This window comes from Protomyctophum bolini (assembly GCF_963924005.1).
Source record: "Protomyctophum bolini genome assembly, chromosome: 5".
NCBI classification, from domain to species: Eukaryota; Metazoa; Chordata; class Actinopteri; order Myctophiformes; family Myctophidae; genus Protomyctophum; species Protomyctophum bolini.
In genome coordinates, this window is record NC_137866.1 from 675,455 (window position 1) to 740,454 (window position 65,000).

Below are 65,000 nucleotides of genomic sequence, written 5' to 3' on the forward strand. Positions count from 1 at the left end.
AAATTTAGGAGCCAAACTTTTTTGACAAATTAATTTAATTCAAACGCGCACGACACATGCACATCCACGACATGCATGCACACGTGCACGCGCACGTGAACGCGCGCATGTGTCCTCTTTTCGGTAATTCAATTATGGTATGCCTACCAGACCAGACCTGGGTAGACACAGTACTTTATAGCTGTTGATGTGAGTCACCTGCATACCGGTGTTATGTTCACTACACTTCTAGAGGCGGAGCCTCACCTGAGAGAGAGAGAGAGAGAGAGAGAGAGAGAGAGAGAGAGAGAGACAGAGAGAAACGTGAAGAAGAAGCAGAATAGGCTAAGGTTTATTTATTTTATATTCCTAGTTGTTGTTCAGAGATCTGGACTGAACTCACTGAAGAGGAGACATTTAGCAGCACCGCTGTGTGTGTGTGTGTGTGTGTGTGTGTGTGTGTGTGTGTGTGTGTGTCGCGGCGATCGAGCAGCCTGAGAGGAGCTACAGCTAAAACAAGGTGAGTTTGCGTGTGTTTCTGAAGGAGGAATATCTCACACACACACACACACACACACACACACACACACACACACACACACACACACACACACGCACACACGCACGCACGCACGCACGCGCACAGACAGACAGACAGACAGACAGACAGACAGACAGACAGACAGACAGACAGACAGACAGACAGACAGACAGACAGACAGACAGACAGACAGACAGACCTTTTTAAAGCACAGCTTCTACACTCTGGCTTTGAAATTGATCTTTACATTCTTTATGTTATTCATCATGTCTTCACTGTATTGCATCACTGCTATTATTGTAGTTTTATGTTTTATGCCTTGCTTTTCTTTTCTTTTCTTTTCCCTTCATGTCATGAAAGGTGATATACAAATAGTTTTATTATTATTATTATTATAACTCAATGGCTCGAGAGAGAGAGAGAGAGAGAGAGAGAGAGAGAGAGAGAGAGAGAGAGAGAGAGAGAGAGAGAGAGAGAGAGAGAGGGGGGGGGGTGGAGGGCGTGTCCAGGGCTGACGCACGTGACGTCATGAACGTCCGTCCGTCCGTCCTCCTCCATGAACGTGCTTCAGTTCCACATTCCGCCAGTAGGGGGAGTGGCGGCTTCACCGTTGGACAGCCTTACTGGGGGCTAGCGGTGCGGTGACGCAGCCAGGCCACCAGGGGGCAGCACTGCGTTTGTGTGTGCGTGTAGCAGCCTCTCTCTCTCTCTCTCTCTCTCTCTGTGTGCGTGTGTGTGTGTGTGCGTGTGTGTGTGTGTGTGTGTGTGTGTGTGTGTGTGTGTGTGTGTGTGTGTGCACGGTGTGTGTGCGCGCCGCTAGAAATAGAACAGGTGCCTGAACGGATGGATGGATCAGAGATGGACGGAACGACAGCACGGTGTGTTGTTTATTATTATTATTATTATGACTATAGTTTACTGTAGAAACATGACGATATTAACCTGCTCAACGTTTATAAACGGGCTGTTTTATAAACATTACATCATGTTGTTGAAGGATCTATATCGTGTTGTAGCAACAGCAGAACGGACTGTTATTGTTATTATTATTATAATAACAATAACAATGTAAAGTCATCGAGTTGTTTTAGGATAATTCACTGTTTATCTTTATAAACATTAAGGGCTGAGTGTTCAATTAAACCATGTTGTTGTTGTTGGACGTTTGATAGCTAAATACAGGAGCAGGCCTGAGGCCTGTTAGCCACAGGAGGACAGCTAGGGTCCATTTGGTTAATACTATAAGAGGACAGGGTCCATTTGGTTAATACTATAGTGATGTAAGTTAGCTACAGGATGACAGAAGGGTCCATTTGGTTAGTGTGGTAGTTAGCTTCAGGATGACAGAAGGGTTCATTTGGTTAATACTATAGTGATGTAAGTTAGCTACAGGATGACAGAAGGGTCCATTTGGTTAGTGTGGTAGTTAGCTTCAGGATGACAGAAGGGTTCATTTGGTTAGTGTGGTAGTTAGCTTCAGGATGACAGAAGGGTCCATTTGGTTAGTGTGGTAGTTAGCTTCAGGATGACAGAAGGGTCCATTTGGTTAGTGTGGTAGTTGGCTACAGGATGACAGAAGGGTCCATTTGGTTAGTGTGGTAGTTGGCTACAGGATGACAGAAGGGTCCATTTGGTTAGTGTGGTAGTTAGCTTCAGGATGACAGAAGGGTCCATTTGGTTAGTGTGGTAGTTGGCTACAGGATGACAGAAGGGTCCATTTGGTTAGTGTGGTAGTTAGCTACAGGATGACAGAAGGGTCCATTTGGTTAGTGTGGTAATTGGCTACAGGATGACAGAAGGGTCCATTTGGTTAGTGTGGTAGTTGGCTACAGGATGACAGAAGGGTCCATTTGGTTAGTGTGGTAGTTGGCTACAGGATGACAGAAGGGTCCATTTGGTTAGTGTGGTAGTTGGCTACAGGGTGACAGAAGGGTCCATTTGGTTAGTGTGGTAGTTGGCTACAGGGTGACAGAAGGGTCCATTTGGTTAGTGTGGTAGTTGGCTACAGGGTGACAGAAGGGTCCATTTGGTTAGTGTGGTAGTTAGCTACAGGATGACAGAAGGGTCCATTTGCTCAGAACGTTCTGAGCTTGTAGATCGGCTATTTCCACTATTCATATAACGTTTAAAGTTATTAGTTTAGCAGAGTTGTGGTAAACTAACTATCTGCCCCAGAGCCTAAAAGACAAATGTTGTTGTTTGTCTTTTCCAACGTTCTATTTTTGGAAATTTATATAATTTGTAATGATGACACCATAATGATGTTTTAGTCGTAGTCTCTTGAATAGTGTTCATTCGACCCGCTGTGGGCTTGTAGATCTGCTATTTTCAGCATGCAACCAACTAACCAAGTGTAAAATGAATTATACCGGATCTCTTGTCCACTAGTCCCTTCCTGACATTTTACTCTAGTCTTTATTTGTTGAGGACATTGTCAACATATTTAGTTTCAGTCGTCATGTTAGAAAGAATGTTTTGGCCCAAAAAGGGATTATTATTCCATCTTTTTGGCCAAGATGTAAAAACATAGGGTTTAACCCTGTGAGAACCACTGACATAGAAACATAGGGTTTAACCCTGTGAGAACCACTGACATAGAAACATAGGGTTTAACCCTGTGAGAACCACTGACATAGAAACATAGGGTTTAACCCTGTGAGAACCACTGACATAGAAACATAGGGTTTAACCCTGTGAGAACCAATGACGTAGAATAGGGTTTAAAACACAGCAGCGTAGACCTGTCCTTTTATGTTCCATTCCTATAATAACTGATGTTAAAATACAGCAGCGTAGACCTGCCCTTTGTGTTCCATTCCTATAATAACTGATGTTAAAATACAGCAGCGTAGACCTGCCCTTTGTGTTCCATTCCTATAATAACTGATATTAAAATACAGCAGCGTAGACCTGCCCTTTATGTTCCATTCCTATAATAACTGATGTTAAAATACAGCAGCGTAGACCTGCCCTTTGTGTTCCATTCCTATAATAACTGATGTTAAAATACAGCAGCGTAGACCTGCCCTTTGTGTTCCATTCCTATAATAACTGATGTTAAAATACATTTCAACACGGCTGGAAAGACTAGATTCAACCAGTTGCTTATTGGTCAGAAGAACATTGGATTTTTTCGAATTTTCGTTTTCTCTTCATGTCATATGAAAGCAGGGATGTGTTTGGGTGAGCGGTGAGTCTCTTACCACCGCGGCTCAGTGACGTCATGTTGTAGTTTTAGTAAAAACAGAGCGGTGTGTTTGGGTGAGCGGTGAGTCTCTTACCACCGCGGCTCAGTGACGGCATGTTGTAGTTTTAGTAAAAACAGAGAGGTGTGTTTGGGTGAGCGGTGAGTCTCTTACCACCGCGGCTCAGTGACGTCATGTTGTAGTTTTAGTAAAAACAGAGAGGTGTGTTTGGGTGAGCGGTGAGTCTCTTACCACCGCGGCTCAGTGACGTCATGTTGTAGTTTTAGTAAAAACAGAGAGGTGTGTTTGGGTGAGCGGTGAGTCTCTTACCACCACGGCTCAGTGACGTCATGTTGTAGTTTTAGTAAAAACAGAGATGTGTTTGGGTGAGCGGTGAGTCTCTTACCACCGCGGCTCAGTGACTTCATGTTGTAGTTTTAGTAAAAACAGAGATGTGTTTGGGTGAGCGGTGAGTCTCTTACCACCGCGGCTCAGTGACGTCATGTTGTAGTTTTAGTAAAAACAGAGAGATGTGTCTTTTGTGATGTGATTTTTTTTTAAATGGCAGACCTACAAGCTCGCAGCGCGGCACAAAGTGACGCGCTGTGAGCTTGTAGATCTGCTATTTTTGAACAGTCAATGTACGAAATAATGTTTAAATCAGGGCACAGTGACTCAGGGCAGGGTTTAAAACATTATAAATGTTAAACAGTGACTCAGGGCAGGGTTTAAAACATTATAAATGTTAAACAGTGACTCAGGGCAGGTTTTAAAACATTATAAATGTTAAACAGTGACTCGGGGCAGGGTTTAAAACATTATAAATGTTAAACAGTGACTCATGGCAGGGTTTAAAACATTATAAATGTTAAACAGTTACTGGGTAGGGTTTAAACAGCAGCGTAGACCTGCCCTTTGTGTTCCATTCCTATAATAACTGATGTTAAAATACAGCAGCGTAGACCTGCCCTTTGTGTTCCATTCCTATAATAACTGATGTTAAAATACAGCAGCGTAGACCTGCCCTTTATGTTCCATTCCTATAATGAGTTGGACCAGGAATAACAACACAGCAGATGTGTTACATGTCTTCTTTTCCAGAAGTAATTACTTAACAAATTGTTTATAAATAATGTTTGTTCATGAGCTGGTCACTGAGCTCTCATTGACTCCAGGTTTCATGAGCTGGTCACTGAGCTCTCATTGACTCCAGTGCATTCTGCCAAACTTCCGGGTAGTTTGGCTCCCATGAAAGTGTCCATGAAAGTGTCATGGCGCAGCCCAGTCACGTGACCACTTCACTTCCTTCTCAGAGCTTCCTTGGTCTAACTCCTACAGGGTGTTTCCAGGTCTAACTCCTAGGCCTGACTAGGAGTTTCACAACAGATTGATGTATAGCTGTTGCATGAGACTTGTTTACTGATGCAAGCTCGCAATTCATTTCCAATGGGAGTCAATTCAATTCAATTCAAAGGGCTTTATTGGCATGAGAAAACATACGTTTACATTACATCCTAGCATCCAACAATGTTGTATGCTGGATGTGAAGGTGTGAGTGAGGCCCTAAAGCCTGGAGAGCATCAGTGTTGTCGAGGTCTGTTCTGTTCGTTGTGTTTCCTACGGCCTTGAAGGCCTTAGTGCTGAGAGAGAGAGAGAGAGAGAGAGAGAGAGAGAGTAGTCTGTGGATTCCATTCACAATCACCTTGCGTCAGACGAGCGCTGTACCGCGAGGTGTGTGTGTGTGTGTGTGTGTGTGTGTGGGGTCTGTGTGTGATGGGGGGGGGGGGGGGGGGAGGGGTGGTAACTTGAGAATGTGAGCCCACAAGAATGCCTTTGTGTGTTTCTGTGTTTCAGCCTCAGCTCTCAGACAGGGCTGCATGTCTCCACATGGTTACTGGCACACTACGTCATTCCATTCAGGACCGTGTGTGTGTGTGGGGGGGGGGCTGGAGAATGGTGGCTGGCTGCTGATTCAGAAAAAAAACATTGTTTTTGACAGACAGACAGACAGACAGACAGACAGACAGACAGACAGTTTGTTGTCTGTCGAACTGTGTTCCTTTCTTTATAAAGACAGTTATATTATTATACGGAAGAAAGCAAACACTTTGTATAATATAGCTAGTAGCCACTGTCTGAGTGGACTGGGTGGTGCAACCCCTCATATAGACAGCTCTGGGTGGTGCAACCCCTCATATAGACAGCTCTGGGTGGTGCAACCCCTCATATAGACAGCTATGGGTGGTGCAACCACCTCATATAGACAGCTCTGGGTGGTGCAACCACTCATATAGACAGCTCTGGGTGGTGCAACCACTCATATAGACAGCTCTGGGTGGTGCAACCCCTCATATAGACAGCTCTGGGTGTCCCTGGCTGTGTCTGAGCACGAAAATAGCCTCTGATTGGTTTTCACAACCAAGTGTCACTGTTGTGTAGCCTAACACACATGCATATTAACTGTATATATATATATATTGGATGATTTCGGGTGTTACAGTACGGTACAGTAGGCCTACAGTACATTAGAGTACATGCAGATTGTAGTTTGTAGCTTGGCTATTTTTCTTGTATGTAGATTGTAGTTTGTACCTTGTAGCTTGGCTATTTTTCTTGTAGATTGTAGTTTGGCTATTTTTCTTGTAGATTGTAGTTTGTACCTTATAGCTTGTAGTTTGGCTATTTTCTTGTAGTTTGTAGATTGTAGTTTGCACCTTGTAGCTTGTAGTTTGGCTATTTTCATGTAGTTTGTAGATTGTAGTTTGTATCTTGTAGTTTGGCTATTTTCATGTAGTTTGTAGATTGTAGTTTGTATCTTGTAGTTTGGCTATTTTCATGTAGTTTGGCTATTTCGGTCCTAGTGAGACCTAGGAGACATTTATACTTCATTGTGTGTTGACTAGTGAGATGCACCCTAGGAGACATTTATACTTAATTGTGTGTTGACTAGTGAGATGCACCCTAGGAGACATTTACACTTCATTGTGTGTTGACTAGTGAGATGCACCCTAGGAGACATTTATACTTCATTGTGTGTTGACTAGTGAGACGCACCCTAGGAGACATTTATACATCATTGTGTGTTGACTAGTGAGATGCACCCTAGGAGACATTTATACTTCATTGTGTGTTGACTAGTGAGATGCACCCTAGGAGACATTTATACTTCATTGTGTGTTGACTAGTGAGATGCACCCTAGGAGACATTTATACTGCATTGTGTGTTGACTAGTGAGATGCACCCTAGGAGACATTTATACTTCATTGTGTGTTGACTAGTGAGATGCGGAGACATTTATACTTCATTGTGTGTTGACTAGTGAGGTGCACCCTAGGAGACATTTATACTTCATTGTGTGTTGACTAGTGAGATGCACCCTAGGAGACATTTATACTTCATTGTGTGTTGACTAGTGAGACGCACCCTAGGAGACATTTATACTTCATTGTGTGTTGACTAGTGAGATGCACCCTAGGAGACATTTATACTGCATTGTGTGTTGACTAGTGAGACGCACCCTAGGAGACATTTATACTTCATTGTGTGTTGACTAGTGAGATGCACCCTAGGAGACATTTATACTTCATTGTGTGTTGACTAGTGAGATGCACCCTAGGAGACATTTATACTTCAAAGCGCAACAGTATTGCGCACAGAGACCAGCTGATATACAAGCTCACATGGCATCGCGGATGCCACTGTTGTGAGCGTAGAGGTCTGCGTTGCGCGACACCATGGCGGGACGAAGCATACATTATACTCGATGGGCTGCAGGTGCGCCACGGTGCAGCCGTGCACAACCAGGCTCTGCTGCCGTGATCATGAGCTCACCTCCCGTTCTTATGACAGCGACTGGAGGTGTGGTTTTGAGGACAGCGGATTTGAATTGCTATTATTGTTCAAACACAACCGAAACAAATGGATTTATTATATTTCAAGAGTGAGAGAATACAATACAAATCCTAAATCATTCTTCCTCCACACTGGGAAGAAAAAACAGCATCTGAAAGTTTGATGGTGCATTTTATTTCTACGTTGTTTTTAGCAGCACATTTTGATTTTAGTTTGAGTCATAATAGTCTCTTGAATGGTTTTCACTTAGTCTTAGTCACATTTTAGTCACCTGGAATGTTTTAGTGTCAGTCTAGTTTTAGTCGACTAAATGTCATACGATTTTAGTCGACTAAATCTACAGGTGATTTAGTCGACTGTGTTTTGGTGGGCCTTGATGCCGTCGTAATGACTGATTTTACAATTGCTGAAAATAGCCGATCGTTGTGAGCTTGTAGATCGGCTATTTTCAGCATGCAACTAATTGTAGAATGACTTATACTGGATGTCTTGTCCACTAGTCCCTAGTCTAGTTTTTATTTGTTTGACGAAATTGTCAGTATATTTAGTCCTAGTTTTAGTCGTCGTAGCTTAGTTTTCATTTAGTTTCCATTTTAGTTTTCGTCAGTGTAAAAAGGTAGTCGACGAACATTTTTCGTCTTGGGTTTTAGTCGACGAAAACAACAGTGGTAACTGCTTGTGCTGCCGGTGTGCGCGCATGCTGCTGTTTTATCTCCTTGTGCTGCCGGTGTGTGCGCATGCTGCTGCTTTATCTCCTTGTGCTGCCGGTGTGTGCGCATGCTGCTGCTTTATCTCCTTGTGCTGCCGGTGTGTGCGCATGCTGCTGCTTTATCTCCTTGTGCTGCCGGTGTGTGCGCATGCTGCTGCTTTATCTCCTTGTGCTGCCGGTGTGTGCGCATGCTGCTGCTTTATCTCCTTGTGCTGCCGGTGTGTGCGCATGCTGCTGCTTTATCTCCTTGTGCTGCCGGTGTGTGCGCATGCTGCTGCTTTAACTTCTTGTGCTGCCGGTGTGTGCGCATGCTGCTGCTTTATCTCCTTGTGCTGCCGGTGTGTGCGCATGCTGCTGCTTTATCTCCTTGTGCTGCCGGTGTGTGTGCATGCTGCTGCTTTATCTCCTTGTGCTGCCGGTGTGTGTGCATGCTGCTGCTTTATCTCCTTGTGCTGCCGGTGTGTGCGCATGCTGCTGCTTTAACTTCTTGTGCTGCCGGTGTGCGCATGCTGCTGCTTTATCTCCTTGTGCTGCCGGTGTGTGCGCATGCTGCTGCTTTAACTTCTTGTGCTGCCGGTGTGTGCGCATGCTGCTGCTTTAACTTCTTGTGCTGCCGGTGTGTGCGCATGCTGCTGCTTTAACTTCTTGTGCTGCCGGTGTGTGCGCATGCTGCTGCTTTATCTCCTTGTGCTGCCGGTGTGCGCGCATGCTGCTGCTTTATCTTCTTGTGCTGCCGGTGTGTGCGCATGCTGCTGCTTTATCTCCTTGTGCTGCCGGTGTGCGCATGCTGCTGCTTTATCTCCTTGTGCTGCCGGTGTGTGCGCATGCTGCTGCTGCTTTATCTCCTTGTGCTGCCGGTGTGTGCGCATGCTGCTGCTTTATCTCCTTGTGCTGCCGGTGTGTGCGCATGCTGCTGCTTTATCTCCTTGTGCTGCCGGTGTGTGCGCATGCTGCTGCTTTATCTCCTTGTGCTGCCGGTGTGTGCGCATGCTGCTGCTTTATCTCCTTGTGCTGCCGGTGTGTGCGCATGCTGCTGCTTTATCTCCTTGTGCTGCCGGTGTGTGCGCATGCTGCTGCTTTATCTCCTTGTGCTGCCGGTGTGTGCGCATGCTGCTGCTGCTTTAACTTCTTGTGCTGCCGGTGTGTGCGCATGCTGCTGCTGCTTTAACTTCTTGTGCTGCCGGTGTGTGCGCATGCTGCTGCTGCTTTAACTTCTTGTGCTGCCGGTGTGTGCGCATGCTGCTGCTGCTTTAACTTCTTGTGCTGCCGGTGTGTGCGCATGCTGCTGCTTTATCTCCTTGTGCTGCCGGTGTGTGCGCATGCTGCTGCTTTATCTCCTTGTGCTGCCGGTGTGTGCGCATGCTGCTGCTTTATCTCCTTGTGCTGCCGGTGTGTGCGCATGCTGCTGCTTTATCTCCTTGTGCTGCCGGTGTGTGCGCATGCTGCTGCTTTATCTCCTTGTGCTGCCGGTGTGTGCGCATGCTGCTGCTTTATCTCCTTGTGCTGCCGGTGTGTGCGCATGCTGCTGCTGCTTTAACTTCTTGTGCTGCCGGTGTGTGCGCATGCTGCTGCTGCTTTAACTTCTTGTGCTGCCGGTGTGTGCGCATGCTGCTGCTGCTTTAACTTCTTGTGCTGCCGGTGTGTGCGCATGCTGCTGCTGCTTTAACTTCTTGTGCTGCCGGTGTGTGCGCATGCTGCTGCTTTATCTCCTTGTGCTGCCGGTGTGTGCGCATGCTGCTGCTTTATCTCCTTGTGCTGCCGGTGTGTGCGCATGCTGCTGCTTTATCTCCTTGTGCTGCCGGTGTGTGCGCATGCTGCTGCTTTATCTCCTTGTGCTGCCGGTGTGTGCGCATGCTGCTGCTGCTTTATCTCCTTGTGCTGCCGGTGTGTGCGCATGCTGCTGCTTTATCTTCTTGTGCTGCCGGTGTGTGCGCATGCTGCTGCTTTATCTCCTTGTGCTGCCGGTGTGTGCGCATGCTGCTGCTTTATCTCCTTGTGCTGCCGGTGTGCGCATGCTGCTGCTTTATCTCCTTGTGCTGCCGGTGTGTGCGCATGCTGCTGCTTTATCTCCTTGTGCTGCCGGTGTGCGCATGCTGCTGCTTTATCCGTGTGACGTCGTCTGATAACACGTCTAGAGCAGTGGTTCCCAAACTTCTTTGTGTCAAGGACCCACAAATGAACATTTATCAGGCCACGGACCCCCCATTTGAAAACGTATGCCAGTGACCCCTGATAAGGGATGATTTTTACGGCTCTAGCACTGATTCCGAAACACATTCATTTCATGGACCCGCAGTTTCACACGCATTATGCCACGGACCCCCTGATTTAATGGCATTTCTATCTCTGGGACCCCAATTTATGTTGTAAAACCACTGTCAATTTAACTCTGAGAGTGTACAAATGTAAACAAATAGACCTGTTGGCGTCCATTTGGTTCCATTTGTACACTCTCAGAGTTACAGAGCCATAAGGGTCCATTTGGTTCCTTTTGTACACTCTCAGAGTTAAAATAACATTGATTTTACAATGTAAATTGGTGGTCCCAGAGATAGAAATGCCATTAAATCATGTATCATTTAGCTGGGGACCCCCTGGAACTCCCTCCAAGGGCCTAGACTTCCTTCGTGGTCCCTCTCTGTGTAATATCGGAATCAGTCAGAATCGGTATCGGCAGATAATATGACCACCCTGCAAATAATCGTAGATCGGATTATATCGTCATCATTTCATAACCGGCGTGCCCCGCTTATAACCATTCATTGTTATCGTGTCTCCTCTCCAGCTGACAGACATCACTGCACAGATCTGTCCACGGATAACATTATTCTATAACATTATTAATGATTAATTGTCTCTCTCCAGCTGACAGACATCATGGCTGCCTGACAGATCTGTCCATGAACGCTAAAGGAGGAGAGAGGAGAGCCCTGTGAGCGTGGGGTGGAGAGAGAGGACGGCCCTCTGAACAAAACCCTGTCCAGAGGAACGCTCATCTGAGACGACAGCCTACGGTCTCCTTCAACACGTAGGAGGCTTCTCTTCTGTTTGGGGACTGCTCAACTCAACTTTATTTATATAGCGCATTTAAAGCTGCTATATAAGCAATAGTATGTCAACATTTTAAATAACTTTTTATAATTATTTTTTTGGTATTCAGACAGTTTTCATTTAGTTTTAGTCACATTATTCCATACATAGTGTGGCAGTAAATCAGTACTGGTTGGACTCCTAATATTCCATACATAGTGTGGTAGTAAATCAGTACTAGTTGGACTCCTAATATTCCATACATAGTGTGGTAGTAAATCAGTACTGGTTGGACTCCTAATATTCCATACATAGTGTGGTAGTAAATCAGTACTAGTTGGACTCCTAATATTCCATACATAGTGTGGTAGTAAATCAGTACTAGTTGGACTCCTAATATTCCATACATAGTGTGGTAGTAAATCAGTACTAGTTGGACTCCTAATATTCCATACATAGTGTGGTAGTAAATCAGTACTGGTTGGACTCCTAATATTCCATACATAGTGTGGTAGTAAATCAGTACTAGTTGGACTCCTAATATTCCATACATAGTGTGGTAGTAAATCAGTACTGGTTGGACTCCTAATATTCCATACATAGTGTGGTAGTAAATCAGTACTAGTTGGACTCCTAATATTCCATACATAGTGTGGTAGTAAATCAGTACTAGTTGGACTCCTAATATTCCATACATAGTGTGGTAGTAAATCAGTACTAGTTGGACTCCTAATATTCCATACATAGGCCCTCATTTATCAACCGTGCGTACGCCAAAATATGGGTACACGCCGAAATTACCGACATTTTCGGCATTTACCATTTCCGCCAAAGCTTGAAATTGAACTTGACAAAGTTCAAAAGTCACGTCTGGTCGGGAGCTGTCGTACGCTTTGTCCTCACCTGTTTTTCTGTCGTAGAACAGCGGAGCATGCGTTGTTTGACCAGCTGAGAGGCTGTCACAGGTTTTCACTCCTAAAATGTATAAAACTAGCCTACATGTGAACAAAATATTTTGTAATGGCATGTCATATGAAATTGGTAGGATATTACCAAGTGTGCAAGCTTATTAAAACCAATGCTTTAAGCCATTTAAATAGTGTTTTGCACCCCCCCCCCCCCCCAACTTAATTCCATGACTGGATGGAGAGGCATTTGCAGTGCTGCAGCTTTAGATTTTCTTTTCGCAGATAAGTAAGCCTGGGACCGATAGGCTATGCAGCTATAGTCAAGTCTACCAACCAACGGCAACTGCAATCTACAGCCGTGTCTTTCTCGCGTTACGTCTCGTCCTTTTAATTAAGGACAAACCCGACGCGCTCGAATGCCAATAAACGTGACATGTGCCGACAGTGTCGAGGCAGCGCAAAGTGGGGACCGCTTCTTTTGTTTTTGTCATATGGAAACTCACGGCTTACCGCCAACTTCACTTCCTAAAGTTTAGGCTGCGCAGGGAGGCAATCTAATATACAGTGAGTGATGTCATAAACCTTCATGCAGGTCAGTGACAGAGACAGTCAGAACAGGAAAACAGCATTTGTCACGGGCTGTGCGTGTCCAAACTCATTCCAATGACGTTGTGAGCAATGTTATTTAATTAATGCTTCAGTAGATTGGATGGAGCCCGCACATAGCAAGACGGTCTTTATTTAAATACTGACAACGTTTCGATCTATTTGATCTTCATCAGGTCATGTGAACATAAGTTTGTACTTTTATAATAAGGGAGTGCCCCCATTACCCAATCAAAACACCACATTTTGGTGCCCCTCCCATCACTGCAGGTGTGACACGTCAACCCTGAGTGAGTGGGTGGGGACCCAGACATATTGATGTGAATATAGTCTGTTCAGAAGTTTTAGTGCACTAATTAAAAACATTTTTTAATTAATGCTTCACATAATCACAGGTTCAGGTTTTCTTTCACTAATCTTGTTAATATATAATATATATAATTGCATATACAACTAACACACAGTGACAGTTGCTTGCAAGTTGCATGTGCGTGCGTGCGTCTGTGCGTGCGTGCGTGCGTGCGTGTGTGTGTGTGTGTGTGAGAGGGGGGTGAGGCGGTCAGCAAGGCAAGGAAGGCTTGACTTGATGTAACCATGGTTTCCAAGGTCGTACTGCAGTTGTTCATGTCGCAAAAACGAGGGCGAGGCTTGATTTCATAGGGCGTGCCAGATAGATTTCAGCCGTCACATTTATTAACGTCGGAAACGAAATTAAGGAAGGATCAGCTGTTTGCGATCACTTTATAAATGCCGTGGCGACGTGGGTGTACTACGAAACCTACACTCAAATCTGTGGCAGATTTTACACTCGATTGATAAATGAGGGCCATAGTGTGGTAGTAAATCAGTATTGATTGATTGATTGAAATATTTATTAACAGTTTGTAGAATTACAGTACATTTCAAGCACAAACTCAATACAGAGACTGTTAACTGTGAGTGGACGACCCAATTAAGCATTACACTTGTTTACAACAGGGTCCACATTGTTCAATTCATCAAAACATATAGAGACATACAAATAGACACTTCTATGTAGTTAAAGAACAGAACAGGAATTCATCATAGATACTAGTTGGACTCCTAATATTCCATACATAGTGTGGTAGTAAATCAGTACTGGTTGGACTCCTAATATTCCATACATAGTGTGGTAGTAAATCAGTACTAGTTGGACTCCTAATATTCCATACATAGTGTGGTAGTAAATCAGTACTGGTTGGACTCCTAATATTCCATACATAGTGTGGTAGTAAATCAGTACTTTAGACTCCTAATATTCCATACATAGTGTGGTAGTAAATCAGTACTAGTTGGACTCCTAATATTCCATACATAGTGTGGTAGTAAATCAGTACTATAGACTCCTAATATTCCATACATAGTGGGGTAGTAAATCAGTACTATAGACTCCTAATATTCCATACATAGTGTGGTAGTAAATCAGTACTAGTTGGACTCCTAATATTCCATACATAGTGTGGTAGTAAATCAGTACTATAGACTCCTAATATTCCATACATAGTGTGGTAGTTAATCAGTACTGGTTGGACTCCTAATATTCCATACATAGTGTGGTAGTAAATCAGTACTAGTTGGACTCCTAATATTCCATACATAGTGTGGTAGTAAATCAGTACTGGTTGGACTCCTAATATTCCACACATAGTGTGGCAGTAAATCAGTACTAGTTGGACTCCTAATATTCCATACATAGTGTGGTAGTAAATCAGTACTAGTTGGACTCCTAATATTCCATACATAGTGTGGTAGTAAATCAGTACTAGTTGGACTCCTACTATTCCATACATAGTGTGGTAGTAAATCAGTACTAGTTGGACTCCTAATATTCCACACATAGGCCCTCATTTATCAATCGAGTGTAAAATCTGCCACAGATTCGAGTGTAGGTTTCGTAGTACACCCACGTCGCCACGGCATTTATAAAGTGATCGCAAACAGCTGATCCTTCCTTAATTTCGTTCTGACGTTAATAAATGTGACGGCTGAAATCCATCTGGCACGCCCTATGAAATCAAGCCTCGCCCTCGTTTTTGCGACTGAACACATGAAATACGACCTGTGGGAACCATGGAAACCATGGAAAAAAGGTTTCTCCCGTGCCTTGTCCGCCTCACGCACCTCTCTCTCACACACACACACACACACACACACACACACACACACACACACACACACACACACACGCAGAAGCACACGCAACTTGCAAGCCCACTGGTGTCTTGTTAAATAAAGAACGAACACCTGCATGAATTAAATAAAATTGTAGGCCTACCCTGTCTGTTTCCCTCTCACCTCGCTTGCCTTGCTGTCATGTCCACGCATGCACGCATATACATGACACATCGACATCGCATCGCCATGAATGGAATTAGTTTGTAGGCTGGCCTATATTAATTTTAACCATTCGTGCTCAGTGCACGGCGAAGACTGCGCACTGCTGTGATATTAAAGTCCTGTAGGTGACTGCCGACATGATAGCCTAGCTCTCTCATACAGCATGAGAGAGGCTATCATGTCGTCAAGGCAGTCATAATCAACGTTTATGTAGTGATTTCTGATTTGATCATTGATGAACGAATCATAAACATATGGATGAAGGCTTGCCGCTTGCATGTGTGTTGGCGACGCACGCCGCGGTCCCGCGATCCTCCCGAGCCCCGAAAATGATCTCGCTTTTATCTGAACTGTCAAAACTGTCAAAACTGTCTAAGCACTTATAAATGGTGAATGATTACCTTACGTCTATAGCCTGCTAGTACTTACTACAAATAGGCAAGCTGTATGCTTGTCACATGTCACTTGGAAATAAAGGCGTGCAGTCCATTCATGCCTTTTAAAAAATAATAAAATCATAATCGCATATGCCGCATCACCGCGTCCGCATGTGCTCCAAAATCATCTCACAAGTGCGCTCGCATAACAAGGCCAGTAAAGCAGTGTTTGATTAAGCACAAACTAATACATTGTGAACATGTTATATTGTTTTTAATTGCGCGATTTAAATTACTTGTAAAGTTGGAAATCTCTCTTTTGTTTTTTACATACACATACCGTTTTATATTAACATTTTAGGAGTGAAAACATATGTTTAGATGCCTGTGACAGTGTCAGCAGTTCAGACAAGACTGCTCCGCTTGTGTACGACAGAAAAACAGCCAAGGAAAAAGCGTAAGCAAGCTGCCGACCAGACGTGGGATTTGAACGTTGTCACGTTCAATTTCAAGCTTTGGCGGAAATGGTAAATGTCAAAAATGTCGGCAATTTCGGCGTGCACCCATATTTTGGCGTACGCACGGTTGATAAATGAGGGCCATAGTGTGGTAGTAAATTGTGAAGAAAACCTGAAGACATTAATGAATTAATTAGGTCTTGTGATCAAAATGAGAACATTATAATACAGGTGTGTAAAAACAGACCATCTAAAATGTGCCACATTTTGTACATATTATGTACATGGACAAAATGTGGCACATTTTAGATGGTTATTATAAGGACACATGGGCGACCCCTGCTGGCCAATATTATTATTAACTCAATGTCTGCCAACGACCTAATTGACCTCTTTTTTAGCAACTCCCACAGCGCCAACGACGTCTTTATCGTCTTTTTCAGACGGGTATAACATTGGACCAAAAAAAAAAAAAAAAAAAAAATCTTTTTTTTTCTTTTTTTTTTTAACAAAAAAATGAAAATTTAAATTAAATAAAAAAATGTATAGAGACTGGCGCTTAGGGACTTTTTGGCACTTCTTAAAAGCGATGAATGAGTTAACTTGAACATGTGTCATCCTGAGACTGTGACTGGTTTCACTCATTTAGATTCCATAGATTTAGATTCCATAGATTTAGATTCCATAGATTTAGATTCCATAGATTTAGATTCCATAGCAGTGTTAATTATTTCAGTATATTTTGATTTAGTCTTTTGAATAACACACATTTAGTCTTTAGTCCCATTCAGTCTTCTGAAATCATCTTTTGTTAGTCTAGTCTTAGTCGACAAAATCAAAATAATTTAGTCTTAGTCTTTATGTATTTTAGTCTTTTAGGTTTGAATATGCAATACAGACACAGATTTATAGTTTTATTATGAAACAATTTAATTAGATAAATAAAAGGAGACATGTTTGATGTACATGGCCTTGATCTTATGGCCTGCTCTGAAGAGGTGCAGATATGACATCATTCAAGGCAAGCTGAGCTACAACTTTCATTACAAATAGATCCAGGGAACAGACAACTCTGAAACATCAAACTCTCATCAAATTTAGAGGCCCTCATCTATGGAACTCCCTATAGATGCTTCACTTAAATCCTCATTATCCTTGCCAATATTCAAAAAAACATCTAAAGAAATACCTTATTTCTTCCTCTCTGTAGATTACAGGTTTTACTTTGATGCGTTATATGTTCTTTTGTGTGTTTGTTGTTGTATTGTTTATTTCTGTTTTCTGTGCAGTCTGAGTTTTCATTTTTTTACTGCACAGCTGCCCCCCTTTGCCAACTTGTAGAATTATGTACTGTTTCTTTATGAACTTTTAAACCAATGATCTCTTCCTATAGATGTCCATGTCTAGCTGGTCTAAAACATCTAGATGTCCATGATGTCGCTGCCCTAAAACATCTAGATGTCCATGTCTAGCTGGTCTAAAACATCATCGTTACATTTATTTCTCTTCATTCCCTGCAGGCAGCGCTAGGTGGCGCCACCGGGCTGCCTCACAGCGCAGAGGGGCGGCCTGTCACCATGGAGTCTGACCACCGCAGAGGAGGAGGAGGAGGAGGAGGAGGGAGCGCAGCCCGGACCGCGTCCCAGGAGATGGTGCTGGTTCTGGGGCTGCTCGTAGCCCTGAGTCCCCTGTCCCGCGGCGCCCAGGCCCAGCCCGCACCTCCAGAGCTCCAGCAGCAACAGGTGCCAAACTGTAGTGTACTGTACTTTATAACCCGTTTAGGGTCTGACGTCGACATTTAAAAAAGATTAATGTTAGAGACCACAGAAGACATGTAAATATGAAATAAATGCTTAAACATGTAGCTAGGTGTAATGTTAGAGACCACAGAAGACATATAAATATGAAATAAATGCTTAAACATGTAGCTATAGGTGTAATGTTAGAGACCACAGAAGACATGTAAATATGAAATAAATGCTTAAACATGTAGCTAGGTGTAATGTTAGAGACCACAGAAGACATATAAATATGAAATAAATGCTTAAACATGTAGCTAGGTGTAATGTTAGAGTCCACAGAAGTGAACCTTTTCAAGCCTGTTTTCTCAACTCGCTGTTTCTCTGCCAGACATTACTCTATAAGCCATATCTCCTAAACTGGTGGGTCAAACTGAACAACCAATATGTCAATTTGAAGCCATGATTCCCTGCTTTCACATGACATGAAAAAAACGAAAATTCAAAGAAATCCAATGGCAGTCCCTCAGTCAAATGAAGTCACAAATGACTCCATGCTAAACTGTAAACTCTGCACCAGGAGTCGTGGCTCCCCCTGGTGGTGGAGCTGGAGGCCTCCATGCAGTCGTCCGTCCTCTCCGAGCTCGGAGCCGCCGCGTCGGCGATCGCCGAGGGGCCGCGACCGCACGATGTCATCGCCGAGGGGCCGCGACCGCACGATGTCATCGCCGAGGGGCCGCGACCGCACGATGTCATCGCAGAGGGGCCGCGACCGCACGATGCCATCGCAGAGGGGCCGCGACCGTCCGCCGAACGGCCCGCTGCGCCCGTACCAGACTCCTCCTCCTCCTCGGCCACGCCCCCGGTGCCTTCGGCGCTGCTCGGAGCTCGCCCCGGGTCGGCGGTCCCAGACTCCTCGGCGGTCCTGGTGGGAACGCTGTTCTCCCTCCGGATCCCTCCCAGAGGGACCCTCTGTGACCTCACCGTGAGTATCTGACCTCTGTGACCTCACCGTGAGTATCTGACCTCTGTGACCTCACCGTGAGTAACTGACCTCTGTGACCTCACCGTGAGTATCTGACCTCTGTGACCTCACCGTGATTAACTGACCTCTGACCTCGGTTAGACATGGGTTAAGGTTAGGGTGAGGGTGAGGGTGAGGGTGAGGGTTTGAGATAGGTTGTAGTTGTAGGACTAATGACTGGTCTTACCAAATGACTAGCTAAACTAAGTACTGTCTAAACTAAGTACTGCACCCCCTACTGTCTAAACTAAGTACTGTCTAAACTAAGTACTACCCTTAGTTAGGGTTAGGGTTACCCTAACCCTAGCCTCGATACCCAGGCTTTCATTTCGTCTGCGCGAAAAATGAAAGCCTGGAGGAACGCATTGGCTGCCTCGGTCTAGAAGTGGGAGTCAACGCTTCCGGGTGGGTGTCGCTCCAAATTATGTGACGTAGCGCTTCACTAGGTGGGAGAGGAGTGGCCAGGGCTGACGGACAGATCAGTGAGATCCAATCAGGGCGTGCGCAAATCTCAGCCGCGACCCACCCCTATAGACCAGAAACTTAACACGTTAGCTCAGGCTACCCTAACCCTAAGTACTGTCTACTCTAAACTAAGTACTGTCTAAACTAAGTACTGCCCCCTCTGAGTCTAATCGTCTGTCTTGTTGTTTGTTGTTGTTTTCCGTCGTCTAGGTGACGTCTCTGGGGAAGCCCCGCCTCCCCTCCTTCCTGCTGTGGGACGGCGAGCGCTGCGTCCTGAGGGGCGTGGCCTTGGAGCGGGACAGGGGCGCGCACCACCTCTCTGTCTCCACCGGGGGTGTCTTCTCCCTGGAGGTGTACGCGGAGGACGAGGAGCGCCCCCTGGTGGCCGGTGAAGGTAAATATTATTATTACATCATTGCCTAATCGCAGTGATTTGAGATAATCGCAATTATTTTTTGCATAAAATCGTTCATTGTTTCCATGTTGAAAAATGTCCACACGTTTTTTTTTTTTTTCTTCTTACGCGTGTAGAACGAACGCGTGTTGTAAGCTTGTAGATCCAAGATGGCGACAAAAGCGGACAAAAGTGTCATACCGAAGCACCACAACTTTTGTCCACCAGGTGGCGCTCATTGTGTTAAAACCCTAACCCTGCCAGGTCTGTTGTCGTGCGGCGAGGAGCCTCTCACCGTGCTGACGGTCATCCTGGACGCTGACCTCACCAAGATGGCCGCCGCCCAGCGCGTGGCTCTGCTGCGCGTCATGGCGGCCTTCGCCTCCGGGGCAGCGCCAGAGAGCCTGCGTGCCGCGCCGGTCGTCAACAACCGCCTGTTCGACATGTCGGCCTTCATGGCCGGCCCGGGGAACGCTAAGAAGGTACTTTAAATACACTTTATATACACTTTATTTACACTTTATTTACATATAATATACGTACCCTAAATGAGCCGGGGAACGCCAAGAAGGTACCGACACTTTATAACACATTCATCTCATGTAGAACACACTGACGCACTATTTCACTATAAACTCTTCTCCTTCTGGCTCCAAAACTATGGAATGAACTTCCTATTGCAGTTGCAAATGCCCATTGCACAACAACAGCACTGTAAATCAGTCTGGATTAAGAGCGTCTGATAAATGACCACACTGTAAACTGTTCTCTGATAAATGACCTACACTCTAAACTGTTTCTCTGATAAATGACCACACTGTAAACTGTTTCTCTGATAAATGACCACACTGTAAACTGTTTCTCTGATATATGACCACACTGTAAACTGTTTCTCTGATATATGACCACACTGTAAACTGTTTCTCTGATATATGACCACACTGTAAACTGTTTCTCTGATAAATGACCACACTGTAAACTGTTTCTCTGATATATGACCACACTGTAAACTGTTTCTCTGATATATGACCACACTGTAAACTGTTTCTCTGATATATGACCACACTGTAAACTGTTTCTCTGATATATGACCACACTGTAAACTGTTTCTCTGATATATGACCACACTGTAAACTGTTTCTCTGATATATGACCACACTGTAAACTGTTTCTCTGATAAATGACCACACTGTGTAAACGGTCCTCCAGGTGGTAGAGAATGGCGCGCTCCTCTCCTGGCCACTAGGGTGCGCTCTGGACCAGAGCACGGTGCCGGACCTGGGCGCGGTCCGAGGCCCGGCGCGGGACGGCAGCATGTCCGCCAGGCTGGGCTACCCCGTGGTGGGCTGGCACGTGGCCAACAAGAGGCCCCCTCCTCCCCCCAACGCGGCGGCGGGGGCCCGCCGGCTCCGCAGACAGCTGTACAACACCCCCACCCCCGTCCCCTCGCTGGCCCCGCCCACCGCCGCCCACCCCGAGCCCCCCCCCGCCCGCCTGGTGCCCACGCCCACCAGCCCGGCCATCGCCCCGCTCTCCACCGACAGGTGAGTTCAAAGCCCTTCTGACCTGAGATCAGTTTTTTCTAAAAATGTCCGTTTTGAAAATGCCCAATGACAGACAGCTCCACAACAGGCCATTATATGAACTTTCAGGAAGTCCCGATTTCCTTAGTGGCTTCACAAAATATCAGTCTGACTGCCCCCCTGATTGTGTTACTAAGTCTCTAAATGCCTGCATTCATTGTGTACGTTTTGGACAGCTCTGCGACGCCCGTCCGCGGACCCTTGCCCCTCCCCGTGAAGCCCACCATCCGCCTCAGGGACCAGCTGGGGGGGGCCCTGGGCCCCACGCCGGCCCTGGGGCCCCCGCAGCCCACCCGGGTGTTAGGAGGAGGAGGAGGGGCCACCACCAGCACCCTGCCCATCCAGGTTGGTACAATTCCGGGTTTCATTATGACTTTTACAGCACAGTCCACGCCATCCTCGAGAAATCTTGAGAAGAGCTATTCTTTTACCACCGTGGCCATTTTCACAAGATTCACGAGATTTGATGGAAGGAGGAGTTAAAAGAAGGAGTTCCCGTCCAGAGCGGGTGTAACGACACACAGGTGCGTTTCGAACAGCGAACATTGACGTATTGGCGAACATTGACGTATTGGCAAACATTGACGTATTGGCGAACATTGACGTATTGGTGAATATTGACGTATTGGTGAATATTGACGTATTGACGTATTGGCGAACATTGACGTATTGGTGAATATTGACGTATTGGCGAATATTGACGTATTGAAATAATTTTGTATGTGAAAATAAACAAAGGAACAAACAAACATTGACGTATTGGCGAACATTGACGTATTGGCGAACATTGACGTATTGGCGAACATTGACGTATTGGCGAACATTGACGTATTGGCGAACATTGACGTATTGGCAAACATTGACGTATTGGCGAAATTGGCGAACATTGACGTATTGGTGAATATTGACGTATTGGTGAATATTGACGTATTGGTGAATATTGACGTATTGGTGAATATTGACGTATTGACGTATTGGCGAATATTGACGTATTGACGTATTGGCGAACATTGACGTATTGGTGAATATTGACGTATTGGCGAATATTGACGTATTGAAATATTTTTGTATGTGAAAATAAACAAAGGAACAAACAAACATTGACGTATTGGCGAACATTGACATATTGGCGAACATTGACGTATTGGCGAACATTGACGTATTGGCGAACATTGACCGACCGACAAAAGGTTGTTTTTGGCAGCAAATTTCTATTTTAGTTTTAGTCTTTAATAGTTTTCACTTCGTTTTAGTCACATTTTAGTCACCTGGAATGTTCTAGTGTTTAGTCTAGTTTTAGTCGACTAAATGTCATACGATTTTAGTCGACTAAATCTACAGTTGATTTGGTCGACTGAAATGTGTTTTGACAGGCCTTGATGTCGTTGTGATGACATATTTTACACTTTGGTTGCATGCTGAAAATGGCAGATCTACAATTGTATATTGTATATCTGCTATTTTCAGCATGCAACCCAGCATAAAACTGGATCTCTTGTCCACTAGTCCCTTCCTAACATTTTAGTCTAGTTTTTATTTGTTGTCAGTGTATTTAGTCTTTTATTTGTTGTCAGTATATTTAGTCTTAGTTTTAGTCATCATAGATTCGTTTTTATTTAGTTTTAGTCAGTGAAAAAAGGTAGTCGACGAACATTTTTCGCCTTCGTTTTAGTCGACGAAAGCATCACTGCCACCGACAAAAGGTTGAGACAAATAACAGCCCGAGTTCCTAAAAGAGGATTTACGGTACAATATCGTCCCGTCCAGCCCACCGTGACGAGGCCCACCATCGTGGAGGCCACGGCCTTGCCCACCCCGCCCTCCACCTCCACCAGGAGGCCCAACAACAACGCCACCTCCACCAGGAGGCCCAAGACCACCTCCACCAGGAGGCCCACCAAGAGGCCGCGCGTCAAGAGCACTACCGCCAAGCCCGCCGCGCCGAAGACCACCACCACGCTGACGGCAGCCCCGCCGCCTCCCGCCGTGGCCCCCGACAACAGGTAGGCCTTTGATTTGATTTGATTTGACTTGATTTGACGTGACGTCAATGCAGGCCATGTCGTGTTCATGGAGGAAGCGTCAAAGATATAAACAAAGTCTTTGGACTTGTTTTTCATCGTCCCACCAGCAGGGGGCAGCACACGTTATTTTATTTTAAAGGGATTGTGACATAAAAAAAAAGGTTTTGGAATTGTTCTTATTTTTTTTAGTCTGGAGGTTTTCTAATCTCAATTGCACCCAAAAAACATGAACTTTTAACATTCAGTAGATTTTCTGTGATCTGGGTTTTTTTACAAGAGCCTGCAAATCCCATATATGTCAATGGGATTTGCCAGCAGATGTCACTGTTTTCACTGTGTTGCCTGTTTTCATTGTAGCTCAAAAGGCTTCCAAACCCCAAAGAAAACTTCAGACCACAGAAAATCCACTGAATGTTCAAAGTTCAGGGTTTTTTTTGGGTGTAATTGAGGTCATAAAACCTAAAAGAAAAAAGAAAAATAAATGAAAATGAACGTCATAAAACCTTTAACCCATTCTGACCGGGCACCCATTTTGGTGTTAGCATCATGTTATGCTTTACCTATTGAAAAATAGCAGATCTACAAGCTCATATCGCGCCACCGAGTGGCGCGATACGAGCTTGTAGGTCTGCTATTTTTGAAAAATTCGAAGAACGACTGACATTTTTAGAATCTGATCTCAGGTCAGAATGGGTTCATCAGACCAGTGTGTGTCCAGTGGAAACCTCGTATGAATCTGATCTCAGGTCAGAATGGGTTAATTGTAACGACGCCCCCAGGATGCCAGAGATCCGGAACCCCATCGACGAGGTGAACGCCTGGGTGGGAACGTACTTCGAGGTGAAGATCCCCCCCGACACGTTCTACGACCAGGAGGACGGCACGGCCGACAAGCTGCGCCTCACGCTGAAGAAGACGCCCCGCGAGGCGGTGGGGGAGGGGTCCTGGATCCACTTCAACTCCACCATCCAGCTGCTCTACGGCATGCCTGACGAGAGAGACACGGGGAAACACGAGTACTTCATGTTGGCTACCGACAAGGTAAATACTACTGTTACTGAGTACCGACAAGGTAAATACTACTATTACTGAGTACCGACAAGGTAAATACTACTGTTACTGAGTACCGACAAGGTAAATACTACTGTTACTGAGTACCGACAAGGTAGATACTACTGTTACTGAGTACCGACAAGGTAAATACTACTATTACTGACTACCGACAAGGTAAATACTACTATTACTGAGTACCGACAAGGTAAATACTACTGTTACTGAGTACCGACAAGGTAAATACTACTGTTACTGACTACCGACAAGGTAGATACTACTATTACTGAGTACCGACAAGGTAAATACTACTATTACTGAGTACCGACAAGGTAAATACTACTGTTACTGAGTACCGACAAGGTAAATACTACTGTTACTGAGTACCGACAAGGTAAATACTACTGTTACTGAGTACCGACAAGGTAAATACTACTAATACTGAGTACCGACAAGGTAAATACTGCTGTTACTGAGTACCGACAAGGTAAATACTACTATTACTGAGTACCGACAAGGTAAATACTACTGTTACTGAGTACCGACAAGGTAGATACTACTGTTACTGAGTACCGACAAGGTACATACTACTATTACTGAGTACCGACAAGGTAAATACTACTGTTACTGAGTACCGACAAGGTAAATACTACTATTAGTGAGTACCGATAAGGTAAATACTACTATTACTGAGTACCGACAAGGTACATACTACTGTTACTGAGTACCGACAAGGTAAATACTACTATTACTGAGTACCGACAAGGTAAATACTACTATTACTGAGTACCGATAAGGTAAATACTACTATTACTGAGTACCGACAAGGTAAATACTACTATTACTGAGTACTTTATGTTGGCTACTGACAAGGTGAATACTACTATTACTGAGTATTTTACTTTACTTTTTGAGTACATATATCTGGTTTTGTGTTTATAGAAGACAGAGCTCTGGATATGTTCAGGTGTTTAGAGACAGATATCTGGTGTTTCATTTAGCTGCCAGGGGCAGGTGGGTGACCCTTAGTGTTTTATTTAGCTGCCACCAGGGGGCAGGTGGGCGACCCTTAGTGTTTTATTTAGCTGCCACCAAGGGGCAGGTGGGCGACCCTTAGTGTTTTATTTAGCTGCCACCAGGGGGCAGGTGGGCAACCCTTAGTGTTTTATTTAGCTGCCAGGGGCAGGTGGGCGACCCTTAGTGTTTTATTTAGCTGCCACCAGGGGGCAGGTGGGCGACCCTTAGTGTTTTATTTAGCTGCCACCAGGGGGCAGGTGGGCGACCCTTAGTGTTTTATTTAGCTGCCAGGGGGCAGGTGGGCGACCCTCGGTGTCAACGCCTGCTATACAAATACGTTTTATATAATTTAATTATTCAGGGTGGGCGGGGCATCATCGTGATATGTTAATGTCATGCAGGGTGGGAGGAGCATCATAATGATATGTTAATGTCATGCAGGGTGGGAGGAGCATCATAATGATATGTTAATGTCATGCAGGGTGGGAGAAGCATCATAATGATATGTTAATGTCATGCAGGGTGGGAGGAGCATCATAAGGATATGTTAATGTCATGCAGGGTGGGAGGAGCATCATAAGGATATGTTAATGTCATGCAGGGTGGGAGGAGCATCATAAGGATATGTTAATGTCATGCAGGGTGGGAGGAGCATCATAATGATATGTTAATGTCATGCAGGGTGGGAGGAGCATCATAATGCTATGTTAATGTCATGCAGGGTGGGAGGAGCATCATAATGATATGTTAATGTCATGCAGGGTGGGAGGAGCATCATAAGGATATGTTAATGTCATGCAGGGTGGGAGGAGCATCATAATGATATGTTAATGTCATGCAGGGTGGGAGGAGCATCATAAGGATATGTTAATGTCATGCAGGGTGGGAGGAGCATCATGGATGCCTTCGAGGTCCGCGTCCACCGCTGGTCGGGGGGGAACGACAGGCCGGCGGCGCTGTTCGCCGCCCGGTTCCACGGCGACCCCAAAACGCTCCTCAACGACGTCCACAAGAAGATCCAGCTGAGCAAGAAGCTGGCGTACGCCCTGGGAGACCGCAACGCCTCCACGGTGTCCATACGGAGCATTACCAAGGTACCTGTCTACCTTCTATAGATCTATATGCCCTGGGAGACCGGAACGCCTCTACGGTGTCCATACCATAGACTGTAAAAAATATGGACAAAGCGTTCCCCGGGTCTAACATGAACGTAAAATGAAGCATGTCAGTCCTTGCAATGGAAATCGACATCTTTCTAGATCCGTTTGGGCCCAGCTGGCCCATTGGCCCTGAACCCCCCCCCGCCTTCCTCTCATAACACTCACGTGTAAATAAAAAAACTTTCAGATCCTCCCCAGTGTGGAGGAAGAATGATTTAGGATTTGTATTGTATTCTCTCACTCTTGAAATATAATAAATCCATTGGTTTCGGTTGTGTTTGAACAATAATAGCAATTCAAATCCGCTGTCCTCAAAACCACACCTCCAGTCGCTGTCATAAGAACGGGAGGTGAGCTCATGATCACGGCAGCAGAGCCTGGTTGTCCACGGCTGCACCGTGGCGCACCTGCAGCCCATCGAGTATGATGTATGCTTCGTCCCGCCATGGTGTCGCGCAACGCAGACCTCTACGCTCACAACAGACGCATCCGCGATGCGATGTGAGCTTATATCAGCTGGTCTCTGTGCGCAATACTGTTGCGCTTTGAAGTATAAATGTCTCCTAGGGTGCATCTCACTAGTCAACACACAATGAAGTATAAATGTCTCCTAGGGTGCATCTCACTAGCCAACACACAATGAAGTATAAATGTCTCCTAGGGTGCATCTCACTAGTCAACACACAATGAAGTATAAATGTCTCCTAGGGTGCATCTCACTAGTCAACACACAATGAAGTATAAATGTCTCCTAGGGTGCATCTCACTAGTCAACACACAATGAAGTATAAATGTCTCCTAGGGTGCATCTCACTAGTCAACACACAATGAAGTATAAATGTCTCCTAGGGTGCATCTCACTAGCCAACACACAATGAAGTGTAAATGTCTCCTAGGGTGCATCTCACTAGTCAACACACAATGAAGTGTAAATGTCTCCTAGGGTGCACCTCACTAGTCAACACACAATGCAGTATAAATGTCTCCTAGGGTGCATCTCACTAGTCAACACACAATGAAGTATAAATGTCTCCTAGGGTGCGTCTCACTAGTCAACACACAATGAAGTATAAATGTCTCCTAGGGTGCATCTCACTAGTCAACACATAATGAAGTATAAATGTCTCCTAGGGTGTGTCTCACTAGTCAACACACAATGAAGTATAAATGTCTCCTAGGGTGCGTCTCACTAGTCAACACACAATGAAGTATAAATGTCTCCTAGGGTGCATCTCACTAGTCAACACACAATGAAGTATAAATGTCTCCTAGGGTGCGTCTCACTAGTCAACACACAATGAAGTATAAATGTCTCCTAGGGTGCATCTCACTAGTCAACACACAATGAAGTATAAATGTCTCCTAGGGTGCACCTCACTAGTCAACACACAATGAAGTATAAATGTCTCCTAGGGTGCGTCTCACTAGTCAACACACAATGAAGTATAAATGTCTCCTAGGGTGCATCTCACTAGTCAACACACAATGAAGTATAAATGTCTCCTAGGGTGCATCTCACTAGTCAACACACAATGCAGTATAAATGTCTCCTAGGGTGCATCTCACTAGTCAACACACAATGCAGTATAAATGTCTCCTAGGGTGCATCTCACTAGTCAACACACAATGAAGTATAAATGTCTCCTAGGGTGCATCTCACTAGTCAACACACAATGAAGTATAAATGTCTCCTAGGGTCCACCTCACTAGTCAACACACAATGCAGTATAAATGTCTCCTAGGGTGCGTCTCACTAGTCAACACACAATGAAGTATAAATGTCTCCTAGGGTGCATCTCACTAGTCAACACACAATGAAGTATAAATGTCTCCTAGGGTCCACCTCACTAGTCAACACACAATGAAGTATAAATGTCTCCTAGGGTGCATCTCACTAGTCAACACACAATGAAGTATAAATGTCTCCTAGGGTGCATCTCACTAGTCAACACACAATGAAGTATAAATGTCTCCTAGGGTGCATCTCACTAGTCAACACACAATGAAGTATAAATGTCTCCTAGGGTCCACCTCACTAGTCAACACACAATGCAGTATAAATGTCTCCTAGGGTGCATCTCACTAGTCAACACACAATGCAGTATAAATGTCTCCTAGGGTGCATCTCACTAGTCAACACACAATGAAGTATAAATGTCTCCTAGGGTCCACCTCACTAGTCAACACACAATGAAGTATAAATGTCTCCTAGGGTCCACCTCACTAGTCAACACACAATGCAGTATAAATGTCTCCTAGGGTCCACCTCACTAGTATAGTCAACACACAATGAAGTATAAATGTCTCTCTTGTGTCGACACACAAGAGGAGCTTGAATGAACTGAAACCAGCGCTCCCCCAAAGCAACAGGTTTGGAGATCTGTTGCGTATTGATTACGTGAAACAGTCACCCATACGCCCAGTCCCAACGTTTGTAAACAAATAATTGGTGCATAGAACAAAGTAAGACGACCTCGCCCTGGGTGACAGCAGACTGCTGGGCGAACCCTGGCGCTTTGGAATGGGGGGTCAGATCAACATGGAATGAATTCTGTACTGGCCATATAAGGAGCATGTCTTGAGTGTACAGGGTTTGATGAGGTCAGATAATATCTGACATTCCGCATATATTATTGTGGAATGTCAGAACAGGACAATACATTGTATTGTATTGTAATGTAATGTATTGTATAAATGTCTCCTAGGGTCCACCTCACTAGTCAACACACAATGCAGTATAAATGTCTCCTAGGGTGCGTCTCACTAGTCAACACACAATGAAGTATAAATGTCTCCTAGGGTGCATCTCACTAGTCGACACACAATGAAGTATAAATGTCTCCTAGGGTGCACCTCACTAGTCAACACACAATGAAGTATAAATGTCTCCTAGGGTGCATCTCACTAGTCAACACACAATGAAGTATAAATGTCTCCTAGGGTGCATCTCACTAGTCAACACACAATGAAGTATAAATATCTCCTAGGGTGCATCTCACTAGCCAACACACAATGAAATATAAATGTCTCCTAGGGTGCATCTCACTAGTCAACACACAATGAAGTGTAAATGTCTCCTAGGGTGCACCTCACTAGTCAACACACAATGAAGTATAAATGTCTCCTAGGGTGCATCTCACTAGTCAACACACAATGAAGTATAAATGTCTCCTAGGGTGCATCTCACTAGTCAACACACAATGAAGTATAAATATCTCCTAGGGTGCATCTCACTAGCCAACACACAATGAAATATAAATGTCTCCTAGGGTGCATCTCACTAGTCAACACACAATGAAGTGTAAATGTCTCCTAGGGTGCACCTCACTAGTCAACACACAATGAAGTATAAATGTCTCCTAGGGTGCGTCTCACTAGTCAACACACAATGAAGTATAAATGTCTCCTAGGGTGCATCTCACTAGTCAACACACAATGAAGTATAAATGTCTCCTAGGGTGCGTCTCACTAGTCAACACACAATGAAGTATAAAATGTCTCCTAGGGTGCGTCTCACTAGTCAACACACAATGAAGTATAAATGTCTCCTAGGGTGCGTCTCACTAGTCAACACACAATGAAGTATAAATGTCTCCTAGGGTGCATCTCACTAGTCAACACACAATGAAGTATAAATGTCTCCTAGGGTGCATCTCACTAGTCAACACACAATGAAGTGTAAATGTCTCCTAGGGTGCACCTCACTAGTCAACACACAATGAAGTATAAATGTCTCCTAGGGTGCGTCTCACTAGTCAACACACAATGAAGTATAAATGTCTCCTAGGGTGCATCTCACTAGTCAACACACAATGAAGTATAAATGTCTCCTAGGGTGCATCTCACTAGTCAACACACAATGCAGTATAAATGTCTCCTAGGGTGCATCTCACTAGTCAACACACAATGCAGTATAAATGTCTCCTAGGGTGCATCTCACTAGTCAACACACAATGAAGTATAAATGTCTCCTAGGGTGCATCTCACTAGTCAACACACAATGAAGTATAAATGTCTCCTAGGGTCCACCTCACTAGTCAACACACAATGCAGTATAAATGTCTCCTAGGGTGCGTCTCACTAGTCAACACACAATGAAGTATAAATGTCTCCTAGGGTGCATCTCACTAGTCAACACACAATGAAGTATAAATGTCTCCTAGGGTCCACCTCACTAGTCAACACACAATGAAGTATAAATGTCTCCTAGGGTGCATCTCACTAGTCAACACACAATGAAGTATAAATGTCTCCTAGGGTGCATCTCACTAGTCAACACACAATGAAGTATAAATGTCTCCTAGGGTGCATCTCACTAGTCAACACACAATGAAGTATAAATGTCTCCTAGGGTCCACCTCACTAGTCAACACACAATGCAGTATAAATGTCTCCTAGGGTGCATCTCACTAGTCAACACACAATGCAGTATAAATGTCTCCTAGGGTGCATCTCACTAGTCAACACACAATGAAGTATAAATGTCTCCTAGGGTCCACCTCACTAGTCAACACACAATGAAGTATAAATGTCTCCTAGGGTCCACCTCACTAGTCAACACACAATGCAGTATAAATGTCTCCTAGGGTCCACCTCACTAGTATAGTCAACACACAATGAAGTATAAATGTCTCTCTTGTGTCGACACACAAGAGGAGCTTGAATGAACTGAAACCAGCGCTCCCCCAAAGCAACAGGTTTGGAGATCTGTTGCGTATTGATTACGTGAAACAGTCACCCATACGCCCAGTCCCAACGTTTGTAAACAAATAATTGGTGCATAGAACAAAGTAAGACGACCTCGCCCTGGGTGACAGCAGACTGCTGGGCGAACCCTGGCGCTTTGGAATGGGGGGTCAGATCAACATGGAATGAATTCTGTACTGGCCATATAAGGAGCATGTCTTGAGTGTACAGGGTTTGATGAGGTCAGATAATATCTGACATTCCGCATATATTATTGTGGAATGTCAGAACAGGACAATACATTGTATTGTATTGTAATGTAATGTATTGTATTGCATTGCATTGCATTGCATTGCAATGCAATGTAATGTAATGTAATGTAATGTAATGTAATGTAATGTAATGTAATGCAATGCATTGTAATGTAATTATTGTATTGTATTTATTGCAGGGCTCCATCGTGGTGCAGTGGACCAACAACAGTCTGACGCAGAGCGTGTGTCCAAAGGAACAGATCACTGCGCTCTGCAACAGGATCTCTGACCCACAGGTACGCTAGGAGCTTGTAGATCTGCTATCTGACCCACAGGTAGGAGCTTGTAGATCTGCTATCTGACCCACAGGTACGGTAGGAGCTTGTAGATCTGCTATCTGACCCACAGGTAGAAGCTTGTAGATCTGCTATCTGACCCACAGGTAGGAGCTTGTAGATCTGCTATCTGACCCACAGGTAATTTAATTTATAGAATTCCACATTTCAACTACAAGGTCATTTTAATTTGTAGAATTCCACATTTCAACTACAAGGTAATTTAATTTGTAGAATTCCACATTTCAACTACAAGGCAATTCCAATGTGATTGATATACAACACCAAGCAAAGCAAAGAAAACATACTCAACTGCTCCACCCCGTGGCATATGTGGGAACTACATGCCCTGCGTTGGCTGTGCAGTGCTGTAGGCATGGTGGTCGTTGTGAGCTTGTAGATCTGCTGTTTTCAAAGCGCAAAATTACTTCTCTTCTCTCCACTTGTATCTCCCTGACATTTTAGTCTAGTTTTGTATTTGTTGATGGAATTGTCAGTATATTCAGTCTTAGGGCTGTATTTTGCGTGTCTTAAGTACCAGGTCTTATTACCTAACTTGAGTAAACTAAAGACCTGGAGGCGTGATCGATGCCATTTGGCTATTCTGAGTGGCCAAAGAGAATTGATCACGCCTCCAGGTCTTTAGTTTACACAAGTTAGGTAATAAGACCTGGTACTTAAGACACGCAAAATACAGAGTGTCCATACCCCTTATAATGTGATTGTTGTTATGTTGTCTACAATGGCTTTATTTTGGGTTAGGGTTAGACAGAAGTACTTATATTGAGAGATATTAACGAGAACAGGTCCCTGTGACTTAGTTAAGGACATGTGTAATTGTATAGTTAGTCTATCTCATGGGTCATGTTTTACCTTGCTTGAGTAGATGGTCCAATTACTAATCATTGTGGGTGGGTCTCACCTGGTATAAGGGAGGCTGGACATGTTGAGGAGGAGATTGCTCAGTTGGCTTGAGACAGCAACGAGACAACACCAAGGGAGAGCTGCCAGGGTCTTCAGGGAAGGCCTGTTTGTCACGCCCTTTGATGAACTTGAAGAACGAACGAGGCAGTTGTTCTGTGTATGTACTGACGGCTTTATTGTAGCAAGCATCGCTTCCAAAGCCCACGTCAAGACTGACATAAAACACAAATAAATCATGATCAGAATGAGCAACATGAAACAAAGCACATAATGTAATATAAAGAAATTACTCATGTACAAAAAACAAGTATTTACCTCACTGACTGCACGCGATTCAAAGAGCATGAAGTAGTGAGAGGAACCCATGAACAGGTCATCAGAACCAGGACTTTAACTTTGTACGCTTCATGTTCAACGTGACAAACTCCGTCTGCTCAGCATGGACGGAAGATGCAATAACTTGTGCGATCCTGAGCTTATTCCAAAGTATATGGTCATGTTACCGGAAATGACACAATCAAACTTCCGGAACACACATTTTACCCAAATCATCAAATAAGTAAAATATCAAACAAAATAATGACAAAAACATCATTATGGCAGTCACACTGTTTTCAGTGTGTTTAATTCTTGGTTTGTTGTTTTTGTCTTTGTTAGTTATCAAGTGTTTATTTCTTACTTTTGGTTTTTGAAAGTGTATTGTTACTTTTGGTTTTTGAAAGTGTATTGTGGACAGTATTATTTTTGCAGTATTTTGTCTTGCCTCAGACCCGTGTGTGTGTGACAATCCGACATATGGGCTGTTCTGATCAGTTTTGGAGGTAAATAAATACAACAAAATATCTACATTCTTGGGACTTCATCTATTCTTGGAGCCTTGATCGCTCGGCAACTCTTACAGGGGCGTTTTAGGTATGCGTGATATGTGAGTTTACCAAATTCACTGTAATCCTTAATCATATTCCATCATTCAAGGGCTTTTGGATAGAAATGAAACGCACTCTGTGAAGTCACCCTCAGTTCTGCAGAGGCTGAGTGTGACTGACTGCATGCAGACAGATTGAGTGTGACTGACTGCATGCAGACAGATTGAGTGTGACTGACTGCATGCAGACAGATTGAGTGTGACTGACTGCATGCAGACAGATTGAGTGTGACTGACTGACTGAATGCAGACAGATTGAGTGTGACTGACTGCATGCAGACAGATTGAGTGTGACTGACTGCATGCAGACAGACATATTGAGTGTGACTGACTGCATGCAGACAGATTGAGTGTGACTGACTGCATGCAGACAGATTGAGTGTGACTGCAGACAGATTGAGTGTGACTGACTGCATGCAGACAGATTTAGTGTGACTGACTGCATGCAGACAGATTGAGTGTGACTGACTGCATGCAGACATATTGAGTGTGACTGCATGCAGACATATTGAGTGTGACTGACTGCATGCAGACATATTGAGTGTGACTGACTGCATGCAGACAGATTGAGTGTGACTGACTGCATGCAGACATATTGAGTGTGACTGCATGCAGACAGATTGAGTGTGACTGACTGCATGCAGACATATTGAGTGTGACTGACTGCATGCAGACAGATTGAGTGTGACTGCATGCAGACAGATTGAGTGTGACTGACTGCATGCAGACAGATTGAGTGTGACTGACTGCATGCAGACAGATTGAGTGTGACTGACTGCATGCAGACAGATTGAGTGTGACTGACTGCATGCAGACATATTGAGTGTGACTGCATGCAGACAGATTGAGTGTGACTGACTGCATGCAGACATATTGAGTGTGACTGACTGCATGCAGACAGATTGAGTGTGACTGACTGCATGCAGACAGATTGAGTGTGACTGACTGCATGCAGACATATTGAGTGTGACTGACTGCATGCAGACAGATTGAGTGTGACTGACTGCATGCAGACAGATTGAGTGTGACTGACTGAATGCAGACAGATTGAGTGTGACTGACTGAATGCAGACAGATTGAGTGTGACTGACTGCATGCAGACAGCTTGAGTGTGACTGACTGCATGCAGACAGATTGAGTGTGACTGACTGAATGCAGACAGATTGAGTGTGACTGACTGCATGCAGACAGATTGAGTGTGACTGACTGCATGCAGACAGATTGAGTGTGACTGACTGCATGCAGACAGATTGAGTGTGACTGCATGCAGACAGATTGAGTGTGACTGACTGCATGCAGACAGATTGAAGTGGACTGTTTTTTTTTTAAGAACGTGACATAATCTCTAGTCGACGAGCCAAGCGTCAACAAAAAAAACACACAGCCGCTGCACGACGCGTAACACCAGCTGATTTCATCAACACCGCCCGTCTCCTGTTGAATCTGCGTATACGCGCAGCACCGCAGTACGCGCTGATCTTATTCTGCGGACTACACGTGGCTCTTGGGCTTTGCTTGGCATAGTTTCCAAAGTAAAACAAAATAATAATAATGCTAAAGTAGAATCCATAGCAAACTAATATCAAACACGACACTGGAGCACAGAACTGACTGACACAGTGAATAGCAGGCAGGCTGACAGTGAACTAGTATAACGGCAAAGAGGCAATGCAATGCAGTGTGTCTGGATTTATTTGAGACAATGTCGCACAGTTGATGGTCAGTGTCCGTGCGCGCCAGCCATCAAGCACAGCTCCACCTGGAGGATTTAAGTGTGTTATGCAAGTGTACACGGTGGGTGCGCTGTTGAATCTCGGGCAATGTGAATCATGGCCATCGGGGACCAGGCAACCGTATTCGGAAACGGTTCCAATGAAACGGATTCAGTCCGTCTCAGTGTGAATTGCCTACTAGTCCAGTTACCCTGGGTAAACATAGTACCTTTAGTCCAGTTACCCTGGGTAAACATAGTACCTTTAGTCCAGTTACCCTGGGTAAACATAGTACCTTTAGTCCAGTTACCCTGGGTAAACATAGTTCCTTTAGTCCAGTTACCCTGGGTAAACATAGTACCTTTAGTCCAGTTACCCTGGGTAAACATTGTACCTTTAGTCCAGTTACCCTGGGTAAACATTGTACCTTTAGTCCAGTTACCCTGGGTAAACATTGTACCTTTAGTCCAGTTACCCTGGGTATAAACATTGTACCTCTCCTTACCCCCTCCCCCCTCCTCTCCTCTCCTCTCCTCCCCCCCCCCCCCCCCCCCCTCCAGGGAAAGCCCAAGCTGGCGTTCTCCAAGGCGATGGAGCCAGACTTCAAGGCCATGAACATCACGGTGCTCGGCGCCAACCTCTGCCAACGCTACAGCTTCGTGCCGCCGGGGGAGGTGCCCGTGGCGGCGGCGGCGGCCCCGCCCCCCGCGGGGGGAGGGGGAGGGGGGGCCTCGGGGCCCACGCCCACCACCTTCCCCGTGCACGCGGACGGGCGGAGCACCGACGACGTCTATCTGCACACGGTCATACCCGCCGTGGTGGTGGCCGCGCTGCTCCTAGTGGCGGGAGTTCTGGCTATGGTCTGCTACCGCAAGAAACGCAAGGTATTACTGTACTGTACTGTTACACTGTTAGTATGAAACGCAAGGTATTACTGCCCCACTGTACTGTACTGTTACACTGTTAGTATGAAACGCAAGGTATTACTGCCCCACTGTACTGTTACACTGTTAGTATGAAACGCAAGGTATTACTGCCCCACTGTACTGTACTGTTACACTGTTAGTATGAAACGCAAGGTATTACTACCCCACTGTACTGTACTGTTACACTGTTAGTATGAAACGCAAGGTATTACTGCCCCACTGTACCGTACTGTTACACTGTTAGTATGAAACGCAAGGTATTACTGCCCCACTGTACTGTACTGTTACACTGTTAGTATGAAACGCAAGGTATTACTGCCCCACTGTACTGTACTGTTACACTGTTAGTATGAAACGCAAGGTATTACTGCCCCACTGTTCTGTACTGTTACACTGTTAGTATGAAACGCAAGGTATTACTGCCCCACTGTACTGTACTGTTACACTGTTAGTATGAAACGCAAGGTATTACTGCCCCACTGTACTGTACTGTTACACTGTTACCGCAAGAAACGCAAGGTATTACTGCCCCACTGTACCGTACTGTACTGTTACACTGTTACCGCAAGGTATTACTGCCCCACTGTACCGTACTGTTACACTGTTACTGCAAGAAAGGCAAGGTATTACTGCCCCACTGTACTGTACTGTTACACTGTTAGTAATATGTACTGGAAGACACCGTCACCGTCACACAAGCTCCATGTCCGTCTGCATCTTTGTGGAAGGCTTAGGGCCGATTCATACTTCTATTTTACAGCTGTGTCGGCGCTGTAGTGCCGAAATGATTTCGGCTCGTCAGAAATTTCCAGTAGCACCGAAGAGCCGACTTTAGGACGGTACCCGTCCGTTAATATTAATTTATGTCAATCAGGGTAAGATGACCATGGAGGAACAGGCTACGTTCATTAAAAAGGGCGTGCCCATCATCTCATTAATATTAATTTATGTTAATCAGGGTAAGATGACCATGGAGGAACAGGCTACGTTCATTAAAAAGGGCGTGCCCATCATCTCATTAATATTAATTTATGTTAATCAGGGTAAGATGACCATGGAGGAACAGGCTACGTTCATTAAAAAGGGCGTGCCCATCATCTCATTAATATTAATTTATGTTAATCAGGGTAAGATGACCATGGAGGAACAGGCTACGTTCATTAAAAAGGGCGTGCCCATCATCTCATTAATATTAATTTATGTTAATCAGGGTAAGATGACCATGGAGGAACAGGCTACCTTCATTAAAAAGGGCGTGCCCATCATCTCATTAATATTAATTTATGTTAATCAGGGTAAGATGACCATGGAGGAACAGGCTACGTTCATTAAAAAGGGCGTGCCCATCATCTCATTAATATTAATTTATGTTAATCAGGGTAAGATGACCATGGAGGAACAGGCTACGTTCATTAAAAAGGGCGTGCCCATCATCTCATTAATATTAATTTATGTTAATCAGGGTAAGATGACCATGGAGGAACAGGCTACGTTCATTAAAAAGGGCGTGCCCATCATCTTCGCTGATGAGCTGGACGACTCCAAGTCTCCGCCTTCCTCCAGCATCCCGCTCATCCTACAGGTAAAGTAGTTCAGTGCATCTACTCAGGTAAAGTAGCTCAGTGCATCTACTCAGGTAAAGTAGTTCAGTGCATCTACTCAGGTAAAGTAGCTCAGTGCATCTACTCAGGTAAAGTAGCTCAGTGCATTTACTCAGGTAAAGTAGTTCAGTGCATCTACTCAGGTAAAGTAGCTCAGTGCATCTACTCAGGTAAAGTAGTTCAGTGCATCTACTCAGGTAAAGTAGTTCAGTACATTTACTCAGGTAAAGTAGCTCAGTGCATCTACTCAGGTAAAGTAGCTCAGTGCATCTACTCAGGTAAAGTAGTTTAATACATTTACTCAATACTAGACTTAACAAAAAACAGAGCTGTGTCGGGGTGAGGCGATGGTAGCTGATCACCGCGGCGAGTGATGTCATGTTGTAGTTTTATAAACCTTTATAAAACTACACCGCGGCGACGAGTGATGTCATGTTGTAGTTTTATAAACCTTTATAAAACTACACCGCGGCGACGAGTGATGTCATGTTGTAGTTTTATAAACCTTTATAAAACTACACCGCGGCGACGAGTGATGTCATGTTGTAGTTTTATAAACCTTTATAGAACTACACCGCGGCAACGAGTGATGTCATGTTGTAGTTTTATAAACCTTTAGAAACCTTTATAAAACTACACCGCGGCGGCGAGTGATGTCATGTTGTAGTTTTATAAACCTTTATGGAACTACACCGCGGCGACGAGTGATGTCATGTTGTAGTTTTATAAACCTTTATGGAACTACACCGCGGCGACGAGTGATGTCATGTTGTAGTTTTATAAACCTTTATAGAACTACACCGCGGCAACGAGTGATGTCATGTTGTAGTTTTAGAAACCTTTAGAAACCTTTATAAAACTACACCGCGGCGGCGAGTGATGTCATGTTGTCGTTTTATAAACCTTTATAAAACTACACCGCGGCGAGTGATGTCATGTTGTAGTTTTAGAAACCTTTATAAAACTACACCGCGGAGACGAGTGATGTCATGTTGTAGTTTTAGAAACCTTTATAAAACTACACCGCGGAGACGAGTGATGTCATGTTGTAGTTTTAGAAACCTTTATAGAACTACACCGCGGCAACGAGTGATGTCATGTTGTAGTTTTAGAAACCTTTAGAAACCTTTATAAAACTACACCGCGGCGACGAGTGATGTCATGTTGTAGTTTTATAAACCTTTATAAAACTACACCGCGGCGACGAGTGATGTCATGTTGTAGTTTTATAAACCTTTATAGAACTACACCGCGGCAACGAGTGATGTCATGTTGTAGTTTTAGAAACCTTTAGAAACCTTTAGAAAACTACACCGCGGCGGCGAGTGATGTCATGTTGTAGTTTTATAAACCTTTATAGAACTACACCGCGGCGACGAGTGATGTCATGTTGTCGTTTTATAAACCTTTATAAACCTTTATAAAACTACACCGCGGCAACGAGTGATGTCATGTTGTAGTTTTAGAAACCTTTATAAAACTACACCGCGGAGACGAGTGATGTCATGTTGTAGTTTTAGAAACCTTTATAAAACTACACCGCGGAGACGAGTGATGTCATGTTGTAGTTTTAGAAACCTTTATAAAACTACACCGCGGCGAGTGACATAGAACGACTGACATAGAAACGTAGCTTTTTCAGAAAGCCGTCAGGATGATCTCAGGTCAGAATGAAAACTGTCAGGATGTAGAAGACCTTTTTAGAATCTGATCTCAGGTCAGAATGAAAGCTGTCAGGATGTAGAAGACCTTTTTAGAATCTGATCTCAGGTCAGAATGGAAAGCCGTCAGGATGTAGAAGACCTTTTTAGAATCTGATCTCAGGTCAGAATGGAAAGCCGTCAGGATGTAGAAGACCTTTTTAGAATCTGATCTCAGGTCAGGATGTAGAAGACCTTTTTAGAATCTGATCTCAGGTCAGAATTAACCTGACGCTGCCAGATGAGGGCGGTATTGGGGAAACATATTCCCCAACACAACACTCATCTGGGATCTCTGACGGAGTTGAGCTGAGTCAGATCTGCTTCGTACCGAACCAATCAGCGTGAGCTAAAGGCGGGATATGTGCAAAAGCGGATGTGACGGTATATAGACACGTCAATATGATTGGTTGTGTTTGCACGCCAACACGGTGATAGACAGACATCCAATCATCTACCAAGTATCTTGAAAAAAAAGGAACAGCCCCGTCATCGAATTTGCTTCCGCGATCCCAGATCCCAATAAGCTGTGAAACAAATTTGTGTAGCAAGCTTTTTGGATCTGGCAGCGTCAGGTTAGGTCAGAATGGTAAACTGTCAGGATGTAGAAGACCTTTTTAGAATCTGATCTCAGGTCAGAATGGAAAACTGTCAGGATGTAGAAGACCTTTTTAGAATCTGATCTCAGGTCAGAATGGGACATATATATGACATGTACAGTAATCTTCACCCCCCCCCCCCCTCTCTACAGGAGGAGAAGCCCCCCCTGCCCCCCCCAGAGTACCCCAACATGTTGCTGTCGTCCAGCGGCGGTGGTGGTGGTGGTGGGGGGTCCCTGCTGATGGGGGGTCCGGGCGGTGGGGGGTCCCTGCTGATGGGGGGTCCGGGTGGCGGTCCGCTCAGTGCCTGCACCCTGCTCAGCGCTGACCTCCTGGAGGAGTACTCCTGTTACCACGACGACCAGGACGACCCCAACGCCCCCCCCTACCAGCCCCCGCCCCCCTTCACCGTGCCCATGGAGGGGAAGGGGTCCCGCCCCAAGAACATGACGTCCTACCGCTCGCCCCCGCCCTACGTTCCTCCCTAACCCCCCCCCCCTCACATATAATGGAGGGGGGGGGGGGGGCGGCTAAGGACCCCTTCACACCACTTTTCAACCTATTTTTATTTAGCCCCATTCAGGACGCGTTATGTTATACTTTAGCTGCTGTGAACAATAGCAGATCTACAAGCTAGTGCCGCGCTACGAGCTTTGTTAGATCTGCTATTTTTTTGAAAAATGTGGCCGCGAATCTTTGAATATATATTCTTTCAGAGCGAACCGTTTTCAACTCAAACCTTCGCTTCTGGGAGGGGAGGGGGCGGGGGGGGACCACATATTTTCAGATGGGGGTCGGCGGCCAAATACTTAATTTTATTTTTATCGTAAATGGGTCAAATGTTCATGATAAAATGCCACCCGATTTTGAGTCTTAAAAAGATCATGAACATTAGTGAGGAGCAATTATATGAAGATCGGTTGAAAAGTGTTGAAGTGGTCCTTTAATATCACCTGAAACTATAGACTGTGACTACATAGATATTAAAAACTAGATGCCTCATTGGCCCGCTGCAGTTGGTTGCAGCGACCTCATTGGCCCGCTGCAGTTGGTTGCAGCGACCTCATTGGCCGCTGGGGGAGGAAGTATGCCGGAAGTGTGGAAGGCTATACGTTAACGTCACGCTGCCACTCGAGTGACTATACTGGCCAATCACAGCGCATCTTCTCCGGGACTTGTCAGACCCCAACATGCGCTCTGTGACGCTACGGGGGGCGGGGGGGTGCTTGTTTATACGAACAAAAGTAAAACATCAAACTATTCCAGGAGTTCTTTTACATTAATATGCTGTATTAATGTAATTTTACATTAATATACTACTTGTACTCTATTGTACCATTCTACTGGCGCACACACACACACACACACACACAGGCACGCACACACACACACAGGCACGCACGCACACACACACGCACACACACACACAGGCACGCACACACACACACAGGCACGCACACACACACACACACACACAGACACACACACACACACACACACACACACACACACACACACACACAGACACACACACACACACACACACACACACACAGGCACGCACGCACACACACACGCACACACACACACAGGCACGCACACACACACACAGGCACGCACACACACACACACAGACACACACACACACACACACACAGGACAAAGCAGCGGACAAGGAATAGCCGTTTCGTGACGCCAGTCAGTGCTCTCTCTCTCTCTCTCTCTCTCTCTCTCTCTCTCTCTCTCTCTCTCTCTCTCTCTCTCTCTCTCTCTCTCTCTCTCTCTCTCGCTGCCTTCGTTCTTGCATATCTTTTTTTTCTTTTCTTTTCTTGGATTTTGTTCTTTTTTTTCCTGTAATCTCTGGTTGTTGTTGTTGTTATTGTTGCCAGAAGAAGAATGAATCTCGCTACATTTCCTCGTCCGTCGAAACCGCATTTCTATTGTATAGAAAACTTACTGAGAGATTTTAGAGACGGAGAAAAGACTGCAGCCTCTCCTGTAAAGACTGTAGTCTCTACTGTAAAGACTGTAGTCTCTACTGTAAAGACTGCAGCCTCTCCTGTAAAGACTGCAGCCTCTCCTGTAAAGACTGCAGCCTCTCCTGTAAAGACTGCAGCCTCTCCTGTAAAGACTGCAGCCTCTCCTGTAAAGACTGCAGCCTCTCCTGTAAAGACTGCAGCCTCTCCTGTAAAGACTGTAGTCTCCTGTAAAGACTGTAGTCTCTACTGTAAAGACTGTAGTCTCTCCTGTAAAGACTGTAGTCTCTACTGTAAAGACTGTAGTCTCTCCTGTAAAGACTGCAGTCTCTGCTGTAAAGACTGTAGTCTCTCCTGTAAAGACTGTAGTCTCTCCTGTAAAGACTGTAGTCTCTCCTGTAAAGACTGTAGTCTCTCCTGTAAAGACTGTAGTCTCTCCTGTAAAGACTGCAGTCTCTCCTGTATGGAGAGGAGAACAGACTGGAGGCGTCTGTATGGACGGACGTACAGACGGACATATGGTCATACATATGGTCATACGGACGGCCATACGGACGGACGGACGTACAGACGGACATACGTACGGACGGACGTACGTACGTGGGTCCAGCTTGGAGCTCAGAATGCCGTCGCCGTGCCGACGTGCTTCACTGCGAAGTGAGCGGTTCCTTTTCCTCTGCGTTCACTCTTTTATAAAAACCACTCTTTCATTTTCTTTTATAGAGCTTTGATGTATACTTGGGGTGGGGGGGGCGATATGAAGACATATCTGTTATCACCATATGGGGCGATATGAAGACATATCTGTTATCACCCTATGGGGCGATATGAAGACATCTGTTATCACCCTATGGGGCGATATGAAGACATATCCGTTATCACCCTATGGGGCGATATGGGCCGTATCTTTTACATGACTTTTCATGGTTCATCTTCAAGTTCCTTAGCGGTACAACGGCCTCCATGGAAACGGACACTAAAAAAAGACAGAAGAATAAATGACCAAAATTGTTCTTATTTTTGGCGAACGACACCGTCGTAGGTGTAGAGCTGGACGTCATAGAATGTGCATCCACCGTATCTCCATATCTCTGTGAAGGCTTATCGTATCGTCTCCACCAGTCGTTCCCAAACCTTTTCATGTCAAGGACCCCCAAATTGACACTCATCAGCCCCACGGACCCCCATTAGAAGACATATGCCAGGGACCCCCATTAGAAGAGATATGCCAGGGACCCCCATTAGAAGAGATATGCCAGGAACCCCCATTAGAAGAGATATGCCAGGGACCCCCATTAGAATAGATATGCCAGGGACCCCCATTAGAAGAGACATGCCAGGGACCCCCATTAGAAGAGATATGCCAGGGACCCCCATTAGAAGAGATATGCCAGGGACCCCCGTTAGAAGAGATATGCCAGGGACCCCCGTTAGAAGAGATATGCCAGGGACCCCCATTAGAAGAGATATGCCAGGGACCCCCATTAGAAGAGATATGCCAGGGACCCCCATTAGAAGAGATATGCCAGGGACCCCCATTAGAAGAGACATTCCAGGGACCCCCATTAGAATAGATATGCCAGGGACCCCCATTAGAAGAGATATGCCAGGGACCCCCATTAGAAGAGACATTCCAGGGACCCCCATAAGAGAAGTTTTTACGACTAGCAGTGATTCTCAACCCGTTTCATTTGAAGGACCCCCAGTTTGACAGGCATTAGTCTACGCATTTCTATCTCTGTTAATTTAACTCTTTGAGTGTACGGGTTCCGTTTGTACACTCTCAGAGTTACAGACCCCATAAGGGTCCATTTGGTTCCTAACTATCATTTAGCTGGGGACCCCCTGGGACCCCCTCAAGGACCCCACTTTGAGGACCACTGCTGTAAAAGGCATATCGCGGAGACATCGATATGTGTGTATTGATGATCCGATCACCATATGGTCTACAATTATTATGTTAGTTTATAAATCATGCTGAGCTAAACTTGTGTTTTAATTTTGATGTATTTATATTTAAAGGTATATTCAGTGATTTCACTCAAAAAACCTTAGGTTTCGTTTTTGGCTAGGGGACAAAGCCTTTCGTCCAATCAGGATAGAGAGCCAAAAATGAAACCTAAGGTTTTTAAACGGGATGAAGAAAGTCAGAAGACAGAATATTGTGTACGCTGCAGTGTTTTTATGCAGTGTTTCCAATAGATGAATGTGCTCGTCCTCATATTTCAATGAGGGCTTCGGTCTCCTTATTTGACCACGTCACGTGATAACCTAACAGGACATCTTTGCACTGCGTAAAATGAACGTCCCTTCTCCGCCTCCAACTGCGTTTAGCTCCTTATCCGCCACATAGTTTGCTTAATTTCCTTTCATTTGCTACGGATTGCATTCCCACCTGCACCGAATCGTAATCAAGTGTGATTGGAAGCGAAGCGAAACCCCCGTTTTTGCTCGGAGTAGAATGCGGTTCGTTTTAATCTCAGTAAAGCTTTCTGGTGTCACCTTAGTTACAGAACAGATAGATAATGACCATCATTGTATGTATGTACGCATGTATGCGTGCCTGCCTGCGTGCGTACATGCGTTCGTGCGTGCGTACATTTGCCCATGTGTGCGTGCCCAAGTGTGTCCCTGGAACAACATATTTTGGCCAATTACATATATATGTAATATATACATATATTTTTGGGGTCCTTGACATGAATTAGTTTGAGAACCACTGACATAGAAACATGAGGTTTTAACCCTGTGAGAACCACTGACATAGAAACATGAGGTTTTAACCCTGTGAGAACCACTGACATAGAAACATGAGGTTTTAACCCTGTGAGAACCACTGACATAGAAACATAAGGTTTTTCAGAAAACTGTCATGATTCAGAAGACATTTGGGAGAATGTAGTCCCATGGGTTAAAGTCAACTGTTCAATCGATCAGTTGTCACACAAATGACTGAGATTAACATTTTAAGTTGTTTTTTTTGCGTTGAACATTGTGATCGTTACAATTACTATTTCTGTTTTCCTTCCTGGATTGGTAATCAGAGATTGAGGCAGATCTGACACATGACTAGAAGAAAATGTTTGAAAATGTGCGGACATTTCTCAACATGGAAACGATTGTCGATTATGCAAAGATAATTAAGCAATATTACAGGAGAGGGTGTGGTTTAACGTGATTATTGACACGATGCGGTCAGGAACGAGACGAATTCGAGTTCCGCAAGCATCACTGAAGTGGCAATAATCACGTTAAACCACACCCTCGAGTGTAATATTGCAATTATACAACAGTTACCCTTAAAACTAAGAATCGCTGAAAAAACTTTTTTTTTTTTTTAATGACAGATGTAGTCACTACGACCACAAATGTCCCAAGAAACTAGCTAGCCTAGCCACCCAGTTTGCTAGCGCTCTGGGAAAACAGAGCAGCTGAATTATTTGTTTTGATTATAGGTGGTGAACGGTGCTGGTTTGATCCACGGCTAGAAGGCTGTTTCAACCAATCGGATTGCTTCCTCGAAACAACCTGTTGTATAATTGTGATTGGACTATGATGTAATGATTGTGACGGGCCTAATGTCAGTGTATGTTTTTGATTGATTGATTATTGATTGAATACCACATTTAATCAATTAACTCTGGTCCAGTGTACGCAAATCTTCTGAAATGTTCAAATACTGGCTGATCTAAAAGCTCGCCATGTGTCAAATATTAGCAGATCTACAAGCTCACAATGTGTCTAAAACACATTTCTGATTTCACATTTCCAAACACATTTTAGATTTTTGAAAATAGATTTTTTTTGTTTTTGCCATGTGGGAGTGGGGGGGGGGGGGTGGTACAGTGCAGTAGCACTGCTCTGCCTGCAGATGGCGTACTGTTCTATGCTGAACAATGTCACATTGTTGTAGAGCAGCTGATTGGCCAATCATGGTGCAACATCTTGTAATCATTAGTTTTTTTATGTAAACACAGTAAACATGTAATTATTATTATTATTATTATCATCATGATGTCATAGGGATCGGTCGGGTCGGTTGAAAACCAGCCCATAATAATGGAGCAGTAACAGCAGAGCAGTGCATTAGCACTTCTCTGCCACCGGATGGCGGTGTCGTGCCATATGTTAACCTGTGGTATAGTCGGTGTGTGTGTGTGTGTGTGTGTGTGTGTGTGTGTGTGTGAGAGAGAGAGATCTTGGAGGAACTCATCGACAGAGTGTTATTCCATTTGCTTAGGTTAGGTGGCGCTATAAACGAGTGTGGTGGAAATTCATTTTATTTTTTAATAAATCTTGTCTTGTCTAGAATTTATGGAGCATTTATTACAGTCATGGAATTAAAATAAAGTTCCTCTGGGTTGTTTGTCCAGATTAACCCATTCTGAACGGGAACCCATTTTGGTGTGCTTTAGCTATTGAAAAATAGCAGACTGCAGTCTGCTATTTTTCGAAAAATCGAAGAACGACTTGACATTTTTTAGAATCTGATCTCAGGTCAGAATGAGTTAATCAGACCCAGTGTGTGTCCAGTGGAAACCTCGTATGAATCTGATCTCAGGTCAGAATGGGTTAAAATAAAAATAAAAATAATGTTAACGTTCCCGTCAGCGAAAACAAAACATGTCAGGAATATGGTGGTGGGGGAGGGGGGGGGGGGGCATAATGAATGATGTTTCATATCTGACAATAGCATCACTATAAGGAGAAGAAATGGTTAAAAAAAAAGAATCTAATGTTTTTACTGAGTTTTTGATACAAGTCTTAAATTGTTTTATGAAAATATATTAATAAAGATGTACTACTATTTGTAAAGCCTCAAATCGCTGGTGTATTCCTGTGTGTGTGTGTGTGTGTGGCTGTGTGTGTGTGTGTGTGTGTGTGTGCCTGTGTGTGTCTGTGGCTGTGTGTGTGTGTGTGTGTGTGTGTGTGTGTGCCTGTGTGTGGCTGTGGCTGTGTGTGTGTGTGGCTGTGTGTGTGTGTTGTGTGTGTGTGTGTGGCTGTGTGTGTGTGTGTGTGTGTGTGCCTGTGTGTGGCTGTGGCTGTGTGTGTGTGTGTGTGTGGCTGTGTGTGTGTGTGGCTGTGTGTGTGTGTGTGTGTGTGTGTGTGTGTGTGTGCCTGTGTGTGGCTGTGGCTGTGTGTGTGTGTGTGTGTGCGTGTGTGTGTGTGTGTGTGTGGTGTGTGTGCCTGTGTGTGTCTGTGGCTGTGTGTGTGTGTGTGTGTGTGTGTGTGTGTGTGTGTGTGCCTGTGTGTGTCTGTGGCTGTGTGTGTGTGTGGCTGTGGCTGTGTGTGTGTGTGTGTGTGTGTGTGTGTGTGTGTGTGTGGAGGTCCCGTTAATAGGATAGGATCCATGAGGAAATACTGTGTTTACCACAGACAACATCCTTAAGGAAACCATTACATAGGCCTACATACAAATATGGGCCTGATATTTACGGGGTGAAATATGTATTTTTTTATTTTTAATTGATTATATTATTATTATTATTATTAAATGAATGCCGAGCTGACTATACTTGTCCCGGAGATGATTGATTTGGATTGATTGATTGATGGATTTATTTATTGATTGATTGCCTGTTACATGGCCCAATTGACCCGTAAATTGTATTTGTGTCAATTAAGTTTGGAGCAAATTATTCAACTCCAGCGGAAACTCTATCTATACGCTCAAAATATAAGATATAAATAAGCATTATTCAAAGAAATGCATTTATATTTCATGGATTCAAAATATGTACAAAATCTTTTGAAGATGTAGCAGATCTACAAGCTCACAATGCGTTGCATCGCCGCGCATTGTGAGCTTGTAGATCTGCTGTTTTCAAATGGCCAAAATGTATAGTCTATTGGGCTATAAGTGGGCAATGTATGTTTTTCTAATCAAAATTAAAAAGTAGGCTAGTAAGTTTTCAAATAATTGTGGATGTGGAGTAAACACTTTTGGCTCTGAAGATGTAGTGGAGTAGAAGTAAAAGTACTGGACATTTGGAAATACTCAAGTAAAGTACAAATACATTAAAATTGTACGAGATTGTACAATCAAGTGTACTTTAGTTTAATATACTTTCCACTAGAAGTCACCCATCTCGTCTCATTCCAGGTGCAACTACGCCCCCTGTTGTGTTCTTATATCCTTACTGAATTGAATCAAATCTATATAAACTTTATTACAGGCTCGTGGCCCACAAGGTAAGACAGTACATCACATATACGAGAATACAATATGTATAGTATATAATACACAAGATTGTCTTTCTGGTCTCTTTTATTGTACTGACCGCTCCTGTCGACTTGCCGGGTCTGAAATTAATCATAACATCCTGTTACATCACCTTCGGTGTCCCTATACATTTCTGTTACCTGTCGTTAGTATACCTGCTTCCTGGTCATGTGACTTCAGTAACCAACGACAGTTGAATGCCACTTTAGTGTTTTCAGGTTTTTTTTCCCGCGCCGGGGCCGCAGCCGCCGCACATTACGCCTCCGGTGCTTCTGTTTGTTTTTCGTTTATTCTTTAAAGTTTAAATGACCGTAACTCGTCCTAATGTAACATATATATCTTCAGCGTGTATTCTAGAAGAGCTTATAGTCCCGTAAAGACACGGAATGGTCTTTAGTTGACATTAATTAACAGGTAAACTTCTTCCAGCTGTGACAGAATGTGACGCTGCTCTCTGTTTGATGTGTAGTTTGGAGAGGAATAACTTTGGACGGAAACAACAACACGGACTTTAACGACGATAATAACAGTATTAATGTACAGTATCTCTGTCTATAGACACAGTATGAGTGTATAGTTCTCGTCATGGAGAGAAACTTGGACGACAACGAGGACTTTAAAACAACAATAACACGATATATATTCTCTCTGACTCCAGACTCCAGAAAACATGACGGCTCTGCGTCGTGTTTACAGTAATACAGACACGGTAAGTGCCACCATTATAATGTATTTATACTTTTAAACTATCATTTGTCGTCTACGTTTGTTGACTCGGTGTGATAATGCCTGAATAGTCAGTCTCTCTGTGTGTGTGTGTGTGTGTGTGTGTGTGTGTGCGCGAGCTGTCATTAAAACTCATGTGTTCGTTTATATCCTAGCCTTATAGCCTACCATGTTGTTGTGTATAAATATTATACAGCCATACTAGCCTATAGTTGTTTTCATGTCGAGGTCAAGGACCCCCGAATTCTGTACACTAGCCCGCGGACCCCCTCATGAGAGAAGATGTTTATTAATAGGCTCTAGCATTGATTCTCAACCATTTTAATGTCAAGGACCCCCAGTTTGACATGAATTATACAGGATACACATGGACCCCCATTTCATTCATAATTTAATGTATACCTCTGGGACCCCAATTTAAAATGTATTGTAGCCTACACTCTCAGAGTTACAGACCCGTAAGGGTCCATTTGGTTCCATGTGTTACACTCTCAGAGTCACAGACCCGTAAGGGTCCATTTGGTTCCATGTGTTACACTCTCAGAGTTACAGACCCGTAAGGGTCCATTTGGTTCCATGTGTTACACTCTCAGAGTTACAGACCCGTAAGGGTCCATTTGGTTCCATGTGTTACACTCTCAGAGTTACAGACCCGTAAGGGTCCATTTGGTTCCATGTGTTACACTCTCAGAGTCACAGACCCGTAATGGTCCATTTGGTTCCATGTGTTACACTCTCAGAGTTACAGACCCGTAAGGGTCCATTTGGTTCCATGTGTTACACTCTCAGAGTTACAGACCCGTAAGGGTCCATTTGGTTCCATGTGTTACACTCTCAGAGTTACAGACCCATAAGGGTCCATTTGGTTCCATGTGTTACACTCTCAGAGTTACAGACCCATAAGGGTCCATTTGGTTCCATGTGTTACACTCTCAGAGTTACAGACCCATAAGGGTCCATTTGGTTCCATCTCAGAGTTACAGACCCATAAGGGTCCATTTGGTTCATCATAACTATCATTTAACTGGGGAGTGGGTAGCTCTGGTCCATAGCTCTAATGCGTTTCATTTAGAGCTATGTTACTCTCAACTTGAACATGAATGCAGAGTCAGACCAGCCTCTACTCTTTGGCGTAAATAAAAATACATTTTTTGCTACTCACCAAAACAAAGGTGGGTTGTGTCAATAGAAAGACTATTTTCCTTAGTGGACGCACTCTGAGCCCCCCCCCCCCCCCCCCCCCCCCACCACACGTATAAACTGTACTTTTTGGCCAAAAAGGGATTTTGTTTCCACCGGAAAAATATATTTTTAGTTACTCCACTGCGCCCTCTACTGATATTGCCTCATAGAGAATATTTTCTTCGGTGAAAATAAATCCCTTTCTGGCCAAAAAGTACCGTTTATACGTGTGGTGGGGGGCTCAGAGTGCTTCCACTAAGGAAAGTAGGCTTTCTAATGACACAACCCGCCTTTGTTATGGTGAGTAGCAAAAACGTTCTTTTTATTTACGCCAAAGAGGAGAGGCTGGTATGATTTCGATTTGAGATTTAAAACTGAAAGTCCCAGAGCCTTACTGCGCAGGGCAGAATCGTAGAAGCAGTAGAAGGCTATGGATCAGAGCTAGGGAGTGGGGACCCCCTGGTAAGTGGGGAGTGGGGACCCCCTGGAACTCCCTCAAGGACCACTTGAAAACTGACATTTAAATAAGTTACAGCTATGGCTCAAGAGTGACTTATTTCCTTTTATTTTCTCCATGACTTTATGAGCATTATTTTGTCAAAGAATTCCCATATTATTTCTCTCAACCTTAAACTACATTGAAAGATAACTTGTTGACATTGACAGACAGACAATTGTGTCTGTTAACCCATTTTGGGTTATTAAGCATTATGTTACACTTCAAGATATTGAAAAAAGCTATGAGCTTGTAGCTCTGCTAAATTTGTTTTAATCGTGAAAATGTGCCTCAAATCTTTGAATATATTAAATTATTACAGAGTGAACATTTTAACTCAAATCTTTGAATATATTAAATTATTACAGAGTGAACATTTTAACTCAAATCTTTGAATATATTATATTATTACAGAGTGAACATTTTAACTCAAATCTTTGCTTCTGGGGAGAACAACATATTTTCAGATGGGGGGGGGGGCATATTCCATATCATTTTTGGGGTCCTTGACATGAAATATTGAGAACCACTGATACAGAAACATATTAAGGATTGTCAGGATTTTGAAGATTTTTTTTACATTTCGACGTCACGTCTACATGGGCTAAATAAACACACAATGGAGCATTAAATGATAACCCTAACCCTATATCTTCATTTTTCATTTCTCCAATTCAGCTGACGGTTATTTATGGGTGACGAGTCACGACTGTGAGGAAGAGGAGGAGGAGGAGGAAGAGGCAACCAGAGGAAGCTCCTGGAAAGATGAGAGATTTGGAGGTATGTAGAAATATAGAATATATCTATACGTCTCTAAATGTTATGAGACCGAGGGTTGTATTTTGCGTGTCTTAAGTATACCAGGTCTTATTCCCTAACTTGAGTAAACTAAAGACCTGGAGGCGTGATCAATGCCATTTGGCTATTCTGAGTGGCCAAAGAGCATTGATCACGCCTCCAGGTCTTTAGTTTACTCAAGTTAGGAAATAAGACCTGGTACTTAAGACACGCAAAATACAGCCCTCTGTGTGTGTGGGTGTGTGTGTGTGTGTGTGTGTGTGTGTGTGTGTGTGTGTGTGTGTGTGTGTGTGTGTGTGTGGGTGTGTGTGTGTGTGCGCGCGCACATTGTGCGTGCGTGCGTGTGTAAGCTGTCATTAAAACTCATGTGTTCGTTTATATCCTAGCCTTATAGCCTACCATGTTGTTGTGTATAAATATTATACAGCCATACTAGCCTATAGTTGTTTTCATGTCGAGGTCAAGGACCCCCGAATTCTGTACACTAGCCCGCGGACCCCCTCATGAGAGAAGAAGTTTATTAATAGGCTCTAGCGTTGATTCTCAACCATTTTAATGTCAAGGACCCCCAGTTTGAAAAACCATAGCACTGACGAAGGTCTGAGGACCCAAACGTTTGCTTTTTAATTGCACCATGAGCACAGCATGATAAAGTCTCAGTCTAAGGAGTTTTACTTATTTTTCTATACGGTGAGTCTTTTCCTGTCAAAGGACCCCCAGTTTGACATGAATTATAGGATACACATGGACCCCCATTTCATTCATAATTTAATGTATACCTCTGGACCCCAATTTAAAATGTATTGTATTTGTAGCCTACACTCTCAGAGTTACAGACCCGTAAGGGTCCATTTGGTTCCATGTGTTACACTCTCAGGGCTGTATTTTGCGTGTCTTAAGTACCAGGTCTTATTCCCTAACTTGAGTAAACTAAAGACCTGGAGGCGTGATCAATGCCATTTGGCTATTCTGAGTGGCCAAAGAGCATTGATCACGCCTCCAGGTCTTTAGTTTACTCAAGTTAGGTAATAAGACCTGGTACTTAAGACACGCAAAATACAGCCCTCAGAGTCACAGACCCGTAAGGGTCCATTTGGTTCCATGTGTTACACTCTCAGAGTTACAGACCCGTAAGGGTCCATTTGGTTCCATGCGTTACACTCTCAGAGTTACAGACCCGTAAGGGTCCATTTGGTTCCATGTGTTACACTCTCAGAGTTACAGACCCGTAAGGGTCCATTTGGTTCCATGTGTTACACTCTCAGAGTTACAGACCCATAAGGGTCTATTTGGTTCCATGTGTTACACTCTCAGAGTTACAGACCCATAGGGGTCCATTTGGTTCCATGTGTTACACTCTCAGAGTTACAGACCCAATCTTTAATATTTTAAACTCAAAGGGGGGTGTCCTGGAACAACATATTTTCAGATAGGGGGACGGAGGCATGTTCCATATAATTTTTGGGGTCCTTGACATGAAATATTGAGAACCACTGATACAGAAACATATTAAGGATTTTGAATATTTTTTTAACATTTCGACGTCACGTCTACAACGGCTAAATAAACACACAATGGAGCATTAATCTATTTTTGGTGTTGGCAATTACGTTATGCTTTAGCTATTGAAAAATAGCAGTCCTACAAGTTCATAACGCGCCACGGAGTGGCGCGCTATGAACTTGTAGGTCTGCTATGTTTGAAAATTCGAAGAACGACTGACATTTAGAAACATAGCTTTTTCAGAAAACTGTCAGGATGTAGAAGACATGTTTAGAATCTGGTATCAGGTCTTAATTAAATGATAACCCTAACCCTATGTCTTCATTTTTCATTTCTCCAAATCAGCTGACGGTTATTTATGGGTGACGAGTGTGAGGAGGAAGAGGAGGAGGAGGAAGAGGCAACCAGAGGAAGCTCCTGGAAAGATGAGGGATTTGGAGGTATGTAGAAATATATATATATATATATATATATATATATATATATATAATTATATCTATACGTCTCTAAATGTTATGATGAATTGAACATGGTGGGCCCCGTTGTGAACAAGTGTGATGCGTTATGGTGTCGTCCACTCACAGTTGTGCTTGAAATGTACTGTAATTCTCCAATCTGTTAATAAATCAATCGATGAATCAATGGTGGGGTCGTGGGGGAGGAGGAGGGTTTCTGAATGGAGCTGATGTGAGAACGGTAAATTAACTTCATTAAAATCACTTTTATTAAATTGAACCCAAGCATCAATTTATTTTTATATATACAAAAAATAACTTTGACAGATTGAAATCAGTGAACAGTGGTGGTGATTTGATGGTCTATGACTGCCCTCTGCTGGTGCAACACTGTCACAGCATGTGGACCCACTAAAACAGACCTGGGCATTACACCGGTCCCTGGGGGCCAAATACGGCCCCTTTAGGTGACTCTGACCCGGTCTGTGAAAGATTACTTGGAAATTAGAAAAGAAAACGTACTTTGTAATGTTCCCTTATTCGTGGACTAATACCGCATCACTTTTATTTTGAAGCCTGTTAAACCCATTTAATTTAGACTTAAATGGCTTCGAAATACTTTCTGAACAACCCTATGTTTCTATGTCAGTGGTGCTCAACCTTTTTCACGTCAAGGACCCCCAGAATTATCGGTATTTGGCTGCGGACCCCCCATCTGAAAATATGTTGTACACCCAGAAGCAAAGATTTGAGTTAAAAAACGTTCGCTCTGAAAGAATAATTATATATTCAAAGATTTGAGCCACATTTTCACGATTTTTCAAAGAAATAGCAGACCTATACTAATATACTATAGCTCGTAGCGCGGCACTCGGTGCAGCTTGTAGATCTGCTATTTTTCAATGGCCATAAAGTATAACATAATACTTAAAAACACATTAGGTTATGCTTTAGCTATTAGAAAATAGCAGATCTACAAGCTCATAGAGTAGGTCTGCTATTTTTGAAAAATCAAAGACACTTTTAGGATCTGATCTCAAGTCAGAATGGGTCAATATTGAAACTGTCAGGATGTAATAGACATTTTTAGAATCTGATCTCAGGTCAGAATGGGTCAATAATGAATGGGTCTCGACCCAGAGCTTGGGAAACGCTGCATTGTGGCTCACGTTACTGTGTGTGTGTGTGTGTGTGTGTGTGTGTAGTGTTACAGGAACACACACACGCACGCACACGCACACACAGCAACACATCGTCCAGGGCAACAGCATCGCCCGTTCATTCCTGCGTCCTCCTCGTGCACACGTACAGGTGTCAGGTGACCGTCCGTCCGTCTCAGTAGATCTGTGTTCAGTTCAGAGGGACAGGGTGACGGAATTAATACACGGATAACATTCACTACAGCACCAGAAGTACTGAATACACAGGTAGTATTTATATAAATACATTCACTACAGCATCAGGAGTACTGAATACACAGGTAGTATTTATATGAATACATTCACTACAGCATCAGGAGTACTGAATAGACAGGTAGTATTTATATGAATACACGGATAACATTCACTACAGCACCAGAAGTACTGAATACACAGGTAATATTTATATGAATACATTCACTACAGCACCAGAAGTACTGAATACACAGGTAATATTTATATAAATACATTCACTACAGCATCAGGAGTACTGAATACACAGGTAATATTTATATAAATACACGGATAACATTCACTACAGCACCAGGAGTACTGAATACACAGGTAATATTTATATAAATACATTCACTACAGCATCAGGAGTACTGAATACACAGGTAATATTTATATAAATACATTCACTACAGCACCAGGAGTACTGAATACACAGGTAATATTTATATAAATACATTCACTACAGCACCAGGAGTACTGAATACACAGGTAATATTTATATAAATACATTCACTACAGCATCAGGAGTACTGAATACACAGGTAATATTTATATAAATACATTCACTACAGCACCAGGAGTACTGAATACACAGGTAATATTTATATAAATACATTCACTACAGCACCAGAAGTACTGAATACACAGGTAATATTTATATGAATACACGGATAACATTCACTACAGCATCAGGAGTACTGAATACACAGGTAATATTTATATAAATACATTCACTACAGCACCAGAAGTACTGAATACACAGGTAGTATTTATATAAATACATTCACTACAGCACCAGAAGTACTGAATACACAGGTAGTATTTATATAAATACATTCACTACAGCATCAGGAGTACTGGATACACAGGTAGTATTTATATAAATACATTCACTACAGCATCAGGAGTACTGAATACACAGGTAGTATTTATATAAATACATTCACTACAGCACCAGAAGTACTGAATACACAGGTAGTATTTATATAAATACATTCACTACAGCACCAGGAGTACTGAATACACAGGTAATATTTATATAAATACATTCACTACAGCATCAGGAGTACTGAATACACAGGTAATATTTATATAAATACACGGATAACATTCACTACAGCATCAGGAGTACTGAATACACAGGTAATATTTATATGAATACATGGATAACATTCACTACAGCACCAGAAGTACTGAATACACAGGTAATATTTATATAAATACACGGATAACATTCACTACAGCATCAGGAGTACTGAATACACAGGTAATATTTATATGAATACATGGATAACATTCACTACAGCATCAGGAGTACTGAATAGACAGGTAATATTTATATGAATACACAGATAACATTCACTACAGCATCAGGAGTACTGAATACACAGGTAGTATTTATATGAATACACGGATAACATTCACTACAGCATCAGGAGTACTGAATAGACAGGTAATATTTATATGAATACACGGATAACATTCACTACAGCATCAGGAGTACTGAATAGACAGGTAATATTTATATGAATACACAGATAACATTCACTACAGCATCAGGAGTACTGAATAGACAGGTAATATTTATATGAATACACAGATAACATTCACTACAGCATCAGGAGTACTGAATACACAGGTAGTATTTATATGAATACACGGATAACATGCACTACAGCACCAGGAGTACTGAATACACAGGTAGTATTTATATAAATACATTCACTACAGCATCAGGAGTACTGAATACACAGGTAGTATTTATATAAATACACGTTTCTAGAGCTGGGACTCGATTACATTTTTTAATCGAATTAATCAGAGGCTTTGTAGTTAATTAATCTCCATTAATCGCATATCAATATTTAACCCGAAAACAGTGAGAAACCTTTTTTTTTCAAATGTTTTTGGTATCCCAGTGAATAGTGACTATACGGGATTCCACTCATTTTCAACATTTTACTGTCATTAATATACCTTAGAGTTGTTGTGTGGATATAATAAAGTCCCCCCCATTCTGTGTTGCCTAGAACTGGAGGTCTGAAGTAACATTATGAAGTACATCTCAGTGACATCACAAAAATGTACTTCATAATGTTACTGTTTTTTTCAGACCTTCAGTTCTCCAGGCAACACAGAATGGGGGGACTTTTTATTATTTCCAGTGCACACAACTCCATAGAAAAATGAGTTTTATCCCAACAGTGATATCTAGGCAGGTGATTTATATAGGCAGCAAGTGCCGATATAAAGTGTCTTCAGTGTGTATATAAATACTCAAATGTGCTTTACATGGCTGGGCATGAGAAAACAAATAAAAACAACTTTATTATGGGGGAAACAAAAAGGTGCGATTAATTTATCTGTAGTTAATCCTCGATACATTTTTCTGTAGTTAATTCATCTCGATTAACGCGTTAAAGTCCCGGCCCTACACGTTTCATTAATGTTTAACCCATTCTGACCGGGCACCAATTTTGGTGTTGGCATCATGTTATGCTTTAGCTATTGAAAAATAGCAGATCTACAAGCTCATATCGCGCCACCGAGTGGCGCGATACGAGCTTGTAGGTCTGCTATTTTTGAAAAATTCGAAGAACGACTGACATTTTTAGAATCTGATCTCAGGTCAGAATGGGTTAATCAGACCAGTGTGTGTCCCGTGGAAACCTCGTATGAATCTGATCTCAGGTCAGAATGGGTTAACACATTTTCGGGCGAGAACCCCTTTTGGTGTTCTAAGCATTATGTTATACTTTAGCCATTGAAAAATAGCAGATCTACAAGATCACCCTTGAGGGTGTTGAGGAAACTGCACTTTTCTTCGTCCTTTGTTTCAAACGTGACTACGGTAGCGGTGTTTGTTTGTTTGTCATGTTTTTTTTCCGAATATGCCAATAAAACAGAAACAATTCACAAAGAAAAACAATTTAAATAAATAGTTAAAAAATAGCAAGAAGGAGAAAAAAAAGGAAAAAGACATAAATCTAAGCATAGTGAGAAGAAGTAAAAACCTATAAACTCCCACCCCTCTATAACTGAAATGACTCGCTGGATTCTGTGTCAGTTAAGCTGCTCTTCAAGAGCAATACTAGTAGTGGTGGGGGAAAAAATCGATTAGTCAATTAATCGCGATGTCATCATGGGCGATAATTCATCGATGCACAAATGTCAAACATCGATTATTTAATGTATTTTGTATTCATTGGCAGTATGTGTGCAAAGAGGCAAGAATAAAGTGCCATCTCAGACTATCTAACCAGACTGATATTAAGCAGATAAGCGTCCCCAATCATAGCCACAACGTTGACGACGTTTGTAATGAACCCCCTAATGGACCCTTGGGGCCGATTCATACTCCTATTTTACCGCTGTTACGCTGTAGTGTTCTGTTTCGGCGCTGTAGTGTTCTGTTTCGGCGCTGTAGAGCCGCAATGATTTCGGCTCGTCAGAAATGTTCAGTAGCACCGAAGAGTGGACTTTAGGACGGTACCCGCCCCCCCCCCCCCCCCCCCGAACCTCAAATGACGTCACATTGTAGGCTCTACAGCGCCGAACCGACTTTTAAAATAGGAGTATGAATCGGCCTTTACGGGTCTGTAACTCTGAGAGTGTAACACACGGAACCAAATGGACCCTTATGGGTCTGTAACTCTGAGAGTGTAATACATGGAACCAAATGGACCCTTACAGGTATGTAACTCTGAGAGTGTAACACACGGAACCAAATGGACCCTTACGGGTCTGTAACTCTGAGAGTGTAACACACGGAACCAAATGGACCCTTATGGGTCTGTAACTCTGAGAGTGTAACACATGGAACCAAATGGACCCTTATGGGTCTGTAACTCTGAGAGTGTAACACATGGAACTAAATGGACCCTTATGGGTCTGTAACTCTGAGAGTGTAACACACGGAACCAAATGGACCCTTACGAGTCTGTAACTCTGAGAGTGTAACGCATGGAACCAAATGGACCCTTACGGGTCTGTAACTCTGAGAGTGTAACGCATGGAACCAAATGGACCCTTACGGGTCTGTAACTCTGAGAGTGTAACGCATGGAACCAAATGGACCCTTATGGGTCTGTAACTCTGAGAGTGTAACGCATGGAACCAAATGGACCCTTATGGGTCTGTAACTCTGAGAGTGTAACACATGGAACCAAATGGACCCTTACGGGTCTGTAACTCTGAGAGTGTAACGCATGGAACCAAATGGACCCTTATGGGTCTGTAACTCTGAGAGTGTAACGCATGGAACCAAATGGACCCTTACGGGTAACACTATACTAAAAGCTGTTTAATGTCTTTTGTCTCCAGCTGAGCCGTCATGGCCGAGACTCAGCTCAACAGCACCACCAGCAGGAGAGGACCTGGCAGTGCAGGAGGAGGAGGAGGAGGAGTTGCACAGGACCTGTCAATCAAGGTATTCAGTAAAGGGCCACTTCGCACCTTTTGCAACCAGAGCTTATTTGTATGATGTTTACTGTCTTTAGGACAGGACGCAACAAACACTTTCCTGGGGGTTTTATGTGTCTTAATGTTTTATTTTATGTTATATATTTTAGTCATGTTTATGACCAAAAACCAACCACCGTAACAGAACTATAATGGCACACAAAACAATAGCAAGCAAGCATGTACCCTAGATAGCACTTCTGTAGACTTAGATAGCATTTGAAACAGACTTATAGCATGTTATGTAGACAGCACTAGAATTACATTGTATGTAGTCATAGCACGCCATAGTACATATGTATAGCATAGTAGTATATATGTAAAGTTTATACGTATAAATTTCATTATATAGATATTCCACTGTTACTTTCTTAGCTTACGCATGTTTCATGATGAATGTTTTTATGTGATGTATTCCCATGCTTTTGTTCTTGCTTAATGTAAGTCGCTCTGGATTAAGAGCGTCTGCTAAATGCCTAAATTGTAAATTGTAAATTGCCCGAAAGCTAGATTGTGATTAGGGATGCACCGAAAGGGACTTTCTTGGCCGAAACCGAATACAGAATATAAGAAACAGTTGGCCGAAAACCGAATAACCGAAAAGATTTAATATTGTATATATTTTTGCCTACCGTTGCCGTCATTGCCGTACCTTAAAGCTACCTGATTTATGGTTACGGCAAAACTTAACTTCAATAATAATCACTGTTATGGGTCCATAAAACATTTATTCAGCTCATTTGAATGCATTATTTGCATACACTATTCGGTGATATATTTTCTGCCTATTCAGGCCGAAACCGAATAGGCCGGAAATGCTTTTTTAGCCATTTTATGCCGAATATTTTCTGCAGCCGAATATTCGGTGCATCACTAATTGTGATCTACCAGTAGATCACAAAGGCTTTACAGGTAGATCACATGACATGGCCCTAAAAAAATACATGATAATTAAAAAGGGAAAAATGGCATACCACTTGAATTAAGGTGAATTCATTGATTGACATCAAATAGGGCAAATGCAATACTTTGTTTTCAAGAGTATTATTGCACACAACGTCGGTAGCATTACAGATTCTATTTCCCCCGTATATTGTCTTATAATGTAATGCCAGTGCCGCTATTCCAAAGCCCCTTCAGGTACAATTTTAACTGACCTGAGATCAGATTCATACGAGGTTTCCACTGGACACACACACTGGTCTGATTAACCCATTCTGACCTGAGATCAGATTCTAAAAAATGTCAGTCGTTCTTCGATTTTTCAAAAATAGCAGACCTACAAGCTCGTAGCGCGCCACTCGGTGGCGCGCTACGAGCTTGTAGATCTGCTATCAGGAGGAGGCAACAGGGGGTGTAGGCCAACAGAGTTTTGGAACGGTTATTATAGACTACAGTTTTATTAAAGGAGAATTCCATACTAAAAGGCTTTCTTACCTTTCTTTGTAGTTGTTACGTCCCCACCAAAGAGGTCCAGGTGTTATTTTGTGCAAAAGCTCCTTATTGGCTATTTCCCCTACCATAAGCCCTAAATGAATTGCATTGCATTGAATGGGAATTGAATGGGGCTATGGGGTGTTATGCTAATTCGCTTATTTCCATCGAAAGAAGTAGTAAATTGTTCCGCTTGGGATATTATTTACATTATGAAGAGAGGATATATACAAAAAAAATCTAATTTTGAGCGATGGAAATAAGCGAACTAGCACAACACCCCATAGCTCCATTCAATTCAATGCAATTCATTTAGGGCTTATGGTCGGGGAAATAGCCAATAAGGAGTTTTTGCACAAAATAACACCTGGACCTCTTTGATGGGGACGCAACAACTACAAAGAAAGGTAAGAAAGCCTTTTAGTATGGAATTCTCCTTTAAGGAAAGATTGGCATGTCAACGCCGCAGCACGTGTTCGGGGTGCCAATCAAATCAAACTGCGTCAGACATCTCCCGCAAGCCCGCCGTTAAAAAAAAGGGGGAAAAAAAGCGAACGGATTTCACATCATTTCAGATCAAGACTCAAGTTGTGTTGAACGTCTTTTTCTTCGCGATCGCATTGATGTCACAACAGACAACATTTATAGGTGGGTCTGGTTTGGAGTATAGCCCAATTTAACCCATTCTGAACGGGAACCCATTTTGGTGTTAGCATCATGTTATGCTTTAGCTATTAAAAAATAGCAGATCTACAAGCTCATAGCGCGCCACTCGGTGGCGCGCTACGAGCTTGTAGGTCTGCTATTTTTTGAAAAATCGAAGAACGACTGACATTTTTAGAATCTGATCTCAGGTCAGAATGGGTTTATCAGACCAGTGTGTGTCCAGTGGAAACCTCGTATGAACCTGATCTCAGGTCAGAATATTGTAACAGCCAGGTGCATCGTGCATTGCTCTGACTCAGGCCGTCAGACGGAATATATGAATATATCAGAGAGAGAGAGAGAGAGAGAGAGAGAGAGACATTAGGCTAAACGTGTAGGCAACCTTAGGCACGGGTGCCAACGTTGGCACAGGGGAGGGTGATTACTGGCACACTGGCATAAGAGTGAGAGAGAGAAGGTTTTTCTTTTAAAATTAAATATTCAGAAAAAAAAGTCTAGTCAGTTAAATTAACATTCACATCTACAAATTACACGATGATTTACATCCTGCACATAATTGTACATTCATTCAAACTCCTAATTCATGACTGGGGAGGGATTAGGTGGGTTATTGCTCTGAGTTTAATGATCATCAAAAATATTTCTAAGCTTGTTATGTACAGGACAATCAAAATAATTTTGGAATATTTAATGTTGTAATTGGCAAAAACATGGCACTTGATGTGAAAAGGGTTGCAGACCCCTGGTGTAGCGTATGGATAAGGGTGCATTGTTGTAACAGGTTAGAGAGAGAGAGAGAGAGAGAGAGAGAGAGAGAGAGAGCTTAGAGATAAAAAGCAGTTTAGATTTATTGAGCAACGTTTCGGTCGTCAGACCTTCATCAGGCATGATGACCTTATGAAGATGACCTTCATCAGGCATGATGACCTTATGAAGATAACCTTCATCAGGCATGATGACCTTATGAAGATGACCTTCATCAGGCATGATGACCTTATGAAGATGACCTTCATCAGGCATGATGACCTTATGAAGATGACCTTCATCAGGCATGATGACCTTATGAAGATGACCTTCATCAGGCATGATGACCTTATGAAGATGACCTTCATCAGGCATGATGACCTTATGAAGATGACCTTCATCAGGCATGATGACCTTATGAAGATGCCTGATGTCTGACGACCGAAACTCCTTCCTAAAGGGGAGTTTTTCGTTACCATTGTCGCAATATTGCTTGCTCTGGGTGGATCTTTGTTGGTTGTAAAGTGTCTTGAGACAACTTGTTGTGATTTGACACTATAATAAAATTGAATTGAATTGAATTGAACGTTGCTCAAATCTAATCTTTTGACGTTTAGACTGAGGTTTAATATAGGTAGGTCCATGATTGATTAATATTAAACAAATTCCAAGTTAACTGACGATAGATTTAATATATGATGAATTGAAAGATTCAACTTCCAGCCGCTCCACACCACGCAGCAACTGCGCGCCTCCTCCCCAGTCCCCAAGCCATGAGTTAACATTATTGATTGATCAATTGATTGATTTAAGTTTGTATTAACAGTTTGCAGAATTACAGTACATTTCTAGCACAACTCAATACAAAAACTGTTAACTGTTACTCTGTGAGTGGACGACACCATAAAGCATTACACTTGTTTACAAGAGGGTCCACCGTTTTCATTTCATCATATCATTTTGTACACTATACACTTCTATAAAGCCACAAACAGGAAATCATAAAGGAGGTAAAAAGGTGGAAAAAAACATATACAGTGAGGGGGGAAAAGGGGTGGGTGGAGTCAAGGGGTTTACATGTCTTAATGACAGTTGGTAGGGCGTTCCACATTTTTGTGGCATAGGAATGAAATTAATTTACAGTAGGTGGACCCTCTTGTAAACAAGTGTAATGCTGTATTGGGTCGTCCACTCACAGTTAACAGTCTTTGTATTGAGTTTGTGCTTGAAATGTACTGTAATTCTGTTGATATTTCAATCAATCAATCAATCCTTGTTTGTGCCGCATCTGGTGAACTCCCTCTGGCGTTGTTGTGTTGCTGGCATGATTAGACTGACTGAGCCTCACTGTTTATTATGATACACTTTTCATTTCATATCACACCATATGCACTTAGGCCTAGAACCTAGGCCTAGAACCTAGGCCTAGAACTTAGGCCTAGAACTTAGGCCTAGAACCTAGGCCAAAACCTAGGGCGCCAGAACCGCACGAAAAAAAAACAAAACATTTTTTTCCTGTTATTGCACCCAGCCCTAATAGACACTGAAATACCTCCCCATAGACACTGAAATACTGCCCCATAGACACTGAAATACCGCCCCATAGACACTGAAATACTGCCCCATAGACACTGAAATACCTCCCCATAGACACTGAAATTCCTCCCCGTAGACACTAATAATGGTCCTGTTTCTCCAGGCCAGCGTGGCTCTGGCGGACGAGCGCGTGGACTTCCTGCGGGAGCAGGCGTTCGGCGTGCTGCGCGTGAAGACGGACAAGTGGAACCGCTTCATCGGCGCAGAGGAGAACCACAAGGTCCTGTTCGACTTCCTGGACCACATCTATTCTGACCGCCTGCTGCTGTTCACCGGGCCGGGAGGGACCCTGCACGCTGGAGACAGCCAGGTTAGAAACACATCTATTCTGACCGCCTGCTGCTGTTCACCGGGCCGGGAGGGACCCTGCACGCTGGAGACAGCCAGGTTAGAAACACACATATATATATATATATATATATACTAGAGCTGGGACTCGATAAAAAAAAAAAATCTAATTAATCAGAGGCTTTGTAGTTAATTAATCTAGATTAATCGCATTTTAATCGCATATCAATATTCAACCTGAGAACCGCGAGAAACCTTTTTTTGTAATGTTTTTTGGTATCCCAGTGAATCAATGAATAGTGACTACAGGATACCACTCATTTTCAACATTTTACTGTCATTAATATACCTGTTGTGGAAATAATAATAAAAAGTCACCCCATTCTGTGTTGCCTAGAACTGGAGGTCTGAAAAAAAAGTACATCTCAGTGACATCACAAAGCTGTACTTACTTCATATTGTTACTGTTTTTTGTCAGACGTTCTAGGCAACACAAAATGGGGTGACTTTTTATTATTTCCAGTTTTCAGTACTACAGAAAAGCGCCCAGTGAGAAACATTCCGGTGAAAAAAAATGTGCGATTAATTTATCTGTAGTTAATCGCGATTAATGTGTCTGTAGTTAATCTAAATTAATCGCAATTAGTCCCGGCCCTAATATATACATATATATACATATATATATACATATATATATACATACATCACTCTACACACTGGAGACAGCCAGGTTAGCTTTGTTGTTGAAAAACACAGGCTGTTGAGTCTACATATAAGCATAATCTCCATCATTGTCATCACTGTCACTTGCATACGTGATATCACGACAGTCTTCCTCATTCTGGCAGTCAGAGTTACAATGGAATATTTCACAAACACTTTATCACATCTCTCAAA

General features: G+C 43.4%; 1 protein-coding gene across 1 annotated transcript; it reads left to right on the plus strand.

Moving 5' to 3' along the window:
* Positions 1–11,226: 11,226 nt before the first annotated feature.
* Positions 11,227–40,610, plus strand: LOC308316019 (dystroglycan 1-like; the record flags this gene model as incomplete). Its single annotated transcript, XM_080764337.1, has 14 exons — positions 11,227–11,295; positions 17,525–17,746; positions 18,324–18,728; positions 19,443–19,626; positions 19,891–20,108; positions 20,836–21,170; positions 21,386–21,554; positions 22,977–23,212; positions 24,013–24,274; positions 26,182–26,394; positions 31,598–31,696; positions 35,857–36,180; positions 37,685–37,804; positions 40,275–40,610. The coding sequence occupies exons 2-14, from the start codon at positions 17,582–17,584 to the stop codon at positions 40,608–40,610; spliced, it is 3,066 nt and encodes a 1,021-aa protein (XP_080620463.1). The 5' UTR covers positions 11,227–11,295; positions 17,525–17,581.
* Between the last annotated feature and the right edge of the window lie 24,390 nt (positions 40,611–65,000).